Source organism: Lotus japonicus, chromosome 5 (assembly GCF_012489685.1).
Source record: "Lotus japonicus ecotype B-129 chromosome 5, LjGifu_v1.2".
Taxonomy (NCBI): Eukaryota; Viridiplantae; Streptophyta; class Magnoliopsida; order Fabales; family Fabaceae; genus Lotus; species Lotus japonicus.
In genome coordinates, this window is record NC_080045.1 from 66,013,697 (window position 1) to 66,065,860 (window position 52,164).

The 52,164-nt window shown below is 36.4% G+C and overlaps 6 protein-coding genes across 9 annotated transcripts; all 6 read right to left on the bottom strand.

The window, feature by feature from the left end:
* Positions 1-9,749: 9,749 nt before the first annotated feature.
* Positions 9,750-15,714, bottom strand: LOC130717145 (uncharacterized). Of its 3 annotated transcripts, none has more exons than XM_057567268.1 (8): positions 15,146-15,714; positions 13,932-14,108; positions 12,511-12,676; positions 11,564-11,709; positions 10,688-10,966; positions 10,456-10,590; positions 10,196-10,377; positions 9,750-10,004 (listed from the first exon to the last, which is right to left on the bottom strand). In XM_057567268.1, exons 1-8 carry the CDS (start codon positions 15,158-15,160, stop codon positions 9,938-9,940), a joined length of 1,167 nt encoding a protein of 388 aa, XP_057423251.1. In that variant the 5' UTR covers positions 15,161-15,714; the 3' UTR covers positions 9,750-9,937. The 3 variants fall into 3 exon arrangements, with proteins under 3 accessions (XP_057423251.1, XP_057423252.1, XP_057423250.1); XM_057567269.1 differs by having other exon boundaries at positions 15,085-15,714; XM_057567267.1 differs by having other exon boundaries at positions 15,066-15,714.
* A 150-nt stretch (positions 15,715-15,864) lies between these two features.
* Positions 15,865-17,473, bottom strand: LOC130717144 (uncharacterized). Its single transcript, XM_057567266.1, has one exon. It carries the CDS (start codon positions 17,301-17,303, stop codon positions 16,047-16,049), a length of 1,257 nt encoding a protein of 418 aa, XP_057423249.1. The 5' UTR covers positions 17,304-17,473; the 3' UTR covers positions 15,865-16,046.
* Positions 17,474-18,003: 530 nt separating this feature from the next.
* On the bottom strand, positions 18,004-22,641 carry LOC130718299 (probable WRKY transcription factor 33). Its single transcript, XM_057568851.1, is given in 5 exon segments — positions 18,004-18,343; positions 18,346-18,626; positions 18,742-18,903; positions 19,417-20,422; positions 20,545-22,641. Coding segments are annotated over 4 exon segments (993 nt in total). The 5' UTR covers positions 19,884-20,422; positions 20,545-22,641; the 3' UTR covers positions 18,004-18,260.
* On the bottom strand, positions 20,032-20,780 carry LOC130720011 (CASP-like protein 4B1). Its single transcript, XM_057570596.1, has 3 exons — positions 20,545-20,780; positions 20,287-20,422; positions 20,032-20,091 (listed from the first exon to the last, which is right to left on the bottom strand). Exons 1-3 carry the CDS (start codon positions 20,778-20,780, stop codon positions 20,032-20,034), a joined length of 432 nt encoding a protein of 143 aa, XP_057426579.1.
* A 1,245-nt stretch (positions 22,642-23,886) lies between the features above and the next one.
* Positions 23,887-27,435, bottom strand: LOC130720353 (pentatricopeptide repeat-containing protein At5g04780, mitochondrial). 2 transcript variants are annotated; one of them, XM_057570978.1, is made up of 2 exons: positions 27,214-27,435; positions 23,887-26,162 (listed from the first exon to the last, which is right to left on the bottom strand). In XM_057570978.1, exon 2 carries the CDS (start codon positions 26,021-26,023, stop codon positions 24,158-24,160), a length of 1,866 nt encoding a protein of 621 aa, XP_057426961.1. In that variant the 5' UTR covers positions 26,024-26,162; positions 27,214-27,435; the 3' UTR covers positions 23,887-24,157. The 2 variants fall into 2 exon arrangements, with proteins under 2 accessions (XP_057426961.1, XP_057426960.1); XM_057570977.1 differs by having other exon boundaries at positions 23,887-26,167; positions 27,214-27,434.
* Positions 27,436-34,609: 7,174 nt separating this feature from the next.
* On the bottom strand, positions 34,610-38,643 carry LOC130718018 (cationic amino acid transporter 7, chloroplastic-like). The gene is made up of 4 exons (XM_057568449.1): positions 38,153-38,643; positions 37,487-38,055; positions 37,119-37,353; positions 34,610-35,435 (listed from the first exon to the last, which is right to left on the bottom strand). Exons 1-4 carry the CDS (start codon positions 38,541-38,543, stop codon positions 34,867-34,869), a joined length of 1,764 nt encoding a protein of 587 aa, XP_057424432.1. The 5' UTR covers positions 38,544-38,643; the 3' UTR covers positions 34,610-34,866.
* Between the last annotated feature and the right edge of the window lie 13,521 nt (positions 38,644-52,164).

The window sequence follows — 52,164 nt, forward strand, 5'->3', positions numbered from 1 at the left end:
GTGGAAAATGAGATTTCAAGGGAAAATCTCAAATTGGAAGGGAAACTTGGTTTGCCATGGCATGCCTTGTTTCCCAAATGGTTTCCCAATGCCAAGGTAACCCCATGAGCTCCCGAGTCAAAATTTGATAATTCTTACCCCGAGGAAGGATTTCCCAAGGCAAACCTATGCGAATTTCGGTGGAAAATGAGATTTCAAGGGAAAATCTCAAGTTGGAAGGGAAACTTGGTTTGCCATGGCATGCCTCGTTTTCCAAATGGTTTCTTATGTCAAGGTTCCCCTGTGAGCTCCCGGGTCAAAATTTGATAATTCTTACCCCGAGGAAGGATTTCCCAAGGCAAACCTATGCGAATTTTGCTGGAAAAATGAGATTTCAAGGGAAAATCTCAAGTTGGAAGGGAAACTTGGTTTGCCATGGCATGCCTCGTTTCCCAAATGGTTTCCCTCTGCCAAAGTGCCCCCGTGTGCTCCCGGGTCAAAATTTGACAATTCTTGCCCTGAGGAAGGATTTCCAAAGGCAAACCTATGCGAATTTGGGTGGAAAATGAGATTTCAAGGGAAAATCTCATGTGGGAAGGGAAACATGGTTTGCCATAACATGTCTCGTTTCCCAAATGGTTTCCTTATGTCAAGGTTCCCCCGTGAGCTCCCGGGTCAAAATTTGACAATTCTTGCCCCGAGGAAGGATTTCTCAAGGCAAACCTATGCGAATTTGGGTGGAAAATGAGATTTCAAGGGAAAATCTCAAGTTGGAAGGGAAACATGGTTTGCCATGACATGTCTCGTTTCCCAAATGGTTTCCTTATGCCAAGGTTCCCCCGTGAGCTCCCGAGTCAAAATTTGATAATTCTTGCCCCGATGAAGGATTTCCCAAGGCGTTGTGAATTTCGGTGGAAAATGAGATTTCAAGGGAAAATCTCAAGTTGGAAGTGAAACTTGGTTTGCCATGGCTTTCCTCGTTTCCCAAATGGTTTCCCTATGCTAAGGTGCCCTCGTGAGCTCCCGGGTCAAAATTTGACAATTCTTGCCCCGAGGAAGGATTTCCCAAGGCAAAACCTATGCGAATTTGGGTGGAAAATGAGATTTCAAGGGAAAATCTCAAGTTGGAAGGGAAACATGGTTTGCCATAACATGTCTCGTTTCCCAAATGGTTTGCTTATGCCAAGGTTCCCCCGTGAGCTCCCGAGTCAAAATTTGATAATTCTTTCCCCTAGGAAGGATTTCCCAAGGCTAACCTATGCGAATTTCGGTGGAAAATGAGATTTCAAGGGAAAATCTCATGTTTGAAGGGAAACTTGGTTTGCCATGGCATGCCTCGTTTCCCTAAATGGTTTCCCTATGCCAAGGTAACCCCGGGAGCTCCCGGGTTAAAATTTGACAATTCTTGCCCTGAGGAAGGATTTCCCAAGGCAAACCTATGCGAATTTGGGTGGAAAAATGAGATTTCAAGGGAAAATCTCAAGTTGGAAGGGAAACTTGGTTTGCCATGACATGCCTCGTTTCCCAAATGGTTTCCCTAAGCCAAGGTTCCCCCGTGAGCTCCCGGGTCAAAATTTGACAATTCTTGCCCCGAGGAAGGATTTCCCAAGGCTAACCTACGCGAATTTGTGTGGAAAATGAGATTTCAAGGGAAAATCTCAAGTTGAAGGGAAACTTGGTTTGCCATGGCATGCCTCGTTTCCCAAATGGTTTCCCTATGCCAAGGTGCCCCCGTGAGCTCCCGGGTCAAAATTTGACAATTCTTGCCCCGAGGAAGGATTTTCCAAGGCAAACCTATGCGAATTTGGGTGGAAAATGAGATTTCAAGGGAAATTCTCAAGTTGGAAGGGAAACTTGGTTTGCCATGGCATGCCTCGTTTCCCAAATGGTTTTCATATTCCAAGGTGCCCCGTGTGCTCCCGGGTCAAAATTTGACAATTCTAGCCCCGAGGAAGGATTTCTCAAGGCTAACCTACGCAAATTTGGGTGGAAAATGAGATTTCAAGGGAAAATCTCAAGTTGGAAGGGAAACACGGTTTGCCATGGCATGCCTCGGTTCCCAAATGGTTTCCCTATGCCAAGGTGCCCCCGTGTGCTCCCGGGTTAAAATTTGACAATTCTTGCCCCGAGGAAGGATTTCCCAAGGGAAACCTATGCGAATTTGGGTGGAAAATGAGATTTCAAGGGAAAATCTCAAGTTGGAAGGGAAACTTGGTTTTCCATGACATGCCTCTTTCCCAAATGGTTTCCCTATCACAAGGTGCCCCCGTGTGCTCCCGGGTCAAAATTTGACAATTCTTGCCCCGAGGAAGGATTTCCCAAGGCGAACCTATGCGAATTTGGGTGGAAAATGAGATTTCAAGGGTAAATCACAAGTTGAAAGGGAAACTTGGTTTGCCTTGGTATGCCTCGTTTCCCAAATGGTTTCCTTATGCAAAGGTTCCCCTGTGAGCTCCCGGGTCAAAATATGAAAATTCTTGCCGCGAGGAAGGATTTCCCAAGGCTAACCCATGCGAATTTGGGTGGAAAGAGATTTCAATGGAAAATCTCAAGTTGTAAGGGAAACTTGTTTTGCCATGGTATGCCTCGTTTCCCAAAGGGTTTTCATATGCCAAGGTGCCCCCGTGAGCTCCCGGGTCAAAATTTGATAATTCTTGCTCCGAGGAAGGATTTCCCAAGGCTAACCTATGCGAATTTGGGTGGAAAATGAGATTTTAAGGAAAAATCTCAAGTTGGAAGGGAAACTTGGTTTGCCATGGCATGCCTCGTTTCCCAAATGGTTTTCATATGCCAAGGTGCCCCCGTGAGCTCCCGGGCCAACCTTGCCAAGGGCCATTTCCAGTGAAGCTTGAGCTTGGCCACCCTTGCCACGCGTGGCCAACCTTGCCAAGTGTTGGCTGAGCCATTTCAAGTGAAACTTGAGCTTGGTCACCCTTGCCAAGTATAGCCAACCTTGCCTCGTGTTGGCCTGGGCCATTTCTTGAGCGTGGCCAACCTTTCCTAATGAATCTTGAGTGTGGCCCTCCTTGCCACGCATGGCCAACCTTGCCAAGTGTTGGCCTGGGCCATTTCAAGTGAAACTTGAGCGTGGCCCTCCTTGCCACGCATGGCCACCCTTGCCAAGTGATGACCCGGATTTAGTAGTGTTTTTAGGGTCATTTCTTTGTAGGTTTTGAGTCTTTTTCTTGTGTCTCATGTAGTGTTTCATGCATTCTCATGCATTTTTATCTTTTCTTGAGTCTTTGTTTTGTTTTGGTAATTTTGTAGTTTTATAGGGAGTTTTCTTGCATTTTAAGTTAAGTTTAGGACTTGCATGATTTTCTTTTGTTTAATGAAGGACCTCTTGTGCTAATGAGCTCTTTGAGCTTCTAGATTCTTCCTTGACTTGTTGGTTAGGTTTGGAGAGCAGAAACTGAAGGTAATAGAAGGCCAAGAAGCATGGAATTTAAGGAGGACTTAAAGAGGATTGAAAGAGGAGTTACAGAAGCCAAAGAGTCTTTTCCAAGCGAGCTGGAGCGCCTAGGCGTTGGCAGACGCTGGGTAGGCGCCAATTAGCTCCAGAGAGCATGTTTTGGGCATGCAATTGGCGCTCAGGCGCTCTGAATTGGCGCCTGAGCGCCCAGAACAGCCCAGCCTCGTTTATTTTGCCTATAAATAGGATTTTAGTCATTTTCTTTTGTAATCTTTGATATCTTTTGATACTTTGTAAAATTCAGAGGTAGAGGATCATCTAGAAGAGTGAGAGAGGGCTTCCAAGCTTGTGTTCAAGGTTCTTAGCCAAGAATGGCTCTTGCCATGCTTGGCTAATCTCTCTTCTTTTACTTTGGTTTTCTTGTAAGACTTTTCCTTTTGAGTTATAATCTTAAGTTCTTTCCCACATGTTCTTCTTCTTTCCTTGAATCCCATATCCATGCTTTATGTTTCAAGTTAGAACATGTGCTAGCTTTATGCTTTTCTATAATAGAACGGAAGTTTGTTATAGATTAGGGACTTGTTATGGGATTACCTCTTCTATACTTGCTGCTAGGAATAGAGGAAGGGTTGGGGTTTGTTGGCCTGAACTTTATAATCTTTATGCTTCAAACAAATGTTTAAGTACACAAGGAATTGGGCTTATCTTTTGGTTTGAAAGAATTATCTATGCGTGACATCGATAGGTAGTTGCTTAGGCTATAACATCAAGGAGAGATTCATGAGAACTTGTGCTTGGAATGATGTGCTTGAATTGATTAGTTGAGCAAGAACCCAAAGTAAATCACTCTTTCTTCTCATTCTCTGTTTCATTTCTGAATTTGTATTTTCTTTTTCCTTATTACTACTTCGATATATGTTTGCCTCAATATAACAAACCTTCGGACTCAAAGCTTGAACCGAATCTATTCACTCACAATCCCTGTGGTTCGATATTTAAAACCGGGAGGATTCCGTACACTTGCGGATTTACCAACACCAAGTGTTGGGTTGGGCCATTTCAAGTGAAACTTGAGCTTGGCCACCCTTGCCTCGTGTTTGCCTGGGCCAATTCTTGAGCTCGGCCACCCCTGGCCAACCCTTCCTAGTGAGACTTGAGAGTGACCACCCTTGCCACGCATGGCCAACCTTGCCAAGGGCCATTTCCAGTGAAACTTGAGCTTGGCAACCCTTGTCACGCATGGCCAGCTTGCCAAGTGTTGGCCTGAGCCATTTCAAGTGAAACTTGAGCTTGGCCACCCTTGCTAAGCATGGCCAACCCTGCCTCGTGTTAGCCAGGGTCATTTTGTAAGACCCAAATTTTAGACTTGGATTTAAATAATTATTTTTAATTATTTTTCCAACCCAAGAGTAGAACCGGTTCAACCGCAAAAGGGCCTTGTAGAGGAGAATGTTGTTTCGGATGACTTGATGAAGAATAACGTTCAGGAAATTGCTTGAGGATAGTAATGTGGTCAGTATAAGAGTTAGCACGAGCCATTTCCACACCCGACTAAGGTCGAGAGTGTCCGAAAAAGGCTATTTCCGCTCTTAAAGCATTGTTTAAGCGAAATTCAAAATCCTTGGAAAAATAAGAAGCTCTCTTTATTTTTCCCTCGACCACCGTTTCATTTCGGAACTCTGGACTGTACGCACGATAGGTTTCACTTCCCGGAAGTCGGACGACTCTAAATTCTATTCTCGCAAAACTCTAAATTCGAGCGCTGAATGAAGACTTTTTCTATTCGAAGCTTCTAACGAAGTTTCCATCTGCGTTGCCAGATTTCTTTCGACGTTTCCAATCTTTCTTCAGAACGAAGTTTCTTCATCCGACTGTCACAGCAAAAAGTAGTTTTTCGGCATGAATCGACCCACACCGTCTTTGAGACGTTTTCCTCAATTAAATGAACCTCGATTTGAGTTTCGACATTCTGTCTCCGAATACTCAATTTTTATCAGCAGATGAAAGTACCAAAACAACCGGAACCGCGAAATATCGATTTTTCGGATTTTTGCCTCACCTATAAAAAGGGGGAAAATTTCTCATTTTTCCTCCCCTTTGGACGTGAGCATCAAGAGAGAGAGAGAGAGTGAGATTTTTTTTCCGATTCTTGTCCGATCGTCCTGATTTCAGAAGCTACGCGTAGGCACAGAGGTAATGATGATTAATCTTACTTCTATTTCTACTTTCTGTCGGCTTATTCTATGCTGTTATGTGCTCAAAGTTTTGAGCTTTTTGTAAAACTGTCCGATTATCTCGATTTTTCTTTCCAACTATCTTCTACTGCAACCCAGAATGCTATAATCGCTGTCAGTGAATTCGGATTTGCACCGAGTCGCCATAGATCTGAAAAACTGTGTAAAAAACCCATTTACTCACATATTGAAACTTTATCTTCGAAAAGCCACAATCCGACTTAGTGCCCTTAGGATTAGTTGCTATAAATGTCATTGTGAACGTCCTTATCAAATTTTTTTTCCGAAGTTTCGACTTTGAGTTTTTGAGCTTTAATTTTGGACCAAAATGCCCCTAACTAGTCGTAATTCCAATCGTTCGTCCTAAAATTTTTCCGACAGTTTCTTTACCCTAGTTTTACCCTAAAACTACCTAGGAATTAAATTAGATCGAAGAAAAAGCGCCGAAACCCCTATTTTTGGAGAGTGGCCGAGACCTATTTGTGTTAGGACAATGAGGAAACTCAAATCTGGGCAAGGTGGACCTTATGCTTACTGTAGCCCTTCGAGTCGCCGAAATTTTGGCTTTGGTTTCGTGTCATTCCGAGTTCTGTAGCTCGAGTTATGTGCGTTTTAGTGAGCAAAGGTAAATATTAGAATTTCTAGTTCGGTTTCACGAGTCAAAACTCACCCATTCGGGGAAACTCTTCCATTCGCGTTAGGATTTCGTACTCTGGAGCTTCTTGAGCTTTGTCGAATGCTAGTTTGTATTGTTTCGATGGTATCGACTTGTTTTGATTGATTATTACTTTGTTTGTTCCAAGGTTTGGTTGTGGAAACTTTGGGTTTGACTGAGCAAGCTTGTGAGCGAGACCTGCACCGCGAGACTAGAACAACTCGAGGTTAGGGCAACTTACTTACTAGCTATTTCTTTGTAGGCGTCGATTAATTCGACTTGATTATTGGTTTGAATATTAAATATTGCCTTGTTATGGAATATTGCATGAATATTATTTATCGCTTTATGGAAAAATATTTTCTGGAGGCTTCAGCCGAGTGAACTTATATGAGACGTGTTGTCTCCATTTTCTGAGAGGCTTCGGCCGTTTACTGGTTTTTGTCTTATGATTTCCGCACAGAATTATTGTTGTATTGCTTCTTATAGCTTGAGATATTAATATTGTTGTCGAATTGTGCGCATTGACGCGATTGCTGAGTGTATGATATTTGGATTGATTCTTTTTATCATTCGGGTTGAAAGAATAACCCTAGGCAGGTTCTAATCTGAGGTCTGAGATCTAGCCCTCTTTGAACACTTAGACTTTTCCCGGGGATTATATTTGGGGGATTTGGGAAACTTTGAATAGTTAGAATTTGGAACTCGGGAACTTATGGAACTTGGATTTCGATAATAAACCTCATAACTGGATTAACTCAACTTTAAATGCTTTGATTAATTAACGAGACCTTTAGGGAAACTTAAGAGTTGGAAATGATTGTGAAAACGGGAAATAGTCGAAAAGCCTTGAACTTGAGATGATTTGATGGTTGCCACGGGGATGAACCATAGTGACCAGGGAAATGTCACTGAGTGCAATATGTACTCCGGCTTTTCACAGCCTAGTCGCAAGACGACTTTGACCTTCAGATACTTTTGAATCGAAATTTGTAGTTAAACACGTACGTGCGAGGACGATTCGATGTTTGGCTAACCATATCGCATCATGCATACGTTCAGGGTTTGGGACGGTCGAAAGACTTGGCCTTCACGAAGAACACCAAGAGTGTATCTTCGGCATAGCGGGCGCGAATCCGTGTGTTCAACCCGACGGGTTGGACCGATTCGACAATAGTTGTTTGACACGCGTTAGTCTGTATATTCAATCCGATGGATTGGGTCGATTCGGCGGTAGTCACTCAGGCACGCGTGAGTCCGTACATTCAATCCGATGGATTAGATCGATTCAGCGATCGCCATTTGGTATATCGCGACGGGTAATCATGAGATTAATATTCTCAAGACTCTGATATCACACTAACTGAGTATGTTTCTTCCAACATATTTTATTCATACTAATGCCAAGAAATCAAACATTCATCTAAATGCTTTGAAAGTTTGGCTATCTAATAAGTATGTTTGATGTGGTTAGTTCTCAATTAATTTTAACGTGTCACACAAATTTTTAACATTGTGGTATATTTGTGTAGAATTTTTTTTATGTTGAAGTTTTTTTTTTTCACTATAACTCTTCAGATTTATCAAATAAATGTTAAGTAAATGGGACCATATGGATGTTTATGATGAGAAAGATAAACACAAAAACTTCGTATGAGAAAACATGAAAAAAAAAATCACATGACATGATTCTAATCCTATTTCTGTACATCTTTGAATACAGGTTGCACACACACGTCAAAGCGGAGAAGCTTTTTATAGGAGTTTATGGATAAACGTAATTTTTAGGTTTAACGTGAATTCAAAACATGTACATAGACGATAGACTTAGTGTTTTAAAAATCGGCTTGGATCAATCGGTCTGACAAGAAACTGGGCACCTGGTTCGAGGCTCTCATAGGATTGGACATGCAAGACGATCAGTTAGAACCAATACAACTTGGTGGCTAAACCGATGACTTGAGTGGGGTTTGGTTGGACGGGGCGAGTCACCATTTGATCAAAGTGAGAGGCAATAAAAAAAATCCGTGTTTGTTATATTTTTGAAATCAAAAAACACTCATATTCAACATCATCCATTTTCTACAACTTACGCCTCCTCTCTTGTTGTGCTACAACACAACTAAAGGAGCAAGGCAGTCACTCCCTTACACTCTGTTTGGTAGAGTAGAGAGAGATAGAGAAGAGAGAGTAGGGAAGAGAGAGTAGGGAAGAGAGAAGTTGAGTAGAGAGAAATAGGTGAGAAATAGAGTAGATTTTAAGGTTGTTTGGTATGATAAAAAGAGAAGAGAGATTGAAGAGAAAGAATGAGGTGGAGGAGAGAGAAAAAATAATTTTTGCTTTGTTAAAACATTTCTGACGGTTTCTGACTGTTTCCTGGCAACTTGTAACCGCCAGAAATGTTAAAATATGTATAAAAAACAGCAGCTCTCCTCTCTCTCCCCATTTATCTTCATTTTGGGGAGACCCAAAAACTTGGTAGGACCCACCTTCTCACCTCTCTCTCCCCCTCTCTCCCCGTACCAAACAAGGGTGCTTCTCCTTTCTCTTCTCTAACTCTTTCCAGCCTATCTCTCTCTTCACAAACTCACCTATACCAAACAAAGTGTTAGGGTCGTCGGTGGGAGTGGCAATCCTAATCAAGAACAATATGGTTTGAGGGATACAAACTTATGAAGATGATCAAATGTTAGTTATGGTCCAAATGGACACTTTTGAAAGGTTGGAACTTAAAGAGTATGACTTAAAAACTTCTATGCATAAAGTTTTCTTCATAAACTATTTTAAACAGTTTATTAAACCGCTCAAACTAGTTTATATGTAGGTAATAAGCTCTTCAAAACGGAGACTTAAACCAAGCACACATAAATTATCACGGGGATTTTGGATTAATGAGTATAAATGTTTTATAGGTTATTTAAATATCAAGAAAAAACTAAATATCACTCGGAAAGAGCTGATAGAGGAGACCAACACAAAGACCTAATAAAAACATCAAGAAAAATCAGAACTTCGAAAACTGTAACCAAAATGGCACAAGTATGAAATTTAAAAAGGTCATTCTTTTAATCCCAAGTGCAATAAAATCTAAAAAATATATTCCTCTCCATGACATTTTTAATCAAAATATAACTAATTCTTATCCTTATATTGAAGGGCAAACATTACTTTTTGAAAAATAAGCCAATGTAAATCTTAAATAAAGTTCACACAAAACAATCTCAAATAAATTATTGTATGAGATATCTTCGTTTCTAAAACATAACTAAACCGTATTAAGTAAATGGTTAGCCATTTTTACGAAATGGGATGAAGCTGAGTTGAAAACCAAATTTGGATTTGTCATTTAAACAATCCTTTTTTTTTTGAAACTGTCATTTAAACAATCCTTACTCATTAGGGTAGGGTAGCGTAAAAACATACTCAACAAAAAATAAATTAAATGCGTAACATCTATCTAAAACTGATAAGTACTAAACAATCAAAATTAAATTAATGACTTTTTTCATCTTTTAAGTTTGGTATATTACATTTAATAGGAAGATAAAATAATTATCTTATCAGTCTAATAGGAAAATATTCATTGAAACTAAATGTGCACAAGCACAACGGAGCATAATAACAAAGAAGACACATTGCTACTATAGATGTTATCATCTATACAACAAGCTCATCTTCAAGATAATTATACTCAAAAGTGAATCCAGTCTTGATTCTTTGACACCTGAATAACCACATCAAGGTACAGAAGTCAGAAGAAATAAAAGAGCAAACAGAACATCAAAATTTAAGTGGGATTTTTCATATATACGCTATGACCACAAATAACGATGCCCCTAACTATTTCTGTCGACGGACGTCAACAGAAACAGTTTGGGGCATTAGAGATAAATCATAAATGTATACTCAACATACCATCCATGTTGCAGGTCATCATTTGCAATATGAAAATCAAAGTAGACATATGTTCCCTCCTCAAATTCATCGGTAGCAACTTTGGGTTCTTCATGTCGCTGAAACCATGTATGATACTTTCGGTGGTATCTCCAAGACTGCTTCTTTAGCTCCCTTGCAGCCAAATATTGTTGGTATGTGTTCTGCCGGGAAAAAAAAGGATATTCAATTTACAAGACTTATCAACACAATAATATTAATCAGACAGAAAGTTCAGATACCTGTTGATAATAAAATGCGAAGAACAAGGTGTCAGTGCCGAATGGTTCCTGTCCCACTTTCTCCCAAAAGGCAGGATTATTAACTATAGGTGCCTGTATTTGAGGATAGCTAGAAGGTGTAATTGTTGGGTGCCTCTGCATAAACACAAAATATAGGAAAAGAAAAACCAATGTAAGCCCATATGATATACTATTCGATGAACTTGAGGATGAATTAACTGGAAATGCATACAGGAGTATAAGTCCTAGGATGTTCTGAGTCTTTAGCTAGAGGAATTTTGTGATGTGCTGCCTCGAGCATTTGTAAATTATATAGCTGATCACGCACTCCACCAGAATTGACACTCGATCCACTAAAACTATCACCAATGGCTCCAAGTTCAGCACCATTTCTTCTTCCAATGACACCAAGGTTACCAGTAGGTTGATTGGATTGTAATGGTTGTCCGGGAGACAAATCTATATCTCTGGAAGTTTGAGCAGATTCTGGAAGAGAGGCAGATACTCCTGCCTGCAGCAAAAACGACAGAGAACTAACCCAGTTCATCCTCAAAATCACAACACGGGCAGATGCAGACATGTGTGCACACACACAATTACAAGTGCGTATTTTGCTATCTTCAAATCAGGAAAATCCTATAAATTTTCACTCATCAGATTTACTACTATCGCGGTGGTCATCTAATTTACTAATCAAATAATACTATGTATAATAAAATTGGTCACCTCTAACAACAAAACAGGGAGCAAAAGAAGAGAAAATCTCCTCCTAATCTCATGCATATGATGTCTATGTTTCCTTTAAATACGTTTGCAAAATTTATATCATATTACCTTCTCAAAAAGATTAGCAAGGATTAAAAGTGCTATTCAGTTTAGTCCATTAATTTGACTACCTTGTCAAAACACTAGGGTGGTTAACGTACCAAATTCCCAACTTGTGATACAGGAATTATTAACAAAGTATATGATGCATTGCATGCACAGCAAAGTACGAAATTCAAAATATAAATCAATGAATGACAGGATATACACTTCTATTGAATTGGAGTAAGATAGATCTTTAAACTTTAAAGAACATAAAAAGAATACAAGTTAGTAAGCATACAGGTGAATCTACAGCATATGCTGATTTCAAATCATCTTCAATTGCAAGATTCTTGCCAATCCCATTGCTAGAAGGAGATTCCGCTGTTGACTCATCAGCATAATTCTGATGTTGCTGCTGTTCCTCAACCTTAGAATTGCCAACATCTACATAATACAAAAATTAGATGATACCTCCTCTTTCATAATAGCAACAATCTTGATTGTTTCTTAATCCAAAAAGATCACTGTATTCTTTTAAGAGATGTATCCATATGTCGAACAATTCAGTCATTACTACAGTAACTTTTAAACTTGATTTACAGCGCAACTGGGTAGATTTAGATATGTTATTCCTGATTCACTTACTAGACCTCAATGACCTTGTAGAAAACTAACATCTCGTGATCTGATACTCGCATTTTAGGTATTTATTTATTCATTAAGGAAGCTCACAAAATAGAGACTCCTGAATCTTTAAAAGTTAATATTCAATGAACAAACAGCTACATTTTTTATACAGAATCTTTATTTGTTTTCACTTATTATAAATTTATGAGGCATTCTTTTTCCTAATCTTTCCCTATTTTGGATAACAATGGAATTTCAGAAAAAGAATTTAAAAGTCTTCAGCATTGATTGCAAAAAAATAGCAGCCCAATAATGTAAGTATTGAGTATCTGGAACCAATAACAACAATGTTGAAGACCAACTATATGCATCACCCAACGCAATTGCGCTCTGGGATATCATTGACCATGAGGTCGCTAACAATGTCATTTTTGGCCTCCCTCAGCCCCTATTCACAGGACTGAGAACCATGTTATCAACCCTTCTCACCGGTGCCTCCAAAATTTTACATAAAATCGTACTACTCTAACCACTCCCTCATTAAAACGAGAAAGGAATGGAAGAAAGTAGTCAAACTTAAAACAGGAAAATCAAATATATGTAAGTAACACAACATACCTGCATCTTTAGCAACACCCGGAATCAATGGCTGTTGACTGGATGGGGAATGAGCAGAATTGGGTGGCTGCTGTATTGAGGCAGGAGAAATACTACTGAGACTCGGGGACTGGACTCCAAGTACCATACCAGATTGAGAAGAAACAGAAGATCCTTGAGTACTAAACTGTACATATCAAGCAAAGTATATTTTTCAGATGTAGAAATAAATCAGGCATAGAAGTAGCTGTTTATTATCATTCAACAGCTATTAATTAGATAAAGTAAATTTACACAGAAGCAAATATATGGAATGCAAAAAAACGGAACGAACTAAATACTTCAAGAAAAATACGTTTACAAAATTTTAAACATGTGAAGAGGGATGCAATACATACTGATACCCACATCATCCTCACATATAAGCACAATTAATGATGCAAGTATGTGTCATGAAATATTTAGACTATACTTGAAAATACATGATCAAATGTTATGTGATTTTGAATGATCCATGACATTCCATTCTGAGCACAGATAATTCTTCATGTCATTTTCATTGCAGATAAAGTAAGCACAGAAGGTCAATTATTCCATCACTATAAATAAGTTTCATAATTCACCCACAATCAGACAAAAATATCTGGTTATAAAGAGGTTTTCTCCCTCAATTTTTTCCCCATAATTCCCAATACAAGCAAAGAAAACTAAAAGTTGACATCCTATTTTACTTGCAAAACTATCAATTGGCAATCTATAGTGAAGACCAGAGGAAAAATCATGTGGTCTATAGTAATTTTAGAAGGAAATACTGCATATTTAAGCTAAACAATTCAAAGATACTAGCCAATGAAAAATCATGAGCAAATCTCTTTTTTAAGGCACTAAAATAGAACCAGACAATCTAACCAATATGATAAAAAACTAATAGTTTGGAACTCTTACAAATCGGATTAGACCTAACTCTACCCTAAAAGCTTAGGGCGAGGATTGTTCTGTCCTTTATAAGGACTATTTCAGCCATATCTCTAGCCAATGTGGGACCTAACCACCCACCCCCCCCCCCCCCTGGCGTCTGGGGTTAGACATCTGGAGGGTAAAGTTTGCAGGAATGGACATCTGCAGGTGACCCATTTATGAGAGGCCCAATCAACAAATCTAGGATAGGCTTTGATACTATCTTAGAAATTGGGTTAGACCTAACTCTACCCTAAAAGCTAACTCAAGGGTGAGAATTGTTCTACCCTATATAAGGACTTATTTAACCATATCTCAAGTTAATGTGGGACCTTAACAGACAGTAGGGAACAATATATAATATTTATTTTGAAGAAACTAAGAGAATGATGCAGAGATGATTTTGGCCCATATTGAATCTTCCAACAGAAGTAAAAGATCCAATAAGGAATGAGAAACCAAATTTGATATACAAAAAAAACTACCTGCTGCAGAAGTGGAAGTGGATTTTGCTGCTGGGCTGAAAACTGCTTATGATTTCCTCCAACAAGAGAAGGCATGTTAAGAAGGGTACTAGGCCCTTGTTGCTGCACTTGCTGGAACTTCTGCAGAAATTTTTCCCTCTGATCAGGAGCAATTTCAGTTCTTGCACGAAGCTGCCCCTGAAGTTCAAAATGACCAAGTTCCTTCAATGGTAATAATTACACAAAGACAGGAAAATACACAGAATTATACTTTCATTCAACCTAGCAATAAAAATATTGAGTCAACTATTTATAGTGGTCTGAGAATTCAAACCCACCAATTTAGTCATCCATCCCATGTAATTATTTTCCATGTAAATGCATTCAAACAACACTTGTCTACATGATATATTGAAGCCTAAATTCATAGCAGAAGCATAAATCTCGTACCGGAAGATCAGCAAAGCTAATAAATCAAGCATGAATGGTTTTAAATGAAAAGAATTTATGACATGGCTTGGTATTCTAATACAGAGTATGATAGAATAGATGTGAACTGAACACCAACCTTCTATCATGATAAACTAATCAATCATTGTATATTTTTTGAAAATTGTATAGTTCTAGTCATATGGAAATCTGCATATCATAACAAATTTGGGCTTTCATTTGCCTTAGATGTGAAAATCTAATTTAAGGTATAATAAGACATCATACACAAATATATAAATAGAACAAAATGATAATGATTGGTTACGACTGAATTTCTGGAAGAAAAAAATGATAGATTCTAGATTACATATGCAAACACGAGTTCAAGTTTTAGCTTTGATTTTGATCCAAAAACCTGATATCCTTGTATAGGGTTGTAGTAACTAATTAAAAAATAACCAATAGCCTAACAAAATCTAATTATAAACTCTTTTAATAAGCATTTATTTCCTACTTTGAAACTGCACAAACAGCAATACAGATGTCCTAAAACAAATTCCAATTTAAAACAGGAACAGATAATGCATATTTTTTGAAGGAGGCAACTAACCAAAAGTTATAACTTAAAAGTTTCACAAATCACCTAAATGAACATATAGACAACTAAATGGCAACTTGCAGAAACCTTGAAACGGTCTACAACTTGCAGAAAGAAGCACCTACATATTTCCTAGAAATGAACCTGAAGCAAAGCATTACATTCCAAAGGGAAATCTCCGGTGATTAATTAACCTATAAACCACCTCTTCCTCGGCCATATGGAAAGCTGATCATACTCTGAAGCTGAAGATAGAACCTCCAAAAGACCCTTCACTTTTGATTGCCCTTACTAGGTGCATGGCACAAGATTACACATTTTCCAGAATTGTCCACCAAAGATCAGCTGGCAATGGCACGACCCGTAATCAGCAGAATATCAGTAACAGGGCAATCTGACTGCATTCTCCCACCCATCATAGTATTGTGTGCCTATCACAACTAAAAATGAGCAGACAATGTCAATCCCCCATAGAACTGCTTAAAACATAGACCCAAATCCAGCCAGCCTCAGATAGCTATGTCACCATAATACTACTGGTTAAAATACTACCTGTAAGCCTTTCTACTCCTAATACTAATTAAATAATGATACTACAAATTGGAAACCAGAATTGACTTCAATCCCATAAGCCTTTCTACTCCTATGACACTGAAAAATCAATACCTGAAACGTTTGACAATTGGTGCGTACAGCAGAATGGATTTTCCATTAAACTTAGCAGTCAAGAAATGGAAAACTGAAACTGAACATGCTATGCAAATCTCCTATTATTTTATTGATAAGTTTCTTAAAGTAAAGCACCAACTTTGACCTCACAATTTCTTGAACAATTTCTGACAAGCATATAATATCTAAATAACTTCAGACCAATCTGAGATGAGAAACAATATTTTGATTGTACCTGTAGAGTGTAGAGAACCATTCTAAAGCTCAAATATAGTAAATTAAAATTATCACCAAAACAAACACAAAACAAAGGCATAATAAAATGCTCAAAAACAAAATCTGCCAGAGAACTCAGAAAGCAAAAGTTCACAGTATTGCACAGAGCTACATCAAGCAGTAAATTCTAAAAGCAAAATTCCCTGCAATCAACAGTTAACTCATGCTGCTGCCTTCTTAATTTTCTTCGCCTTAACCTTCACATCAGCTCCCTTCAACTTCTTCTTCTTCTTCTCACTGGACCCCTCCTTTTTAGCATGAAATTTATCTCCACCCTTCTTGACCAAACCTTCCTTTGTCACTTTGGCAGACGACCCATCTTTATTTTTCCTCCGCTTGACGCCTTCCTTAGGAGTTTCAGGTTCCCCCAATGTTTTCACAATAGTCAACTTAGCAGCCTCTTTCCCCACTTTGCTTCCTTTCTCCCTCTTCTTACTCTCCAATTTTTCCACTCCTCCATCACTCCTTTCAGCATCATCTCCTATGACAGCATTGTCACCATCCTCATCCTTACTCCCTAAGGCCGCATCCACATCCATGTACTTAACTTGATGAATCCTCCCCTTCTTATTCTTCTTCCCCACTTCCTTATCCCCATCCTCACCCTTCTTCTTCTCCTTCACACTCTCCTTCTCCTTCGCTTCCGCCTCAGCTTTACCACCATCAATCTTCAACCTCACATCAGGAACAGTCTGATAAATAGGCAAAGGCAGAGAATCCAACATCTTAACATGCAACGACCTCACATTCCCCCACTTCTTCGGAACAAGCTCAACCGCAGAACGAACAGCCGCAACCACATTCTCCACAATCTCATCCTTCTCCATGCTCACCTTGGCAACCCTCACCACACTACACGTCCCGGTCCTCAAAAACATCATGGCCGATGAGCACGCCTTCTCCACCTGCTCCTTCCAATTCTTCTTAGTCAAATCCAGCGGCACAGGCACCTTACGCTTCTTGAAAAACTGCTTCCCGAGAAGGCGGGCCAGCAACGGAACCACCGCCTTGTCCGTGAAGAAAAGATCATAGGAGTCACAGAGCTTCCGCTTGGCCTCAAAGGGGCGGTAATCAGAAGTGAGCTTGGAGAGCTTGAGGACCTTGGCAATGGGGATGGACTCAGCCTTGATCTTGGCCTGCGCGTCCGCCTTGGTGACACGGCCCTTGTTGGCGCGGTCGTCGAGGATGAGGCAGTGCTGGGAGAAATCGGAGTGGAGAGAGTGAGGGAGGGGAAGCTTGTGAGGGTTAACGCGACCCTTTTGAGGGACCTTCTTCAGGGTGAGGACGAGGTACACGAACTCCTCGTCTAGGCCTAAGAGGTTGGGTTTTTGCGTCTCCGATTGGGATTTTCGCCATTTGAGGAGGGAGGCGACGGCTTTTGATACTGTTTCAGGGCTTATCACGGTTTCGGAAGCCATGGCCTAACGGTGAGGGCGGAGCCGGTGGAGGACGTTGCGGCGGCGGCAAGAAGAAGATGAGACAGTGAGGGTTTAACGAATGATCAAGTAAGAAGAAGAAGAAGGTATAGGCAAAAAAAAAACTAGGGTTTAGTTTAATACTTACCTATTATTGTTTCATACTTTAATTTACTTCTCAGTAAATAACATTTATCTGTATCAATGTAAAGGAAAAGGGAGTAAGGCAATCTCTCCCTGATTGTGTATGTTACAGTAAGATATGATATTGATTTCATATATGAAAACAAATAATATTTAATTTTTTTCTTCTTGAATCTGTTTGTTGACCATTATGCAGTACGTGGTGAATGCATTATTCAAGGAGTCAGCTTTATTTTTTTCCACACTCTGTCTAGTGATTACTATGTGTATAACATCTTGACTTTGTTCAATTCAACTTTCAACCTTGGACCTGGGAATTTTCTTACAAATTTCTTAATCGTGTAAACTTTTTAAATTGTGTTTCTTTTCTTGTTGTCTTCAAAATTATGTGAAGGACTTTTTTTAGGGCTATCAAGGTCTATCAACTGAAAAATTATCAAAATCTCAGTGATGAAGTTGGTGCAAATTCATCATAAATCATCTAATGAAACTAAAAATAGAAAGATCATTGTAGAAATTGCTGCACAAGAACATCTGTTACCAAGTACTTGACAATTGCAAAGACTTTCAAAATCCAAAGAAACCTTTCCTTCCATTAAATACAACAAAAGAATAACAGTATTCATCAGTCAATTCATTCTTTGTATCTGCTTGACAACATTCATTGCAGGCTTGCAGCTATATTTTCTAAATCTATGGCTGTAGTGCCAAGTAACCATTCATGATTCTTTGGTTCTATTCTGCTATGCATAACTAAAATCCTACATTCTTTACAAAAACATATCCAATACAAACTATAAAGTTGTGGTCCCAAATTTAGAAACCCTTTGATAGAAATGACTGAAGGAATGAGCTATCCCTCCCAAAGCTTCCAGCACTCTGCAACATGTTCAGTGCTATGATTCTTGATTTCCATATTCTGGAAGCCTAGTCTTATTATGAACTGAATTTGTGACACTTGATGCACTATTATAACGGTTCACCACTGAGGGCTTTATAGGTGCTGATACAGTGCTGTTCATAGAATTTCTGTTCATGTTATAACCTGCACTACCGCGTGCAGCAGGTACATCATGGTTGTGCTTCCCTTCATAAGTTGTGATAACAGATTTGATATCATGTGCGGCTCTCTCAACGTGTTTTCTCACTGAACAACCTGGGGCTGTACATTTGTAATAGCTCCTGCAGATACAATATTTTGAACAAGAGAGTAAGTTAATTTTGGTGTTGGAAACAACATGAATTGCAATACTTAGAACCATTAACTAGAGAGTCTTTGTTCCCATCAGTTAATTACCTTGCATTTGGGTTTCCCTTAACTACTTTCTGTCCATATTTCCTCCACCTATAGCCATCATCAAGTATATCAATTTCACTTCTAGTTTGAACTACAACTCTAGGTTCCTTGACAGTTCTGCTCTCTGAGGCAGAATAGCAATCATTTTCATTTTCTCCCTTCCTGCAACAAAGAGAATCATAGTTAGTAACCGTTTGGATGCAAAACAAATAGCACTTATTGGAGCTTATTTAGTGCATTTTCTAGTAGTTGAGCTCCAATAAGCCAATATTCAAACTGGCTCTTAGGGTTAAAGCTATAATATAAAATCATTCATGTGTCTTCACGCAACAGCTTAAGCTTTTGGGATAGTTGGCTCATGACATGGTATCAGAGCTTCTATGACCAAGTGCTCTAGTATTCAATCCTTGTTGCCTTCAATTATTCTAATAAAAAAAGTTGAACTTCAACACGAGGTAGATGGTCTGTGCACTGTCCTTGCTACAAGCCTGATGGGCTCTTATGTGAGGCGGCATGTTAAAGCTCTATTATAAAAACCATTCATGTGTCTTCATCCAACAGCTTAAGGTTGAGATAGTTGGTTCATGACAGTTAGTTAATATTTCAACTAAGAACACTAGGCAATTTCATTCTTAAATTATGAAAAATTATGGATCAGGTCACTAGAGATCTTACCATCTTTTGGCCTCTGGTCCAAGGTCATCATCATTTCCTCCAGAATAACTGGTTTGTGATGTTTGCGCCGCAAAGTCTTCCTCTCCCACAGATGCTGAAGAATCTTCTTGAATATCAGAAATCACTGAGTTGGTGCATGATGAAGAGGGTTGATGAAATTGTTGAGAGCTTGTTCTTCTCGTAGACTGGGGCTTGGGGTGGTTATGACTTCCCTTATATACTATTTCAGTAATTTCTCCATCCAACGACCTCTCAACTTTCTTCCTCATCGAGCAACTTGGATGCGTGCATTTGTAGTAACTGCGCGGATTTTCACTTCCTTTTACTTGTTTTTGTCCATATTTTCTCCAGTTGAACCCGTCTTCTGATCTCCTTTGTTCTCTAACAGACTGAGGTGCATTCGTGGAGTTGGAATAATGAGACCCAGGAATTGAATTGCTATGCATTTCAGGTTTGCATGGTAACATTTCTGAGGAAAAGCTCTGAGTTTGTGAATGGTATTCTGCTTTTGTTGCTATACCGTTGCGCCAAGATTCGCTCCCAAACTAAACTCCTTACACTCAAAGAAATACATGGTGGTTTTTCGGAATTGAATTCAACCTCAACAACCTGAATTTAGTTCATGACTCCCTCACTAGATGCTTCTATAGTGTGTACCCTTTTCGGAATTGTACCCTTTACAAATATAGCAGCAGTTATTTACTGTGAAGTTTTTTTTCCCTCTTAAATTTTTGAAATGTAAAAATAGGTAGTTCTTAGAGGATGCAGTCCTAATGAACTACTGAAAATTCACTCCAGATTTGGGTTAAAAAAATATAGCATCATTAAAATCAATGTGATCAGAAGAAAGGAATGAATGCAATGCCAAACCTGATCACCAATAAAATCAATCATTGCTGCCATTCTGGGCTGAATCAGTTGTTTTCCTGTAGAAAGTTCATGAACTTGACGGAACACTTGAGCTCCAGTGTACAGACAGGACAAAATCGCAATAGCCAGCAAATACCTACAATTATCATATCAAAATATCATCACCGCCCCACATGAACACCAAACAGAAAAATCAAATTTTGATCAAAACCCATTAATCTCCATCAAAAATCATGAAAAGGGTCGCAATTTTCCTACCTGTACTCTTCATATTTATCAAATTCTCTCCAATCACCGTGCTGGTTGCTAGCCATGGCAATGAACGAGATCAGAGAGAAAAGCAGGGCGATCCCTCGCAACCCCAATGACCCTCTCTTCACCAAGTCCTCCCTCCTCCACCCACTCCGCCGGTGGCAGTCGCCGGCGGGGGCCATTGGCGGAGTCTGTACATGTATCTTTGGCGTTGAATTCTCCTCCTCCTCCAGAGTCGACATCTCTCAAGCGGTTCCTTGGATCGAATTCGCAGGTTTCGGAGTGATTCAGATAAGAACAAAGTGAATTGAAGGGAAAAGAATGAATGAGAATTGAGAAGAAGAAACCAAAGTTTGTTGAGTCTGTAAATTCGTTATGGAAGTTAATGATGATGTGGCGTGAATACATTGATTGCCAGTTACGCGTGCTTTGTTTCATTGTATGCTCCATAGTTGTTTTATAGTGATGAAAAACAAATGGGATAATTGTATATTGTATAATAAATTCATATCAATTAGTTTCATCCACACTTAAAACTCACACGGTAAGAGAAATCGAGAATGAGAAGAGAAATATGAAGTGAATTGATAGAAATAAAATATAGAATAAAATGAAACATGAATGAATCATAATATATTACATTTAGTATAAAATAAAATGATTTGACTTGCATAGAAGGTATAAAATGAAATATATATATATATATGGCTTAATACATTAGAAGGCCTCTGTAATGGTAAAAGGAATCAAATTCAGGGCCTAGAAAAATTTCGCATCAAATTGGGTCCCTATAATTTTTTTTTTAATTCAATTAAGGCCAAATGTTGTCAGCCTTCAATTTTGGCCTAGTCGGCAATTCCACGTGGCTTTTTTATTTTTTTTAAATTAGAAAAATTATTAAAATTTATTTTTTAATTCCAACTCATCTCATTTATTTAAGGAGAAAAAAAAAGCTTAATAAAATCCCTAATTTAAGTTCATCTTCATCATCCTTCATCTTCTTTATCTTCCTCCTCTTCATCATCTTCACCACACCATCACCATGCTTCTTTTTTTAGTAAATATTCATGGACCAAACAAAGTCATTACCACTAAAGAGGAAACAAAGCTAAAGTGTAGAAAGAAAAGGAGAGAAGGAGCAAGTTCATGGGCAAAAACGCACCAGAAAAACAAAATAATAGATTACACAAAACCAGCAAGAAGCACCCACAATACACCCAATTTACCCAGCCACATCGATGCTCAAATCCTAAATCAAGAAGTGTGAAATGGGAATGGGAATCACCCAGATCCAAACAGGACCCAATAACCTAAGAAGAAGGAGCAATCGTGATTCTATGGAGAATCAATGGTTGTTTGGAAGCGAGAGAGTTAGCGGCGTGGCGACGGCGGCGACGGCACGGTGGTGCACAACGGTAAAGGTGGTCCAAAACAGAAATTGATTGAGGGATTTTGTTCTCCTTGTGGCAAGGATCATCGTGGCCCAACTCGTTTTCCCATTGGTGGCCGGATTTGGCCGGAAAATGCCCCTGAAAGTAGCGGTTGTGGCGGTCGATGGCGACGAAACGAGGATCTGAACCATGGGTTTTGTTGTGGAACTCACCAAGACCCCAATGGTGGTGGACTTGCTGCGGACAGAGACCGGAGCATGCCGAAATCGAGAAGAGAGGATGGTGGCAGTGACAATTCATTCTTCTTTGTTTGCATCGTGGCTGCCATTTGGAGAGAAAGAAAGAAGCATGGTGATGGTGGTGGTACTTCATAGAGGAAGAAAGAAGCATGGTGACCCTAAAAAACCCCAAATCCACACCAAACGAAAATCAGAACAGGATTTAGGTGGGTATGGTGGCGGTGGGGTTGAGGTTAAGGTTGGGGTTAGGGGTCGGGTTGAGGTTGCGAGTGGGGAGGTGAGGTTGCGGGTGGGGTGGAGGTTGAGGTTGGGTTGCGACTGAGGATGCAGGGTAGGGTAGGGAATTGGATGATGATGATGAGTTTTTTTTTCCCTGTTAATAGGTTTATTTTTTGAAAGTGTTAATAGGGTTAATTAAAGAGGATGAGGAAATGTATCAGGGATTGGATGATGATGATGAAGATTTTTTATTAAGTTTTTTAATTTTTTTTTCTGATCAAATTATTGAGTTGGAATGAAAAAAAAATTTATTTTTTTAATTAAAAAATAATTATAAAAGCCACGTGGAATTGATGACTGGGATAAAATTGAAGGCTGGCACACTTTGGCCTTAATTGAATTAAAAAAAAATTCTTAGGGACCCAATTTGATGCGAAAATTTTACATGCCCTGGATTTGATTCCCTTTACAATTTCAGGGGCCTTATGATGTATTAAGCCTATATATATAGTATAAAATAATATTACATTTAGCTTGCATAGAAGGTATAAAATGATTTGACTTGTCCTTCGTCGCAACTAGAACTGAGCAAGGTTATATGTCCCGACCTAAAATTGAGCTATCAGACAATATAAAACATGTACGACGCTGATCGGGCCGGGTCACTAGGTAAGACAAAATACAGTTGTAGACAGAGACAATTTGTTATGGTCTAAATTGGGTATCAGCATCCGACCCGAAAACCAATATATATTTGGGCCTTAAGTTTTTTATTTTTTTATTAAACTCAGGTACCGCTCAATATAATACTTGAAAGCCCTAACAAAAATTCCTTCTCCAACCTAGTAGGCACCGCAACCTTACTCTCAACTTGGGTTTTCCTAAGGGAACTTGTGATTTCCGAAGCATCCATGTCTAACTTGACTTCAATACGCTTTTATTTGGTTCAAGATCACATGGGTCATGATCATAGCAAGCGTTCGTGCTTATTTGCATCACATCAAACATGCTTCATCATTTCAAGATCACATTGGTCATGTTCATACAAGCGATCAAGTTTATCATGGCATGCCTCGTTTCCCAAAAATTTATTCAAATTTATACACAAATTATCACTCCTAAAAATAAAAATCCAAATTTGTTAGATGCAAAATGCAAATGATGACACGATCCCAAAGAAAGGTGGCACTTGTGACTAATCACTTGAAAATTGGTCTGCCAATGGAGAGCACTTAAGTCTACCCAATTTGTAATATCAATCGAAACCTAGCAGATTGGGATAAAAATAAAATGGTTCTCATTAAACCAGAAACATGCCTACAGTTTTTTTAAGGGAGACAAATGCATACCTACAACTAAACATCGCATGTTGGCCTGCGGTTATTTTTTCCATCACTGCAATTCTGCAAATAGATGCCATGATTTTGCAGCAAAGTGAGGGCTTTCATGCTCATCAGATGTCTGTCTACAACATGTATGTTCACAAAGTATTACCCATGTTTCATAAGTCATACCACCACTTAAGTATTACCTTCATTTAACTGCAACAAACAACAAGTTTCAGGCTCATTTGTACTTTACAAACAGTTGAAATCAACCCTTTGCATCGACAATATTTTCTGTGCTATATAAAGTAGATCGATAGAAGATTGCTCGAGTCATATTTAATCATCAAGCCTTCTCCAAAAAATCAATGGACAGTGGTTTAAAGAAGCAGGAATTAGTTGGAGTTAATAAAAATAACTATGGGATTGTTTCTTGAACACAAGTTCACCAAAAGCCTCCACAAGAACAAAGACCATCCTTAAAGTGGTGAAAACGGTTTGTATCTCGAACAATGATCTCCCGGCTTGTAAACTTAGACACGAGCTTCATAAATTCATGGCAATCACCACAGATTCTGAGGTTTTTCATAATCCTTATTGGTATGTTACTAGGCAAACACATCAATCCAAAGGTTATAGCAAGCTTCTCACTGTGGTGCCTCAAAAGCATTTGTTTGCTGCTTTCTTCCACATCGTGCAGGTCATTATTGGTATCAACCTTGTAATTCAGCTTCTTCAACTCCTCAATCAAACTATCCAACTTAGCATAAATCTCCTCGATTTGTGGATGATTTCTCTCACCCACAGTAAATGAGTGAATCTTATTCTTAATTTCAATCCAACTCGTACCCCTCTCCTTCCTTATGTCACCTTCTCTGAGGGCCTTCCTTGTTCTTGCAACTTCCTCCCACTTTTTATTTGCTGCATATATGTTGGCAAGCAAGATGTGGTTTCCAGCATTGTTAGGTTCCATTTCAAACAGATGCTTGGCTGCAATCTCAGCAAACTCAATATTGCCATAAATTCTACAAGAAGCTAAAAGCGAACCCCACATAGAATTAGTTGCATCAAATGACATTCTCTCTATCAAGTCATAAGCCTGTTGAATCCGTCCTGCTCGACCAAGAATATCAACCATACATGAGTAGTGACGGACACTGGGTGAAAGATTATGCTGTTTGACCATGAGATCAAAATACTTCTGTCCTTCTTCATGCAAACCCATATGACTACATGCATTTAGTACCGATACATATGTCACTTCATCAGGAAAGAAGCCTCTCTGCTGCATTTTTTCAAATAATATCATAGCCTCCAGCGCACAAGCATGTCTAGCAAACCCAGAAATCATTGCATTCCATAAAACAATGCTTTTCACCTCCACACCTTGAAATATAAGGTAAGATTCTTTTATGCAGCCACATTTGGCATACATGTCTATAATGGAGGATGTAACATATGTATTTGAATCAAATCCAGACTTACATGACATTGCATGCACTTGCTTCCCTTCAATCAAAGTTGCCAAGCTTGCACAAGCACTAACAACAGATGATATCATAAACGCGTCCTGCTCGAAACCCATCAACTGAGCATTCTGAAAAAGCAGCAAGGCCTCCTCATGAAACCCATTCTGCACATACCCTGCCATCATTGAACTCCATGTAACAGCATTTGTCTCAGGCATGCTCTGAAATATCCTACCCGCATCTTTCATTGAAGAGCACTTAGCATAGACATGGAGTAAAGAAGTTCCAACAAAACAATTTGAATCTACGGAAGCCTTAATTGAAAAAGCATGCAACTGCATGCATTCAAGTATAGCACATCTGAAGGCACACTCACACAGAACACTGGAAATGGTAAACTCATTGAAAGGGGTCCCCTCTCTTTGCATTTGAATGAAGAGTATGAGAGCTTCCTGCTCCACAACATTCTGGGTAAGCGCTCCAATCATGGTATTCCATGAAACTAAGCTTTTAACTGGCATTTCATTGAATTTTTTGCGAGCATCATCAACTAACGAACATTTAGAGTACATGTTAATCAGCATATTTGATGTCAATATGTCCATTTCAAAGCCGACACGAATCATCTGAGCATGGCATGCCCTTCCCCCCACAGAGGATCTTGTTTTAGCACATAACTGCAAAAGATACTGCAAATTTGAGACACGAGTAAAATCAGGATCCACATGGACATCTTTTTCCACCTCTAACAGCTCTGGTTTGGCCTCAGAAATAACTGACAGATTCCTAAAGCGAATGCCAGAACAAGCACAAAACCTCCCACACCTTCTCAAGGGTTTCATGTCATTGTAGAGAAGGAAAAGGAAAACAATATTCACCCAGCATCTCTAAAACCTCCTTAGAAGCCATTCCAGATTATTTTGTAGGCACTTCATGATTATCCAGGTGGATATTTTTGTAGGTTGGAGATAATGCAGCATTCTGAACTGAAGAAGATGAAACTCATGTCAAATAAAAGGACATTCTTTAAAAGATCAACACTATTAAGTAAAATAATATTAAAAATCTTACACAGGTCGTTCTATAGACGGTTATATTTTGTTAGAAAACATTGAGCTGCGTTCGGAAGAGCTTATCTTACAGTACAAGCCTTATGCGAGTGTTTACATAATCTTATGTAAATAACTTATTACGTACTAGAAGTTGTTTCAAGCTTCTTTTCTTAAGCTATTCAGATTAGCTTACTAATGAGAGTATATACCTTCCTATAAGCTATTTGACTTTATTTCAATAATCTTATGCATCATTATTAATGTGATAAGCACTAATAAGTGCTTAATTAAGTTGTTTACTCAAACGTGCATTTAGGCCCCGTTTTGAAGAGCTTATTTGAGCTCCTTAGAAGCCAATCCAGTTTATTTTGTAGGCACTTCATGATTATTGAGGTGGATATTTTTGTAGGTTGGAGATAATGCAGCATTATGAGCTGAAAAAGATGAAGCTCAGGTCAAATAAAAGTGTATTCTTTAAGACACCAACACTATTAAATAAAAGAAAATCTTACACAGGTCGTTCGATAGAAAACCCTACATGGAGACTGGAGAGCGAACATTTTGGAAGAGTTTATTTGAGATTATCTTAAAGTAAAAATAAGTGTTATGCGAGTGTTTGAGCAATCCAATGTAAATAGCTAATTATCTACCTAAAAATTGTTTTAAGCTTATTTTCTTAAACTAGTCAGATAAAATAGCTTATAAATAAGAGCTTATACCTTCCTATAAACTATTTTGACGAAATTAGCTAATGTGAAAAGAACTTACTGAGATAATCGATTAATTACTGTTTCCCTACCTATATTATCAAAATCTATAACAAGTTAAACAAACCTAGTGAGTGTGATTGTGAGGATCAGGAACAGGAACAGAGTTTGATTGGATTAAGGCTAAAATTCAATGAGCGAATTGAACAATAAACACAGTGAATGAATATTAATCAAAGTAGTAGAACTTGTTTGTAATAAATAAAAACCTACCTAGACAGTGTGAGAAGTGTGGTGGTGTCAGAGGAGGAACATGAGCTTACACCTTCGCCGCGCCACCGTGGGCGTGGGAGAACCACCAGCGCTCCCTGTAACTGTCTACTCCTTTTGGGCCGGACCCTAGCTTTGGATCATGTTGCACTTAACGGGTACTATTCATTTTTTAAAAAAGAACTAAAAACAGAAATAGGCTATATTATAAGGATGAAAAACATATTTAAGCCTTTTATCCATCTTTTTTTAGTTTAATAGTTTACCTTTCTCTACAGAATTTGATGGTGGAAAAATCAAATTTGGGAACAAAGTAAACAAATGAGAACCTTTTTTTTGGTCAGGGATAGTGATCTTGACATATGGATTTGGGCCTTTAAGTAAAATTGGGCTTTTCTGTTAAAGGTCAAAACTAAGCCCACAGTTCCATTTCTACTCAGAATTTAGATCCAAATCTGAAATGGGTTAAAGTCCATTTTTAACTAAATTACTTCGGCCCAAAGACTTTTCAATATGTTTCTTCCTATTATTTATCTCTAAGAAGCCAATCACAAAGAAAATCACAAATATGGCGGCTCTAAACAGTGTTGTTAAGATATATAATAACACACTAATAGCTACACAAACTAGTGGAAAAGAGTTGACCCAGAAAATAAAACTAGTGGAAAGAAATCAAACCAAAATAAAACTGTATTATATAATATAATATAGGTGTACCTAAGAAACTTTCATCCACATCATCATGTGATGACAACATTCTCCATATTTGATACATAAAATAATATATATGTAAGGTTAACCAATGACTCACATATTTGATGGTCTCCCTGAGTTCCATATAAGGCACGATAATAATAATAGGTACATGATTTCATGCCAAAAACTGACAAAATGGAAGATATCTGTAACACACACACAATGAATGATAAAGGAAAGTGCAAGTGTTATGGCGTGTGGACCAGACCTCACAATTCACATATTACTTTAAAGTGGGGGTGGAGACAAATGAACCAACCATCCCATACCCTTCCACTCGAGTCTTCAAGTCCCACACTGATTAGTTTTTTTGTTGAATTCTATTGAGTATTCAGGACAGTCTTTTCACATGATCGACCATATCTTAACCAACTAAAATGGAAGCCTCATGGAAAGAAACAAAAATGAGATACTCAACTCAACTCATCATTCACCCATATCACATGATCTCTAGAGATTTTGGTTCAACTAGTACCTGTCTAATTCTTCACAAGTAAAGTTTAAGATTCGAGTTTTGTATCTAGAAAAAAAATTATTGTGAGAATTAATTACAACAAAATGCGAATGTTTTTAACTCGAACATGATTATCTCATATGGAAAATATTAGGTATGACCAAAATATTAAAAGATTTCCCTCCTCTCTCTCTCAACCTGAATCCCTTTTTCTCATGTACTTTTCTTTTTTGGATGTACTTTAAAAAGAAATATAAAAAATTATATGACAGATAGGCTGCAAGTTGCTGTGTGGATGAATACAAAATACATGTATATTTGGTGACTTAATTCTGGTGTCTTGATAAGATCTTTTTAGTTGGACCTACTTAACAACTTTGTCTTCACATGTTGCATGTGAGACCATAAAGAAATATTGTCAAATAAACAAAGATAAGGACTTGAAATAACAAGTAGTAAGAGAATAAGCACAAGACAATAAAAGAGGAAATGGAGCAGGATAGAGGAATGGAACCGATTGAATTCCCATGATTCAAATCACATCACCAAATGGAGAGTGAGATTGACATAAGATGAAGGGTAAACCATACCAGAACAGCGAGGGAATAAGTGTGCTCATGGGCAATATGATCATGAGCATGGAATTGTGAAATACTACAAAATATATATATATATATATATATATATATATATATATATATATTGCATTTGTCCATTGGAAATTAAAATGGTGGGAGGGACAGGTATTCAAAACAAGATCTTTTATCCTCAATTGACAATTGGTATCTCAATTTCTTATCTTGTTGAAGATATTTTATCATATCAATTAAAAATATGATTTAACCTATTATAAACTTGCATAATAATTTTTTAATTGACATCTTAACATTTTGTACATCACACATAAATGAGACAATTGAATTACAAAAGATTTCAACTCTGACATTCTGCCTTGAAGTTGTCAACATGTTCCTTGACTTTTGACTTAGAATCCAACAAGTGGAAACTATCAATTGTGATGGGAATCCATGTCGATCCTTTGACTGTTCTAGATGTTTTTGAACCCTGTTTATCTAAATTGATCAAAAAACTAAAAAGACAACCCCCTACTATGCAAATTGCAAAGTAATATTTTCTTTACTGATGAGCGAGAACCTCTTAATCTTATCCCATCTATCGCATCTTACAATATAGATATTCGATAGGCGACAATGAAAGATGAGGAACAACATGTCAAGGATAATGCCTCAAGTATTGTCCAATATACATATATATATATAACTTTACTAGATAAAGGTTTTAATATTTAAGGTGCAACTTTAATTTCGGTTAAAACATCTTTTTCATACCAATTGGAATTTGGAAAATGAACAAAAAAAAAAGGAAAAAGAACACAATGATGAGAGTCTTTATATGCACAAACCCATCACTTCCTTAGTAGTCTCATATTAATCAAAAAAGTCCCTTCATCTCTTCCAATAGCTTGCAACTAGAATGGAATATTGATGTGGGTTACTCTCTGCTAATAGATGTGTCCTCTCTTCTTTTAATGCTGTTTAATTCATTTATATCCTCACTTGGAATTGGAATCTTTCACTTTGTTCCTTTTCATTGTTGAAGTTACAGTGTGATGGAATAGTAGACATGAATGCAGCTTCAAAAATATATAAAAGATTACACAAATGGGGCCATGGAAAGGGAAATCAAGGGTGGGGTAGGAAGGAAAAGTAATCAGGACAAAAAAAGGAACAAAAAGGGACAAGGCAACTGAGAACAAAACAAATGGTGCAGCAGACAAACAAGGTTCAATTAGGATACAAAAGAAAAACATGATGCCAACATATTGGCCCATAATATTTTGTCCATACACATACTTTGTTAGTTAGAGACCACTATCATCCAACTTAACAACTGGCAAAATTAAATAAGTAGTAGGCATGATAATTTGCAAGATTCATAGTACGTTTTTCCTTTGTTTTGTTTTTAATTAAGCTAGTCATTTCAAAGGGTTTATTTTGAGTTTATTTCGTAGCATAATATTGAACTTAGATTTTTCGCAGCATCTACAGGGCTATAACAGGTTTCACCTACCGTGTGTCAGTTTGTGTCAGTCTCAAACTGACACACGGTGCTTCAGTTCACTACTGGACCAATAGATTTAATATTTTTAATTTGAACGGCTCAGATTAATTGCCAATTAAAAAAATCCGTTTGTTAAATATATATTGTTTTACTATTACACCCTTCTTCCTACCCAGGTTTCTCCCCACCCCGACCACCGTGCCTGATGCCCACAACGGAGTCCAGCATGCCGGCCATGGAGATTGATGTTGAAGGAGACAACCTCCGTCACGTCGACACCACCGCCGTCGCAGGTGGAACAGATTTACGTTCACCAAGCCCACCCCACCCCCACCACCACCACCCAACCCCTTCTCCCTTCCTACCCTTCTCCCTCCCCACCTCCACCCCTTCTCCCTCTCCCTCCCCGCCGCCTTTTCCTTCAGCCATCGCTCCCCCTCCACACCTCATCCCCTTCTCCCTCCCACATCCACCTCCAGTCCACGAACCACACCATGGCACCATGCCAAAAACTGATGGAGGGGAATGGGGTTTTCCATGACCATGAGAGTAAAGGTGCAATTTTGAGGAAGGGAAAGAAGAAATTGAAATAGCAGAAGAGGCAAAAGAGAGTGGAACTTGGATCTGAACTTGAACAACCCTCCATCACCATCAAAACCCACCTTTTTCCACCGCCACTACCGAAGCTCATCTCACTTTGTTGTGAAATGGATGATGTTGTTGGTGGCCACCAAAGAAGAGGAAAATGTTAAAGGAGAGAAATGGAAGATGGCCGCCGATCATATGGTCACCAAATGGATGATGATGTTGTTGATTAATTCAACTTTGGTGGCCGACAGTGAGAGAAATGGAAACCGGAACAGTGATAGAACACAGTAATCAGTGAAGGAGAAATGTGGAATTTTTTTAACAATAGAGGGTATTTGTGTCTACTCACGTAAAATAAAAACTGAAGCACCGTGTGTCAGTTTCAAACTGACACACCGGAGGCGCAGCCTAGCCGCTATAACAGTAAATTAATAAGTTACTCTAAACTCTTTAACTTAATAAGTTTTAATATTTATTTAAAATAATCTCAGCCATTGATTACAAAACTCAACGACTTATATTAATGGTGATGGAGAAAACAGTAGAGAATTCTGCTAAAAATGATCCAATTTCACAAATACTAATATTACTATTTGGATAAACTTATTAAAAGAGCTAACGATATGTCTATGAGCTCTTTTCGACTTACTTTCATAAACTGCTGAAAATAATTTGTAATAAGCGCTCATATCTATCTATCGAGTAAAAATCCTGTCTTCACCCTCTGTCCCCAACCCTGTCTCACTAGTTAAAAATTGACAACTCAATTAAAATTCCACATCACATTTAACAGGTTTAGCCAACGGTTTCTCGTTTTTGTCTACGTCTTCTTTCTGTCAATTTTCTTGCTTCACACCCACCTCTTTTCCTTTCCATATGCAGAGGCTGCACATGGTGGTTACCACAAAAATTGATCCAACCATATAATTGAGATTTATAATTAACGTCGCTAATGGCTGTGGCAGTGGCCGCGTTAGTGATGGTCATAATCTTATCTGACACTTCGATATGAATGTGTTCTTGTTCCGGCGATCTACACCGCGAGATCTGCACCACGAATTTTATCACCGCTATCTTGATCAGCGGCAACGACGATGGAATCGGAACCAACGTCAATTGATTTCCGGCGTTTATTATTAGACGAAGGAGCGGAGGTAGTGCGATCTGGCTTTTGCGATTTGGCCATCTCCTTAACGTTGTCGGTGGCATCCCTAAGATTTGTTAGAACTATGTGTGTGTTCAGTTCTCAGAGAAAGAGGAGAAGAAGATACGAGAGACAGATTAGGTCACAATTTGGGGGAAATCATCTAATTCTCATTAGGGTAATCAGATACAACATAGTCTATTTATAGATTCTACTAACATATTACTATATATACAACAAGTCCACTATATCTCCAATTTGAATTACACTTTAACAAGATTGAATTGATTTTTTATACAATCCGATCCCAGACTCATTTTTATGCTTGCTACACTATTGCCATCTCCTTCTTCATGCTCCGTGTTTTTGCTCAATGATGGTGGAGTAACGCAGATAATTTCACATTTTCACCAGTAATGGTAGGAGCCTTGAGGTGTTGGAGATGGAGATGGAGAGAGGAAGCGTAACAGACTAACTGTGAGTATGTGATAACTTCGTTAGGTGAATGAGAAGGATGATGTGGAATTTTAATTGAGCTGTCAATTTTTAACTGGTGGGACAGGATTAGAGACAGACGGTGGAGAAAGAAGATTTGCACTCCTATCTATAACTTATTTTTAGTCTACTATCATTAATAAATTTCTTAAAAAAACTTATGAATAATTTCTTATTATAAGCGTTTAATTAAACATTTTACCCAAACACAAACTTCACAAGGAGAAAGAATGCTGCTGTGAAACTTTAATTATTCCACCACTTTCAATAATGACAATTTCGTATTTTCTATGGATGGTAATTGATGGTGCTTGTGGAGTAATTGGATAGAAGAATTAGTGGATTGTTTGGTAAATGAATCATGCAGTCCCAATAGCTAATCTGGTTAATGATATGCAACTCTCATTCAACTTTCTTGTTTAATGCATTATTTTCTATAAAAGATGGTAAAAATGAAGAATGTGACTTTCAAAAAAAGAACTTGAAAAATTACTAAATTAGTGTCATATCAGCTAATTTTAATACTAAACCTAAGTATGAAAAACCTACAATTATTTATTAGAAAAGTAAGCCACGACGCCATTTGAGGACAGAGTTTCACCTTCACAAGCAAAACCCACTCCCATGATCAAAGCACCATCAAGCCATGGCCATAGACATTATCGTTCCTCTCTGAAGCTCCACCCGGCCAGCTATAGCATGAGCACACATTTTTTAAATAAAAAAAACATAAAAGTAAAATAGTCAAATTGACAAGTCAAAAATTAAGAAATCTAAAATGCTAAATCTAGTGTGGATCTCTGACAAGGAAATTCAATTCACCAGTGCTTGCCATTAAGTGCAAGATGTGACAGCACAATGGAGATAATCGGACTTCACATTCCTCATTTGTCAAATTACAGCATGTCAATCTTTGGATCATCCATTTATTACTTTTCACAATTCATGCTAATGCTAATCATGAATTAATCAAGACCAATTATTGTATAGCAGCATATAAGGACCTTTCAAATTTCTTCTTTTCAGAATGACATCAAGTCCACTTTGTGTCATATTAATTGCCTTTTCCCGTTGAAATGGACCACTTAGCCATACCATGATATTGGTCCTTTCATAAAGGGAAAACAAATTTCACACTAATTTCATCTCCATTATAGTAAGATAATAGAAGGTAGAGTAGTTAGATATATCATGAACAATGTGATAGGAAATTAAAAGTGAAAAAAGTAGTGAAAATGAAAGGAAAAATGTGTATAGTTCAGATAAATTCCAAATGTTAATATTATGATAACATTTACACCCTTAATTATGTGCCCACAAAGATTAGGTAAAGTTTATTTAGCATCAAAATTTGCTTTCATAAGACAAAATTTTATTTTTATATGAAGTTACAATATTAAAATTTAAAAGGTCTAACTCTACCTCAATTTTAATCATAACTACATATCATGCTTTTTTTTTTGCTACATCGAAAAATATAATTACATATCATGCTTAAATTTTCTTTTTCTTACTTTCTCACTAATTCAACCAAATAAAAAAAAATCCTTTTCCTTTTCTATTGTCTTTTCTTTTATTTTTACCCCTCATTTTCATCTCGTATGTGTTGGTCTTGGTCAAAGAGACTTGCAAGTTGCAATGTCACTTCTCATGTTTTTTCTATTTAGCTGTTGGTAGTCAATGAATTAATATGACACATCATACATACAGATTTTTCAACTTCATTCACACCTAATTTCATTTTCACTCATTGTCCACACTCACTCTCTTTCTATTTTCTTTCCTTTTTTCAATCATATATTTTATCACACTTTTTACTTTTTCTCGTTTTATTTCCATTTTTCTCCTCCCTCCATCACTTTTCCAGAGAGTGCGAACAATTGTTTTCCAAAATTTCCATTTAATTTTTGGGATAACTTGAGCCATAGAATTTACAAAAGGGATCAAAACCTAAGCCGCCCTTCAACTATACAATTCCCCACTTCTACAAAAGTTGCATCCTGTTCTAATAATCTATCTCATTTAATCCCCATTTCACATGATTATCCCTCTCCCCACATTCTTGTTCCGAATGAACACCAACCATTCAAAAAAGGTTGAAGTCCATCATGACTTTAAAACATAAATTAAAAATGATCTACACTTTGGAACTCAGGTCCTCACATTCTATTGATTCCGCATGAATTTCACCATTCTTTTGACTGAGGGAACCATCTCCTTCAGCATCAAAGCTAGCATGAACGCTGTAAAAGACATAGAAGAGCACCGCAACTGCCGAAAAGATTCCAAACCTAACATAGGATGGTCCATCCAATGCTCCAAGCAAGAACAAATTCAAAAAGATTGAGATGCAGGGTATCCATGGCATGAGTGGGACACCCCAGAATTCTGGTCTACGAACTTGAGGGACCATACAATGGAAAAGTTGTAACACTGCAATAGCAATTACACCACAAGCACAAAGCAACCCTGCTTTTGCCCTTCCTGATGGTACAAATTTCCAAATAAGTGTGAACATGATGGCGGTAAAGGAAAATGAGCAGAGGAAGGACAATGTAGGCCATGGATTGGTTTTCCCTGCATCCACATAACGTCTATAGATCACAGCATTTGCCACCATGTAAAAGACAAAGAGGGTGCCAATGGACACCAGATTAAGGAGGATCTCAAGGTCAGTGAAAAGGGCAATTGCTGCTGTGAAGATCCCTGAAAAAGGAGATTATATGCGGATATGAGAAAAATGTGACCCCAGAAATGCACAACTGTTTTTAATATATGCTACCACTCAAAATAGTCTTAGAGTGAAAGGAAAACGAATTTTAGATAGATATTCTAAGAATCAAAATGCAGCAGGGCATAAAATCATGGAAATCATCATTGAGGCCATCATCTTTAAATGGCTATCTAAAGAAGTAAGGTCCTCCATCGGTCAATGATTCCAATCAAGGGGAATATATGAACTCATCCAATAATGGGTCTCGAATCAATAAAAACCACCAATGCCTTCCATTTGAAATGCTTTTATTCTTCTTCTAATGAGTGAGTTGAAAAATAAAATAGAGGATCGAAGTCAAGAAACTATTATTTTAAAGTGATCAACATCTTTCTATCCTAAGCCACACAGCAACACGCTTAGCACACGCAGCCATCACCATCTATATCTATTACGTGTATTCAAGACACTGTCTACCAAATACATAAATTGAAGCTACTCTTTAGAAAGTACTAGATAGGCACATATACCATACCCAGGGAAGAGGAAGGGGGGACCATACTACAATACAATAACATGTTAGGCACACAGCCCCTAGAAAGCATGTGACATCCATATGGGATAATATGTTAATGGCCTTTTCCACCATGCTGGTTTTGGATACGGTGTCAAGTTTCCCTTTCAAATAGAATAATGCTACTTTTAAGTTTTAACTATGGTTTTCTCAAAATCACCAAGGTGAACAACAGCTCTTTTTCATCATGGAAAATATTCTATTCAGACTCCAAATTCACTCCACCTTTGAGAACTTTGAAAAATATAAAGAGATCATCAATAATGAAAGATATAAATGCATGTCTCATGTGATACGAATAAAAAGAGATATATGAAGAAAAAGTTAGTTGTAAGGGTCACAAGAAGAAAAAAATGAGTCATGAATGAATTAAAACTCATTTATTATTGTATTGGCAGCATGTCAATTACCCCCTCCTTTAATTGAATTTGATAGCTAAAACCATCAAGAGGTTAATTGAATCTCTCAGCAAGGGTTTTGGATAGGATAAAACTTATATCAAGTTCCTTACCTCAATTCCATCAAGTTTATGTATAATTTTTCAAATTTTGATAATGAATTCTTAATAAATGACATATATTTTTAGAAATAGTTGAACCTGTGTCATCACATGATTGGTAAACTTGATGAAATAAATTTCTCCCTTTTGGATGACCATCCAGAGGAAGAGCATGATCATGCCTAGAAACACTTATCAAGTAAAATCTTGAACTACATGCATTTATTGAGCTAAGACCAACCAACCACCATATGGGAATGCACAATAGTATATTGATAAGCATCAATCCCTTCATTATCAAGGTGATAGAGAACCCCATCACCCATTCTCATTAATGAGAAAGAAGACACTAGTCTTATCACACAACCCAACAGAATAACCAGTTAACCACACAACACATCTCCTTTAATCACATTCACATCACACCTCACCAGAAGTAGTGTGATCTATGGTTTAGATAAGTTCAACAAACACATTCCAAATTTCAACCCCACCGGCCACACACATTACCAAGCAAAACACATGACCAACATCATAAACAACATTAATCATAATTAATTAGTACTAATTGCAATTAGTGAAGCAGTAAACATACATACATACCAAGAAAAGCAGAGGCGTTGACAGGGGTTGAAGTTCTGGGGTGGACCCTAGCGAACCAAGTAGGGACCACATTGGAGCGTCCGATGACACACATGTAACGTGCCTGACCCAGCATCGCCACCAACAGCGACGTCAGTATCCCAAAACTGGCCCCCACCCCAATCACCCGTGACGCCCATCCCCAACCGTCCGATCTCCCGTTAAACGCCGCCGAAAATGGCGCCTCAGCATCAATCTGCGTGCACCGCACCCTCATCAGATAAAAATCATAAATCATCATCCGTACACGAAATCAACACTCTAACAATAAATAAAATAAAATAAAATAAAATACAAAAATTCGTAACGGAAATTAGTTAATTAGTTACCAAATCGTAGGGAAGAAGCTTTGACATTGAAGCAGCCATTAAGCAATACAAAACGGTTACGATCGCAACCGAACCCGAAACTCCGATCGGAATATCTTTCACCGGATCTCTAACTTCCTCCGCCATCGTTGAAACGGCGTCGTACCCAATGTAACTCATGTAAACCGCCGCCGCGCCTTTGAACACCCCCGCCGCGCCGTACGGGAAGAATCCCGACGGATTCTCCCGGTGAGCCGGCTCCGTGAAATTCTTCCAGCTCCCTCTGCAGAATCCGATCACTATCACGAACGCTATGAAGAGTATGTGCAGCGCTGTGAGGATCATGTTCACCACTGAACTCTCCCGAGTGCTGTAGCAGATTACGAGAGTGATCAGCAAAACGACGGCCACCGCTACGATGTCTACCTGGTTGAAGCCGTTGGGAAAGGAAGGGACGGTGAGCCTCCATTTCTCCGGGGAGATTCCGATTGCGCTTCCGAGGTAGACTGTGAGGCTTCTGGCGACGGCGGCATTGGACATCACGTAGTCCATCACGAGGTTTGCGCCGGTTAGAAACGCTGCGAATTCACCTGTGGAAATCAAAATTCAAAACGATGTCACATCAACAATGGAATCAGAAATGGAAATGAGGTTGGTTGAGAGGGGGGAGGGAAGGAGATGACGGACCGAAGGTGACGCGGAGGTAGCTGAAGGCGCCGCCGGCGACAGGCATATCGACGGCGAACTCGGTGTAGCAGAAGGCGGAGAGGAGGGCGCAGAGGCCGGCAATGGCGTAGGAAAGGACAACAGCGGGACCGGCGAAGTCGTGAGCGGCGCGGCCGGTGGTGACGAAGACGCCGGCGCCGACCATACCGCCGAGGCCTAAGCCGACGAGGTCGAACCAGCGGAGGGTCTTACGCATGGAGGAACCGGAGCGGGCGCGAACTTTGCTCATCTCGTCGTAGGAGGTGGAGACAGAAACGGCACGGCGAGCGAGGCGGGAGGGAGTGTGGGCGACGGCACCGAGGTAGGCGCGGAGGCTTGAGAATGATGAAGGGTGGTTGGTGGTGGTTGCCATTTGCGCCGATTGGGTGTGACTCACACTCACTCAGTCACACTCAAAGCGTGAGAGAGAGAGAGATTGGGATTGGAATTTTGGATAAATTGATGGATAGAGAAAGAGAGCTTTTATAAGCTCTGTCACTGCTTGCTTACACTGTTCCAGAAACTAGCTATGTGAACTAGTAAATAAAGTATAGTATACTAAACATTTTTGTATTTTTGTATTTATTGATTTGAAAATAACTCTTGTGATATTAAATATTTTGTGAGTGATTATTAGAATATCCATTTTGCATTAATCAGCCTAGCATGTACCCATATAGGTTACCTAATTTTGTATCTCAGTGAAATTAATCCTTTCTACTTTACTTTTTAATCCAGAATAAATATATTATCTATAGGATGGAATCCAGCACTAGGATAAATATCTGAATCATAGGCTTTGCTCAGTATAAGATAAAATAGTGGGATTATATCATTATGTAATCCATTATTTGTTCTGTCAGTAAAATAAGATAAGATAATACAATCTTATTACTCATCTTACTAGCGGAATCACCCGTGCAATGCACGGGTTAGTTTACTATATAATATTTACAATTTGTGTAATATTATATAAATGTTTGGTATATATATATATATAATATATAGATTATTTAATGAATTTTATACATTGACTTAAAAAAATGTTAATTTTTAATTGAGAAAAATCTTTTGGATAGTAATTTTACAAAAGATTTTTTAGTTTAAAACCATAATAACAAAAAATGTGACATCAACCCAACATGGGTCGACACAACTGGCTTCGAGTTTAACCCTCACCTCCTCATATGTCGAGAATTAAGATCCCCTACCCAGTTGGCAGCAATCGTCCTAAGGGAGATCCCTCAACGCTCCTTCTAGGAATATGCCTCTGCTGGCCTCCTCAGCATGCAACTGGCGCCTTATCCGGTAGTCTGGAGGTACTTTCTCTTCCTTCTACCATTTTTATAACAAAAAAATTATGGCATCAATGATTTAGAATGATCAATTTGTTGGTATTGTTTCATAATTATCAATTTATAAAATATTTAATATTATTTTTAATAAGTACTCTTATATAATGAGGAAAACAAATTATATATGGGACAAACAAATTATATAAAATGCTTGTAACAAAAAAAATATATAAAATGCATTTAATATTTATATTAAGATCACTAATATCTTTAAAATTCATTTTTCATTATGTAGGGACAAAAAGTATTCTCTAATTTTTTTTTTAAAAAAAATATATACCCATATAATTATTGAAATGTAGATCTAAAAACTATATTAAAAGTAATTGTTTGTTCTAAATTCAATGGTCACTGCATATTTTACTTTTATTAAGTTGTTCTTTCATGCATTTCACATACAAAAGAGAAGAATCAAACTGTGCATCAAAGAAATTACTTAGAAAACATTTGTAAATCTAGCAGGTTAATGCTTTGAGCAAACTAAGAAGATGATCGTTTGACTTACTACATCTTCTTTCTTGTAAAAATGAAATTATTAAAATTACAAAATGAAGGATCTTTAAACGTGTAAAAGTATGGATCAAAGTTAAACCTTTATGTGAAAAATATAAAATATAAAATGAAAATTTATAAAATATAAAATATAAAATTCACACAAATTTGGATCAGATTTCAAATTCATTTTGTGTATGTCTTTCTATCTTGGAACTCTCGAATATTATCCCTTGATAGGTTTGCCATTGGCCTAACTCATCACTCCTTTGTTGAAATAAAACAACCTAATGTCTTCCTTTGAACTTGTCTCATTACATGCTCATCCCCAAAATCTCGCAACATTTGATTGAGCGCTCCCTTATATCGGTCCCCTTGCCTCTAAAATGACTGAGGAAAATACCAAAGCAAAGTGAAAGTAGGGGAAGATAGAGAAGATAGAAGAAAAGAACTCCACATCAAGTAGAACAATTTTATGGAAATTATCGTTCACAATATTATGCATGACGTGTTAAAAAATAAGAAAATGGGAAAAGGAGTCATGAAGAAAAAAATAGCACACGGTATATCACAAGAAAGTGAAGAGAAGAAATGCACACATGTATGCGCAAATGATGAGTACTTTCTATGGAGAAGTAGAGGACCTAGAGGAAAAAAAATCAAAACAGGGGAAGATCAGATGAAATCATGGAGAAAAGATAACACTATTAATTATATTAGGGAAAAAAGAAGAATGCACTTGCACAAATTTTTGCTTTCTCTAGAGAAGTAGCGGACCCAGGAAAATATAAATTTAGAAGATAGAATACATTATCTCATGGGTAACATATGAAATATTGACAGAATAAGAACCACTGGGCCATCGTGTCCTTCAGCAACATATTGTAAAAATTGTTGAGCGAAATCTTCCCACGATGTACACTTTAAAATTTCACTTCCGCTGGAATTTAATTGGTAAAGTAATTAGATAGTTTTTAAATTTTAAAAATTGAAAAACAATTAACTTATATTACTTACTTCCGCATACAAATACATTTGAAAATACCGGTCAATTTCTCATCCTCTTTAGGATTTTTAAATATTGAAGAATATGGTGCGAAATAAAACCCCTAAAAAGAAAAAATTTCCAGCTTCTATAGGTTTTACTTTAGTTTGCAACTTGAAATAGAACCTATATACATGGATGAGTGCAAGGTTTATATTTGTAATTATTGATAGCGACGTTTTGTATGACAATTTCGTTGCACAACCTTTCTTTTAAGGCTGACTCAAATTTTACAACGGGGCTACTCCAAACTGTACACTGAATCTTGTCACCTTGAAAAATGTAGGAGTTTTGTTAAAACATTTTATAGATGCAAGAATTTTTTTTTTTGGAAAAACATCAGTATACTCTAATATTGGAAAAAAAAAATTAAAAATCTCTAAAAAAACGCTTGATATGAATATTTTTTTTAACAAACCTTAGCATCCATGAAGATCATGTCAATGAAGTTCGGTTTGTCAGGTTGCTTTGTGTTCAGAACTCTCCATAGTCGTAGCACTCTGACAACTATTTTCCAAGCTTTATTGTTCGCAATCCTGATTTTGGATATATAATTATTAGTTTTAAAGACTGCATTGACTTTAGGTAGTGATTGGAGAAATTTTATTTTTGCTTCATCTAAAAACATTGGAGAAATACTCTTTAATTGACAAAATTTGAATGTAGTACTATTTTAATTGACAACCATTAGAATTAGTATTTGCTGGTTAATTGTTAACGACCACTGTTTCAAAATATGTGTTTCAAAAATTAAAAAAAAATTAATATATAAATTTCAATATGGTTGTTCGTTAATATATGTGCTAAACTGAAAATTATAATTGTAATTAAATAAGACAATAATAAATAGGATGAGTCATGATTCACATGATTGTATGTTGTGACAAAAAAGTAGAATAATATTTTTTCTTGGAGGGAAAATAGATGAATTTGAGGTGCCATGTTGAAAAATTGAAAACCATTAGAATTAGTATTCAATTTTTTTTTCAAAAGATTAGTATTCAATTGTTTTTTTTTTTTGAAACTGTATTCAATTGTTAATAACCACTGTATTTAATTGGTTGAGCCATTATTTCATATATATAGTTTTATAGCTTTTGTAAACTTATGTTTTATTCTTAAAAAAACAATTTACTTCTAAGTGTAACAATAAATAAATAAAATCTTGGTTTCATCTTAAACATTTATACGTTGAGATAATAATACTGTCATAGAATTTTTAAATAAAGTTTTATATTCCTTTTTCGTAAATTATTAATTTATTTATTGTGTATTTGATCATACCTCATAAGTATTATTAAACACCGCAATTAATGTTCCAAAAAAATTGTGAAAATAAGTTTTTTTGTTTTGGAGGGAAAATGAATTACTTAGGGGGAGACATGTGACATAAGGCTTCTAGAAGAAAACCTTATTTTCATATATATATATAGATAGATTATGTTAATTATGTGCAAATTTTATTCTGATTAAGTAACTGAGTTAGAACTTATCCTAACATTATATAATAACAATTTTCTTTTCTTTTACTACTCTAAACTCAAATTTAAAAATTAGAATTTATTAATTTATAAACCGTAAATATATTAAATCTAATAATATGTTTATTTTGGTATTTATCTATTCTAGTTGTTACTGTAAAATCAAAATTATTTAAGTACTCATTTAAATTTTAATAAAAAATGAACTAACTAATAAAAGTAGGTAGTTTTTAAAAAATATATAGTTTTTTCCTTATCATTTGCTACTAATCAATTAATATTATGTCTGGTGTATTAAAATTCTCTCACAATTATTATTATTTCGTTATTTATATTATGGTGATAAAAATATAAGTTTATTCACTAATACTAAAATAGACATACTCGCTTATAAATAATAATTTATAAATATGGATTAATTTTCTCTTGCATATGCCATTTTATTTGGTATAAACATATGATAATCGGTAACTCTTTAGATGTCGTCAGATTCGGTATTTAATCACAGTTAAATCTCCTCATCCCCCAAGAGTTATTGCGTGAAGATCGAACCTTAGACCTCTTCTCACACACTCAACTTGTGTTGTTAATTGAGCTCTTGGGTCTTGCATATGCAATTAATTACTTAAAACTATTTCTGTGGTTATTTATAACTTTTTTTTGTTTTGAAATAGTAGTTATTTGTAACAAATATTCACTGATCATAAAAAATATTTAAAATATATTTAAAATTTAATTAATTTCATTATTTATTACTTTCTACTAGTCTTAAATGATATCTCTAATATTACTTTCTACTAATATTAAAAAAATATTTAAAAATATAATTAAAATCAATAAGTAAATGTATTAAATGATATCTCAAACGTCAAAATTTTCATCAATAATGCCTTCATTCTATCCTTTAAAATACGTATCTTCACCTTAAAATTGTTAAATCCGAGAAATTAAACATGTGGTTGTTGCCTCATCAGAAAAATTACTTAGTTATTTATGAAATATATATTATAAAATAAATGCTGAGTAAGTTTAATCCCAACAATTTGCTAAAGGAAAAAAAAGCTTCCGTATCTTCAAAAAGATAAAGTCCCAAAAAAACTACTTGAATAGTAATAGGAGATGAAAGAGAAGAAAAAGTTGTGTAAAGGAAAGATGAAATTCTTTTTCAATGTGAAAAAAAAAAGGTTGACGCATGAAATCGTGAGTGGATGCAGAAAAATATTTTCAAGTACTGATGGACAAAGTTAAAAAGAAGTGTAGGAAGATGACAATGGAGTATATTAATTATATATTTGACAAAAAAAATAAAGAGTATTAATTATATGCAATGGATGGTGTGGAGAAGAGGAACTTGAACCAAGGGTGAGAAGAAGAGCACCAGGATTGGAGTTAATAGTTGAAACCGTACCCTAAGACTGGCATAGAATCAGCTAAAACAAACAGTGAAGTTAATGGTGCCAAACCGTTCCAAAAAAGTGCGAGAACACGCAAGCACATCGTTTCACCTTTCACACCATAAAAAAAAATCAAACTAAGTTTGTTTAATCAGAACTTTTGTATTGGGTTGAAATACTCATTATACGTCATTATAATATATTTTATGGCTAGTAAAAAAAATTGAGTTTAATCAGAAAAAACTACCCTTTTTTCTTCATTTTTTTTTTGTTTTCACTTCTTCGTTTATAGGATACCATTGTTTATAACAAGTAATAACATGTTTGGTTTAATATCGTTGAGAATTAAGAAAATAGGGAGAATGATTTATCATCCTACTAATTTTCTTACAAATCCTCCTACACACTAAATAAAGCAAGAAGTTATTGCATTTAATACACACTAAATGAAGCAAGAAGCTATTGCATTTGATACACACTAAATAAAGCAAGAAGTTATGGCATTGCATTTGATACACACTAAATGAAGCAAGAAGTTATTGCATTTGATATCTTGAGAGTGTAAAAAACACTTAATACTTTCTTCATTTAGTGTGTAGGAGGATGAAGTAGGGGTATAGCAATGCTCAAAAAATAGTTAATGATCGCCGAATCATGATATTTAACTATGTTTTTTTAACGACAAGTATTATCTACTAAGGCAATCCGGATCTATTTAAGTATGGTAGTAGTTTTATTAAAAGTGTGTCTCATGGTGTCATAGAGTCTTCTTAAAAGATTGAGGCTCGACTTCAGAGATTTAAAATAGTCACTTTAGTAAATCACTGTAACCGGTACTCATAGGGTCATCATGTTTAATTCTTGTGAATATCATTAAATAGAATTAATATTTATTCAATATAAAAGGTTATGTTTGGCACGTATAACTGATAAGCTAGCTGAAAGGTGAAAAACTAACTCATAGCTGAAAAGCTAGCTTATAGGTAAAAATTTGATAAGCTAGCTGAAAGCTGAAAAGCTACGTAATTGTAACAAAAGTGTTTGGTAAAACTAGTTGTTAAGCAAGCTGAAATAGTAAAATGACATAAAAGGACATACTTGTATAATTATTTTTATATTTAACATTACTTTATTTTCACATTAATACCTATAGGATATTAATATTAAAATTATTATAACTTTAAATATAAGCTATAAGCTACCTCAAATAGCTTATAGCTTAAAGCTTTAAGTTACTGAAATAAGCTCCTTCACCAAACACTTTTATAGAGTTTTTAAGCTAGTCAAATAAGTTATAAGCTAGCTGAAATAACATGTCAAATATAACCAGAGAATATATAATGATATTAATTGTTGTACCCTCAATTAATGTATTAAGTAATGTTATTTTTTAATTATTAGCAAATTAGCATTTCGCCATGGTTTAAACCCTGTCCCTTTACCCTACAAATCTCTTCCTTTTTCATATTGTATTGACAATATAATTTTATATGGATTTTCATTTTATTTTTTAATGGGTGGAAGAGAAAACACATAACTAAAATAATTAGTTTGTCCTCGTAAAATAGCTCAAGTGGTAGAAGCTGTGGAAGGATCGATTCATGGTGATTTATTTTATAAAAAAAAGCTTAAATAATTAGTTTTTAATTAGGAAGTGGGGACAGATTTGAGAAAGAAATGTGAAACTTCTTTAATGAGGAGTGAAAGTGAAGATAAGGACGTGTTTGGAGTGACAAGCGTGGCATACCTTTTTGGATGTTGAGGTCTCACTTTGATGGTTGGAAAACTTGGAATGAAATGGATAATCATAGAGTCCACGTATATTACCATTTTATTTTTAGTCTCCAGACAAGACAAATTAAATTAATTATTTTATTTTTCTATTGTCAATAAATTAAATACGTGCCCAGCAATAGCTCTAAAAAGTTTTACACATGTATTTACATATATAGTCACATTTTTTAAATTTTAAAATTTAAATTTAATTATAACATAGTAAATTAATTAATCATAATTGGAACAATGTGTTTTTTTTTTTGAAATTGGAATTCAAGCCATGTAAATAATGTAAGCAGTGAGATTCCTTGTTTCTCTCTTCACTCACTCTTTCTCGTTGGTCGACCTAAATCTAAACTCTAAAATTGGCATAAATTTGTATGACATTTGCAGTAGAGGGATAAAATGGACCCATTGTCAGTTAGATAATTTAAAGTACTTAAAACTAACTAAGAGTATGAGAACTAAAATAACCTGAAGCAAAAAGTAAAGAACTAAAAAGGCACTTAAGCCAAAGTTTTACATAGTCATCCAATAAAAATTCATCAATTTTTTCTATTATAATTAAATTTAAATTTAAAAATATAAAAAATGTATGATATGATTTGATGTATGTATAAAACTCTTTACCTTTGCAGTAGAGTATAAATTTAATACTTAGGCTATGTTTGGCATGTTTAGCTGATAAGCTAGCTGAAAGCTGAAAAGCTAGCTGAAAGCTTATAAGCTAGCTGATAGCTGAAAGCTGATAAGCTAGCTGAAAGCTGATAGCTGAAAGCTGAAAAGCTACGTGATTGAAACAAAAGTGTTTGGTAGAACTAGCTGTTAAACAAGCTGAAATTGTAAAATGACATAAAAGGACATACTTGTATAATTATTTTTATATTACATTACTTTATTTTCACATTAATACCAATATGATATTAATATTAAAATTATTATCACTTTAAATATTTTTATTAGCTACAGTTATATATCATCTTAAAAATATAATTTTTATTTTTATTTATTTTTATTAATATAATATTTATAATACTTGTGGTGCGCAGTGGTGTGGCGGGAATTGTGGCGGAAACTGCATACGTAAGTGTGAGGGGAAAATAGGTTTAGTGTTTTTATAAATATATAAGGGTAATGGTGGAATTTTAATGAAATAATAAGGATAAAAATGAGAATAAATTTAATAAGCTATAAGCTTTAAGCTATAAGCTACCTGAGATAGCTTATAGCTTAAAGCTTTAAGCTACCAAAATAAGCTCCTTCACCAAACATTTTTGAAGAGCTTTTAAGCTAGTCAAATAAGGCTATGTTTGGCATGTCATTTCAGCTAGCTTATAGCTTATTTGACTAGCTTAAAACTTATTTGACTAGCTTAAAAGCTCTTCAAAAATGTTTGGTGAAGGAGCTTATTTTGGTAGCTTAAAGCTTTAAGCTATAAGCTATCTCAGGTAGCTTATAGCTTAAAGCTTATAGCTTATTAAATTTATTCTCATTTTTATCCTTATTATTTCATTAAAATTCCACCATTACCCTTATATATTTATAAAAACATTAAACCTATTTTCCCCTCACACTTACGTATGCAGTTTCCGCCACCATTCCCGCCACACTGGTGTGCACCACAAGTATTATAAATATTATATTAATAAAAATAAGTAAAAATTAATATTATATTTTTAAGATAATAAATAAGTTGGGTAATACAAATATTTAAAGTGATAATAATTTTAATATTAATATTATTTAGGTATTAGTGTGAAAATAATGTACTGTTAAATATAAAAATAATTATACAAGTATGTCCTTTTATGTCATTTTATAATTTTAGCTTGTTTAACAGCTAGTTTTACCAAACAATTTTGTTTCAATCACGCAGCTTTTCAGCTTTCAGCTATCGGCTAGCTTATGAGCTTTCAGCTATCAGCTAGCTTATAAGCTTTCAGCTAGCTTATCAGCTAAACATGCCAAACATAGCCTTAAACTAAATAATCACTACCATTAATGCAATAATTAGAAGTTATAATAAATGTAAATTAAGTTAGTACGTAGATTGAGAAGATCGAGAAGTGTACACTTCATAGGTTTTAAATCTGAAAAGACCAAACGTGGATCCAGAAACCCAAAAACTATTTCTTTCTTCTGAAAACATGGATCCTGGATGAGTTTTTACAACATGCCCTAAATAAACTCTGTCCAGAAGATCGAGAAGCGCTCACTCATTTCCCTCGTTTTCTTTTTTCATTTCATCTTAACCTTTAGTACATTTTATGTCAACAAAAAAGGGTTACATTTGAATTCACATGAATTATAGGCCCAAGCAAGCGATTCACTGTGGAAAAAAATAATATAAGCAAGCAATTCGCATTTGATTGCACAATAATACAGACACTTAAAACTTGGGTCTCTTTGGGCCCAAGCAAAACATTGCACCTTTTGAAATTAAACAGACTATATAGCTATTTTCTCAGGGCCGTAACCTCAACACTCTTTGGGCTATTGAGCAATAATAACTCATCGGGTGTTCTTTTCTGATCAAAAATCAAAAAGAAAAGAAAGATAGCGTGTGTGTTTCCCATGCTAACTGTAACTGGCAGAAGAAAAAAGAGATGCTAGAATAGCTGGGACAATTCGGAGATTGTGATTTGTGAAAGGTCAATGAGAAAGAGGCTGCTAATTTTGTTGTTACAACAAGAAAGCCTTATATATAACGGTTTTGGCTTCGGTGGGACGGTTAAAAAGTGAACCATGGTGGTTCAGTTCTTCCTTGTCCCTTAGATATAATGTTAAATATTCAATGGTTCAGATTCAATAAAAAAAAAGGTCTACAACTACTAAAATACCCTTTTCTTGTTCTCCACCCTCAAAACTCACCCTCCACCTCCACCCCCCGTGCCCGCCACCACCATCACAGTCTTTACTTGCTAGTGCCCCCTCCTTCACCATTATCATCACCTTTATGGGGGCGCCCACCTTCATCAGCACTTGCCATTTCCTCCATCACCATCATCATCATCTTTGATCTGGGTTTTTTGGTTCGAAGATATGGAAGGTTCAAAGATCAGAGAGAAGTGCGAAGACCGTGGCGGAGACAAGGTCCAAGAGCCGCCATTGACGCGGGTTGCTGGGAGGTTCACGTGATCCATCTGGAAGCAAGATGGATCTGGTCAAATTAGCAACTGGGTTTCGGGTTTTGCTGCATTTCAAGGGTAAAAATCAGTGCTTTGTGGTCAAATCGTGAGGAACAACAGCGATGACGAAGCTCGTTCGGCAGCGACAGACACGGTTGAGGAAGAACAAGATTGGCGAGGTAGAACAAGCCGCCACAAAAATGGTCACAGATTGTCTAATGGGTTTGATTTTTTACATCTTAAGTTGCTGTTGAGTAGGTGAAAGGATTTGAAATTAATTAATCTTGATAACTTTTGAAGATGATGCTGGACGGAGCACAAAAAGAAATAGGTGTTGATGGCGCAAGCAGAATTAGTTAAGAAACCATCAAAAAATCTTGCAAGTTGGAACAAATATTTGGTTGATGTCAATGGAGGAGATCTGGTTTTCTTCTGTGACGGTGGTGGTGGCCTGTCGAAGATGGTGGTGGCTGGGTGGCAATGCTTAGTGTGAGGATAAAAGATATTTTGGGTATAATAAAACTTGAAACGGGGTATTTTTAGAATTTTACCCAATTTTTTTGTTGTGAACCACCGTGGTTGACTTTTGAATTGAACCACCGAAGACGTAGTCATATATAACATAACATTGTGAATACACATGAATAAGTTTTAATTCATTCACACCTCATTTTTTTTTTAACTTTAGTGACGTGTAGCTTGAATTGGAGTCCTGAAAATGTTTTTCTTTTTCCTTCTTTCTTCACGATATTTTTGAATAAATATATCAGTGACAATATGGCCAGTAAAATCACATGCAAGTGCATCAGTGCATGCATGCTTTTAATTATAATAATGGTTTCATTTTTATTTTATTTTCAAGTGGAAAGCTTCTATATATTTTTATGTAAAGAATTTTTTTGGCTATCGACACACACAATGTGTGTTAGGAAAATCAGAAAAGTCACGGGTACAGTAACGTAGTATAGTGTAATGTAATGAGGTGACAAATCTTCGATCTTATCCAAAAGGAACCTAGACACCCACGAGTGAAAATTCCAAGTGGGATCCACGTGGCCGAAATTCCAATGATACTTTCGGCACCTTTCTTTAGCGAATCACCGGTGGTGGGACCCTCTGCCTCATCAGCATGCCGCTTTTAGTAGTGACACATGTTCTTACACGTCATCATCCCTCGCCGACATCTCACAACTCTTCCTCACCAAACCTCTTCAGCTAGCGTTTCTTAGTTTTCTACATTAGCGGTTAATACATAATAACTATTGGATATTTCTAATTGTTAATGATGAAGTCCTCATTTGTAAGAGTTTATTTGAATTTATATGATAATAAAAGCGTTTATACCAATGTTTGAAAGAGATTATACAAACAATTTGTAGTCTATCATAAGTGGTCATGAGCTGTTTGAGTTTATTTTCATAAGGTACTCAAGATACCTTATGAAAATATGCTTATATATAGCTTTTTTTAATTTATTTCAATAATTTTTTAAAATGACTTATAAATAAATGCTTATGATTGACCATAAGTACTAGCTTAATTAAATTGTTTTTTTCCAACATGTCCTAAAATTGAAACATTAACTCGTGTAACTTTTAACAATATTCCTATAACGTCAAGGGTTTGGAACAGATTGGGTGAGTCACCGAACCAGAGGAGCGGCTTTTGAGCACAAAATTAAATAGACCGACCTAAAAGAAAGACAATCAAACATGAGTGTGAATAATTAAGTTCATCCCTCTTTAACTCCAAAGTTAGTCAAATTAAAGAAAGAAATCGGTTAGCTATTGATCTTGACTTTCATTCAGTTTGTTTTTAGACGGATTCCTTACAACTGTACCAGTGGTGGAGACGTCGGAGCAGAGGCCATTCTTATTTGAATTTAATTATTTCTGATTGTCGTTTATTTTCTTTATCTTTTACTCATGTAGATTTATCTTTTGTTCGTCGTTCGAACAATTGTGCCGCTGACTTTCTCGCTCGGGGTGCTTCATCTTTTTTGGTTTGGATAGAGGAGGGACCGCCGGGGCTTAATGCTTTTATTCGCTTTGACATTTTAACCTCTGTGCCCGCTTAGTTTCAATATTTTTTTCCACTACATTTAAAAAAAAGAAATCGGTTATTATTAATTAGAATACAGTTTTTTTTTTTTTTTTGAAAATAATTAGAATACAGTTTATACCACCGTTATATGCATGGAATAGATAATTGTAGATTCTACTACGGATCCAAAATATTCTGCAATTAAATTCGATCATAAAGCTAAAGACGGTTGAAGATAGATTCTATTCGCCTATGGACTATTTTTATCTGCGTCGGCTTGACCAAACGCTTTTTTAAATACACAAAAATGGCAACTCTATACAAATCCGTAAGGTTCACTGAAATTATTAATTACTACTACTTAGGATTTCCTCTCCACCACTCGTGCTTCAACAGGTAAAACAAAGATTATACATTTAATAATCAATTGTCGAATCAATTTTCTATCAGTTGCTACAAAGTGCAATGGTAAATAGTCTACAGGAGAGAGTCGGCAGATAATAAAACCAGGAATATCCATTTTGGGATTTGGTTTAGAGTTATGAAATTCTTTGTTATCCTGTTTTTAGTTTTTACAAATGTAAGTAAGTGGCCTAATCAATTAAAACAATCTCATGAAATATTGTCCCAAGAATTCCAGAGTAACGAGTATTAATGAGTTCTTCAAAATTATGTTTGTTTGGGTTTAAGTTGGGACTTGGGACTGTTTGTTTATCCATTGCCATCCTTAATTTCTCACTGAATTAAGCTGAGACTAGAGATAGAAGCAAAAAGAATTTTGCTCTCATGTTTTGTGCTTTGAAAATGAAATGTGTGCAATCAATCATCTTCAAGCGGTGCAAAGCTTCTACACTTTGTTGGCTTGGAAAAAGAAATTAGGAGACTAATATTACACATAATGCAAACCATGCACGTGTATTTGAGTCAAAATAATAAGAAAATATAAAATAGAAGTGTATTTGAGAGCATAATTTCTTCTGTTAACTACATTGTGTTATAATATTTAGACCAATTCCTAATTTTATTTATCAAAACTTATTTTAAAATTCAAAAGCTATTGGTCCTCAAGGATGGTTGAGTTCATATAATACTCAATCATTTATGAACAATTGACCTCTTAGAGCACAATTTGACTTCATCTAAGACTCGATGTTTTCATGGTTTGAGTTTGTTGAATGGCTGAATAAGCAAAGCTCATCTTGAATGACTAACATTTCCATCATAAGCTACTCATTTAAATTGGCATTATTATTGGAAGTTCTTTTATCTTTTAATATTTT

Coding starts and splice junctions, on each gene's coding strand:
- LOC130717145 (XM_057567267.1), bottom strand. CDS start 15,098: ATGCTTTGCTTCAGGTTCATTTCTAGGAAATAT. Junction 12,677..13,931: donor CACTTCCACTTCTGCAGCAG/GTAGTTTTTTTT, acceptor TGATATGTACAG/TTTAGTACTCAAGGATCTTC. Junction 10,591..10,687: donor ATCCTAGGACTTATACTCCT/GTATGCATTTCC, acceptor GTGTTTATGCAG/AGGCACCCAACAATTACACC.
- LOC130717144 (XM_057567266.1), bottom strand. CDS start 17,303: ATGGCTTCCGAAACCGTGATAAGCCCTGAAACAGTATCAAAAGCCGTC.
- LOC130720011 (XM_057570596.1), bottom strand. CDS start 20,780: ATGTCGACTCTGGAGGAGGAGGAGAATTCAACGCCAAAGATACATGTA. Junction 20,423..20,544: donor GATAAATATGAAGAGTACAG/GTAGGAAAATTG, acceptor TGATAATTGTAG/GTATTTGCTGGCTATTGCGA. Junction 20,092..20,286: donor TTGATTTTATTGGTGATCAG/GTTTGGCATTGC, acceptor ATATTTGTAAAG/GGTACAATTCCGAAAAGGGT.
- LOC130720353 (XM_057570978.1), bottom strand. CDS start 26,023: ATGAAACCCTTGAGAAGGTGTGGGAGGTTTTGTGCTTGTTCTGGCATT.
- LOC130718018 (XM_057568449.1), bottom strand. CDS start 38,543: ATGGCAACCACCACCAACCACCCTTCATCATTCTCAAGCCTCCGCGCC. Junction 38,056..38,152: donor CTACCTCCGCGTCACCTTCG/GTCCGTCATCTC, acceptor TGATTTCCACAG/GTGAATTCGCAGCGTTTCTA. Junction 35,436..37,118: donor CAACGCCTCTGCTTTTCTTG/GTATGTATGTAT, acceptor CTCCTTTTTCAG/GGATCTTCACAGCAGCAATT.